The sequence below is a fragment of the Stegastes partitus genome, unplaced genomic scaffold, assembly GCF_000690725.1.
Source record: "Stegastes partitus isolate 25-593 unplaced genomic scaffold, Stegastes_partitus-1.0.2 Scaffold605, whole genome shotgun sequence".
Lineage (NCBI taxonomy): Eukaryota > Metazoa > Chordata > Actinopteri > Pomacentridae > Stegastes > Stegastes partitus.
Genome location: NW_007578336.1, coordinates 180,240 through 251,812, shown reverse-complemented (window position 1 = coordinate 251,812; position 71,573 = coordinate 180,240). Strand labels below are relative to the sequence as shown.

At 42.0% G+C, this 71,573-nt stretch overlaps 4 protein-coding genes across 4 annotated transcripts in view; all 4 read right to left on the bottom strand.

The window, feature by feature from the left end:
- LOC103362818 (voltage-dependent calcium channel subunit alpha-2/delta-3-like) overlaps positions 1-6,707 on the bottom strand; it is a 121,380-nt gene extending 114,673 nt beyond the window's left edge. The window contains exons 1-2 of the mRNA XM_008289313.1: positions 6,583-6,707; positions 6,124-6,205 (exon numbers count right to left, since the gene is read on the bottom strand). Of these exons, the coding sequence (XP_008287535.1) occupies positions 6,124-6,205; positions 6,583-6,707 (207 nt within the window). The remainder of the gene's footprint in view (positions 1-6,123; positions 6,206-6,582) is intronic.
- A 22,274-nt stretch (positions 6,708-28,981) lies between these two features.
- On the bottom strand, positions 28,982-39,595 carry atp6ap1lb (ATPase H+ transporting accessory protein 1 like b). The gene is made up of 7 exons (XM_008289315.1): positions 39,462-39,595; positions 32,404-32,441; positions 31,761-31,843; positions 30,140-30,378; positions 29,951-30,001; positions 29,581-29,824; positions 28,982-29,218 (listed from the first exon to the last, which is right to left on the bottom strand). The coding sequence occupies exons 1-7, from the start codon at positions 39,593-39,595 to the stop codon at positions 28,982-28,984; spliced, it is 1,026 nt and encodes a 341-aa protein (XP_008287537.1).
- Positions 39,596-41,925: 2,330 nt separating this feature from the next.
- b4galt3 (UDP-Gal:betaGlcNAc beta 1,4- galactosyltransferase, polypeptide 3) lies at positions 41,926-51,449 on the bottom strand. The gene is made up of 8 exons (XM_008289311.1): positions 51,195-51,449; positions 50,505-50,598; positions 49,860-50,419; positions 49,484-49,719; positions 47,608-47,798; positions 47,398-47,520; positions 46,328-46,432; positions 41,926-45,161 (listed from the first exon to the last, which is right to left on the bottom strand). The coding sequence occupies exons 3-8, from the start codon at positions 50,356-50,358 to the stop codon at positions 44,807-44,809; spliced, it is 1,509 nt and encodes a 502-aa protein (XP_008287533.1). The 5' UTR covers positions 50,359-50,419; positions 50,505-50,598; positions 51,195-51,449; the 3' UTR covers positions 41,926-44,806.
- A 1,786-nt stretch (positions 51,450-53,235) lies between these two features.
- On the bottom strand, positions 53,236-69,532 carry bgnb (biglycan b). Its single transcript, XM_008289309.1, has 8 exons — positions 69,448-69,532; positions 60,525-60,793; positions 57,504-57,616; positions 56,674-56,887; positions 56,413-56,523; positions 55,692-55,785; positions 54,912-55,050; positions 53,236-54,810 (listed from the first exon to the last, which is right to left on the bottom strand). Exons 2-8 carry the CDS (start codon positions 60,781-60,783, stop codon positions 54,613-54,615), a joined length of 1,128 nt encoding a protein of 375 aa, XP_008287531.1. The 5' UTR covers positions 60,784-60,793; positions 69,448-69,532; the 3' UTR covers positions 53,236-54,612.
- Between the last annotated feature and the right edge of the window lie 2,041 nt (positions 69,533-71,573).

The following is a 71,573-nucleotide window of genomic DNA, read 5'->3' as shown; positions in this document are numbered from 1 at the left end:
GGCCGGATGATTGATGCAGACAGCAGCAAGTCACAGACAGTCCTTCACACAATACTGCACACGTTAATGTGCTTAATAGTACTAGTCCCGCCCCTTTCCAAGTTTACTCTCCGTATGCAGTCGAGTCTGGAGCACACCAGGTGAACAATCTGTCATAATTACAGAAATCTGTACGAGCGTGTGCGCGTGCGTTTCCCAGAGTGTGTGCGTTCATTAACGTCGGCTGCAGCCACAGTGAGATGCTCTTTATCTGCAAGCCAACAGAGGCAGAGCCAGAGCTGAGCAGCCAATGACAGATGACAGTGGATATTTATCTTCAGCGCTCACATTCATCATCCTCGCAGTACAGAGCACAAGGTGTTACAGTGTATGCAAACACTGTGTGTGTGTGCGCACGGGTGTGTGTGTGTGTGCATCTCCTGCATGGACTTCTGGAACTGGAAATCAACTTTCTTACAAACACAAATTAACTACTGAATCAAACACTTTTCGTGCTGGCAAATGAACTTAGTCAGAGAGACTGGGGATAAATCAAAGATGTAAACCACACAACAAGTCATCAAAAGACACTTGATTTTTCTAAGCCCACAAATACAGCGTCAGCAGTTGAGCTCTTTAAGAATTTAAGTTCTTTAATCCGGTAGCAAAGGCCCTCACTCCCTGCTCCTGGGCTCCCTACAGTAAAGGCACTGTGTTTGATTCATAGTGGCTTTTCTCATGCTTTTCTCACCAACAAAGCACTAATTACAGTATGAGTGAGTGGCTGTGTTGGCTAAAGCTGGCCAGCTAGGACATGAAAGGATGGCAGCACAGACTGCACTCCTGCCTGCTAACGCTGTAATTAACTCTGTGACATGACATTCCTCCTGCTTTTCTCTGCTCTTTCTCTTTTACACACACACACCGACACACACACACACACACACACACACACACACACACACCGACACACACACACCTCTTTCTGCTCCTCTATGAGCAGAGTGAAGGAATCAAATTTAGCAAGATCATGCTTTGGTCAATGAGAACAAGGGAAGGGAGGGAGAGGGAAGCAAGAGAAGAGATAGGAGGGTGAGGGGAGGTTAGGGAAAGAGAGGGACAGTCATCAGCACACACCCCTACACACCCCCTTCCCTCACCTCATTGCCAGCGATGCTGAACCAAACCTGACAGCTATTCAATTTTCCCAAAGCTAAATCTAATCTGCAGCCGTCTCCCCCTCACTGACACACTGTTACACTGGAACGCCTCAGCCATCACCCACCCTTGGCAGCAGATTGGCACCATCACACATGCTTCTCCCACCACTTTGACACATAAACACACACTCTGTCTCACACACACACACCTACACACACACAAAAGTCATCCATGGGGCAATAAAAGCAAATAGAGGGCAAATAAGAGAAATAAGTAAAATTGATAAAGCCTACTTAACCAAATGATTCAAAACATTTTAGACTCCAAAATAATATTATTTAAAAAAAATGTTGTTTTCTGAGCATTAATATCATGCATTGGGGGCTGTGCCAGAAATAACATTTTTGACTGGTTAACCAAAAAGTCCATCAAAAATGCAGATAATGGACCTACTTCCACTATAACCCTTTGCGTTATTAATTAAAGCATTTATTTTTAGACTTGATGCCGTGTGTCATTTTAATGTACTGTAGTGAAGTGTGATGTAAACGTCCTACATTTCCCAAAAGGGTAACTCTGGACGTCCGTTTGCACGGTACTGAGTGGCCTCAATAAGCAGACAGAGTACTGTATGTGCACCACAGAAAACATTTTTGTGCAGGAAATACACGCCACTTAAACTGCATCGTTGTTTTTTTTTTACATGCTATGAAACATTCAGAACCTTTGTAGAATAAATAAAGGCCAATTAAAACTTTAAGTGCTGTTTAACATGAGTACTGAGCAGAAAATATAAAACATTTCATCAGCACACAAAGCGAGAGTCATTCTTCCACTGTTGTCTTCCAAATATGTAATTAATTTTAAATGAACGTGAAAAACTGAAATGCATAATCATTTCCATTTCAAAATTAGGCAATTAGTCATGCTCTTAAATCTGGTTAGTGTGACTAAAATACAGACACAAAATAGAAATAGATCTTTTTTTTTTTTTTCCCTTCTCCTGAAACAGAGAAAACATGGAACTGCCTTCTGTAGAAATATTAAATTAGGTTTCTGTGAAGTAAGTCTTGTAGAAATGCCTCCAATAGATCAAAACGTATCACTGTTGTGTGAGAATCACTTAACTCGCCATGTTTGACGAAATTAATTGATCTCCTGGGATTGGAAGGGTTTTGTTGTTTTGGGGTTTTTTTTTTGTGCCATATACAGCGCATATACTGTGTCTGTGTGTGAGATGTTCTATACATTTTTTGTTGTTTTTTGAGGAGGGGAAAAAAACATTTTATTTTTAGTAAAAAGGAAAAATTAGAAGAAAAAAAAACTCCTGGGATGCTGGGATGGGGATGCTTGCAACTGAATTTTAAAGATTTCAGTCGATAAAGACCCATATTTGCTTTAAATCACACAAAACGGCACAAAGTTATGCACCTGCTCCTCCTCCTCCTTCCTTCTAACTTCTCAAAACTTGTTTAACCCAGTTTGTGCATCTTCCATGCCTCTTGCCTTTTCACTTCACTGGTCAACTTCACTGCTGGTATACATTTTTCATCCTCTGCTTCTTTTTTGAGGAACCACTCCAGTTAGTGTTATTTAGGAAGTGTCAGCAGGTATGTCAGTGGCTTACGGCACTAAGCCCCTTCGGGTAGTAAAAGAAAACGGCATGGCACCACTCTGTATAAGAAACTATACATGCCAGCGACTCTTCTTTCCCGCCCAAGCAAATCGATTCCGGCGTATTCTTGTCACACATCATTACACCTTCCTATCATCCTCTGCTCTTTTGCTCTGTGTATGCGAGAGGAAGATGATGGTGTGTGTGTGTGTGTGCATGTGTGATTGCTTTAAGTAGGTATGCAAACTTAACACACACACACACGGCGCTAGCACATACGCCCGCTGCCTCTTTCCTCGCCCTCAGATGCAGCTTACGCTTTCAAAAATAGGAAAGCGGACGTGCACGGCTAACTTTCAGGCTGCCACAGAAGCAATTCCACTGGCTGATCATTTTTCTTGTATCTTCCATTACCAAGAGGCTTGAAGTTATTTCAGCGTAGCATAATGTCCCACTACTTTGATTCCAGAAAACCATAACAGCAGTGAGGTGAAAACTAGTCCAGCCAACAATGTACACGCAGACACAGCCATCACAGCCGGGCTGGCTCGTATAGACAGGTTGCTCAATGATACATGAAATTAAAGATTTCAACAGAATAGCAGTGAAGAGGGTAAAACACACAAAGCTAATTCTAACTATCAGTGGGAGATGTTTAATGTTTCGCAAACAGAAGCCTCCTTCCCTTTGTACGGGGTGAGTACGTATAGTGTATCTAGACCGTACGGTGTATGTATTATTGTATTTGTACAAGCATTAATGAGTATACTGCTAACATCTGATATGAGTGACAAATTGAGGGTCTTATTGATCATGTTTCTTCTTCTTTTGGGACACACACACACACACACAAACGTGTCCTGACTGGTATAACCTCGAAACAAGAGCTGCTTCCGATGGATATAGGATGCGGGAGGTGGCGTGAGATGGGTGGAGAGGAGACGAGAAGGGAGAAGGTTTGGATCAAAAGGCAAATCCAGATGGAATTTTTTTTTTTTTTTTTCGTAATAAAAAAAGAATTGTTAACAAAAGTCATATGTTGATTTTATTTATGCACCCTAGATCCTTCTGGGAATTATGCCAACACTCAAAATGACTACCTTCAAATCTAAATCAAATCCAACCTATTCATTGCATGGTTTTGTGTTACCAGGCTTGATTAACGCCACATCAAAGGTGATGAAACTGGATATCAGAATGGTATTGAATTAAAGCAGAGTCAATGCAAAGGTAGAACCTAGTTGAATTTGTCGCAGTTTGACGTACACAAAGACACAGCATGAGCCAACAGAAGTGCTACGATATTAAAACTGCAAATTAAATAAATAAATAGTACAAAACATAACCTGTTGAGTCCCGTTTTCTTTTTATGGCACTTCTGTGAGAGCCTAATTAAGATTTGTGTACCGTATAGATTACATGTTGTACAAAAAGACATTAGGCAACTTTAAAATGTAACTTTGCACTAAATGGTCTCTCTCTGTTTTTTTCTTTATGGCTTGATGAGAAATATGGTGCATATTTAGTGAATCAGCACCAAAAAAAAACAACTGTGTGTGTGTGTGTCTGTGTGTGTGTGTGTGTGTGTGTGCGTGGCTCAGGCGAGGTATTGTTATTTCCAAGGGAGTCTAGTTACGCTGGGGTCAGAAAGATAGCTGAAGAGAGACCGAGTCCATCTGTCCTCTGCCTAGAGGAAACATGTACACACACACACACACACACACACTCACGCAAGCTTTGGTCTTTTCTCTTCAGTACCATCCTCCTCTCTATGTACAACAGTGTATATCCCTCATTCTTTCTGCCTATTTAAAAGCATATGTGCCCTCGAGGCATCTGTGGTCCCTCCTCTGCATCCCTGGACAAGAGCTACTAGACTGTACCGGACACAAAATAAGGCATAGCATTACCAGATGCTGTGACATATTGGCGAAGCTTGTGAGCAAATGCATGTGTGTGCAGTTAAACATCCTGCACATCTGACCACTGTGGGGGGACCCAGCAAGCGGGTACAGCGAGCAACCGCTAACGCTTGCATCATAACAGTTTGGTGCGAAAGATGCACTTTTCTGACAAAGAGGTCTCGAGTCTTTTCTTTGCTCAATTAACCCTACAGCCTTCATTTGCATTTCATAAAGAGGTCGTCACTCTGTGGGAGAGTTATCTTCATTTTGGAGGCAGAAAAAGATGAGAGGGGGGAACAGTTTTTATCCCGTCAAAAAGATAACACCGCTCATCTGGCTTATCAGCAGCTGATGAAATCCACGCTGTAGGCCCAAGCATGTCTATGTGGCTGTGCCTTTGAATGTGCGGTTCATGTGTGTGTGGTATTCTGTATGCACTCGTGTACAGGGTCCATGGAGATGAAAGACACAGGCTCTATCTATGAGTCACGCCAAATCTCTTGGTTTGGCCGGTGTGACACCTAACAGCAGAGTGGGTCTCCCTCACAGTGTTGTGGCACCAAGTACAACATCATGTCTGTGTGCCCACTGAGAGGTTAGTCTCATCTTGGCCTTTTTGCCACTAAATTATCCATTAGCCAGTTTTAACTCAGGCTTCATCAACTGACCCTCCATTAGGAAAATTTGCATTCCATCACACTCAAATCTTGCATTAAACCCACAAAGCAGAGCGGAAGAGGAATGAGAGGAGACTGCAGAGAGGCACCAAAAAAAAAAAAAAAAAAGAGGTAAGAGGGTGTTAGAAATGTGAGAAACAGTCGGTTGCTTAGCAAAAAATGAAGAAAAAAAACAGTAAGAAAATTGCTCTTTTCTAGGAGTAAATTTTATGAGTGTGTGTACATGTGCGAACGCATCTGCCAAAGTGCTTGAGAACTGACACCCATTTAAATGGCACGTGTTACGAATAAGCTTTTAAATCTGAGCCTACATAGTCTGCATGCATTAACGATTCTCAAGTGGCTAAAAAGCACAGGTCCTGCAGTTTGAGAGATGAAAAGTGACATTTCACTGAAATCAAAAAATTATCCAACAACAGCCATTTCCTCTCAAAAGCTGGTCTTTCACATCCACGCAGGAATTTTTAAAAGTCTCTCAAAAAGGTATCGTTAAGGTTTTGAATAAACAGCATCACATCATTTTAACTTAAAAAAAAAGGGAAATTAGTGTTCTTTGTGTGTACTCACACAACTCCACTTATGTTTATAAAATTTCATGGATATTAGAAACTCTTCTCTCTTACTTTCCACTCTGTGTTTCGCATCGAGAGTTAAATCGTCCAAACCCTGTGCTCGAGCTCAGGCGTGTGGAAATCTGAATAATGTTTTAATATTAAGGGTTCCAGAGGGCAGCCCACTTCTTATTCGACACCTGAAGAGTTGAATTCAGGCAGTAAAAACAGCTCACCTTCTGCAGCAGCTGGGAGCCAGAGTACTTAGCTGAGATGGACTTCATCTCTCCACCAAACGCTGAAGCCCACAGCTTCACCCTGCAGATGGCACACACATGGTGCACAGAGGCAGGCAAGAAATAGAATGAAAAAAAAAACAAAACAAGTCAGTAAAAAAAATATATGAAGAGATAGGCTGTAACTTCAAGTAGTTAACATGCAGAGAGAAAAAAAAACTTCTTTACTTCTTGAGGAATTCTGCAAGAGCATTATTTTGCAACCAGCTAATATACTTAAAACTTGCAATTTTAAAAAAAATGTAGAAATATGGAAGAAGAAAAAAAGACAAATTAAAGTGCTCTAGAAACCATTTAACCTAAAAATGCTGTCTTTTTGTGAGACATGTGTCTGGGTTATTACTAATCAAGTTCTGTTTATAAAAAGCATCACCTTTGCGTAAAAGGTCATCTACTTACACGGACGGAGGGATGCTTTGGTGGGTGCCTCCCACCCCATTGACCCTGGTGCTTAGAGTTGAAAAAAGTAAAAGCAGCCACGTACACCGAGCACTGGAAACCACACAGCTCCGATCCACCTGCATCTTGGGCAAAAACATAAAAAAAATAACCCCCCTACGCGCACGGAGCGAGTTTTGGGCTTATGCTGCCACCGTGGAGTTTTTTTTTTTCTCTCTCTCTCTCCTCAGAAAATCCAAATATCAAAGGGGGAATTTAAAAAAAAGAAAGAAAAAAAACGGAGGGAATCAAAAGTCACCTATGCTGACTGACTGAATCATTCATGGCAGTAAGTCCAGCTGTTCGGCTGGTGCGGGACGCGGACGAGCGACGCGCCTCGGCGAACGGCAGGATCCTCTGCTGTGTGAGTTCTTCCTAAGTGCTTGCGGTCTGGCCCCGCTGACCGGTGCGGTGCAACACGGCTGTGCTGCCCGACGGAAAGTCGAGCTCGACTCCACCGGCTGGGGAGGGGAGGGAGGAAAGTCCGCTCAGCCCCTTGTGATTGACCGACCTCACCCACTGAGAACACAGAGTGGAGGTTCAGGGGGGGAACCGGGGAGATCATCAAACGATGCAGCGCGCAAGAGCACGCCTACTCCTCATGAGTGATGCGAACAGCCTCCTCTCTCTCTCTCTCTCTCTCTCTCTCTCTCCCTCTCTCACACACACACATCCTCTCTCTCCTCGTTCCTCTCAGAAGCTGAAGATAGCCTACTGAGGATGCTGTTATTGTTGTTGTTGAATTGCGCCATACTTTGGACTTGCCTCTCTCCCTCTCGCTCTCTCTCTCTCTTTCCCCCACTCAAATACAGGGCTACAATGGCTTGCCTTTAGCTTTCATGTCAGATCAAGTCATGCACTGTATGCCCAGTTCACTGAAGCAGGAATTTACTGCTAAAGTGCTGAGGAAACGCAGGGAGAAGAGAAAAGAAAGTGTGTATGGAAAGACGGAGAGGAATTGGTAGAGAGAGGGAGAGAAGAGCCATATGATAAGTCAGTTATGCTGCATGAAAAGCATCCCAATTAAATGCACTTTGGAGCAGTGATGTGGCACTAGCAGTGTGTGGGCATATGGGTTGTGAAAGAGGATGAGAGCCCCCAGGCGACAGACCCTATGAGATGGATTGCATTTCACATAGAAAGAAGGTTCCTGGCAAAGCACTGGAAGGGGATCAACACCGACTGAATAGTGTGTCTCTGCCCCTGCAGAGGGGCTGCACTGTTGACTGCATGCTTACAAAAGATTTACCTTTGTCAAATATGGGTTAAAAACCAGCGTGAAATAGCAGGTCTGGGTCACCGGACAAAACAACTATTGGCACAAGACTGTCTTTACCATCACATAGGCGCTTTTTTTGTTGTTGAAAATTGTATCTGTTCAGTAAATTAAGACAGAGGAGGAAAATAATACTTCTGGTTTATGGTTCAAAAACTCCAGCAGCCACATGGTGCATTAAAATGCATTTAGGGAAGTGGGAAAGTGCACATTAACAAAATGTTTCTACTGCCTGATTTTTGTGTAACAGCTATTGTTCTGATGTTTACTGGTTTTCCTTACAGTGGTCAGTGATCTGATGTCACTGGAACAGCTGCCAGGCTTCCAGACCAGCCAACGTGGGCTGTTCTATTCAGACTATAAGGAAGATGAGACAGCTTGCACCAGACCCAGACCAGTGCAAACACATTGTAGAGATGTCGTCTGTCAAAACAAAGGAAAATCAGTGAAGAATAAAAAGCATATATCTGACGGTGACCAATACATTGATAGATTTACTGTGATATTCATTTTTAAAATGAACGCATCTTTTTGTGTCACATTTTTTTTCCATGACTATTCTTTGTATGAACTACTTTTTTTCATTTGCTAAATTTATTGTCAACTTCATTTTAGAATGTCTTGTGTCATGTTTTGACTTTATAATCTACTTAAGAGATTTAAATGTCTATCCTTAAATATATTAAAAAATGACTTTAAAAAAAACAAAACACCCACACTTGGTGAAGGATGTACTTTTTTCCAACTGTGCTAGAGTCATTTAAAGTCACATTTATCCACGATTTCTAGTAATTACTCTGATAAACAGTTGTGTGGCCTCTCCACCACTGCTACCCTCCAGTATTTATCCAGGAGACTCCCATGATTCTGTGTTCAGAAAAAGGATGTTTGTTGTTAAAAGCAAAACTCCAGTTGGGGAAAAAACAATGGGGAACATAAGGACACACAACATTTCCCACTTTGCAGTTACATGAGCAAATAAAACAAGATCATTGCTTCCACCTGAAACAACTGACTAATTGAGTAAATGCATTTCTTGATGAATTCCAAATTAAATGTGTGCATGCAAAGATACAAACTACATTTTATTGTTCATATCAGATTTAATTATGTCATATTTACATTTGCCCAGACTGTTTTTTCTTTTTCTTTTTTTTTAAGTGCATAACAGATTATCTTCTAAAACAATCTAACTATTTATAATGTTGGTAGTGCCTCAACTTTTTCCCATGTCCTTCCAGTGTCTTAGCAATAATTGTGACACTATACATGTGATAGTAGCAGAAAAATGTTGATCAATTCCTGTGACATGAAAGTATTTTCAAATGTGGGGATTAAATTGTTAAAATCAACTTAAATAGTCCCAATTTTACACATGAAAACCAGTTTCATTGTTGACATGAGCTGAGTTACTGTATTACTCTGGGGCTCTAGAAAGAGCTTTTTGTTGCTTGTGGTTCTAACAAGAGTCCAGCCGCTGGGGAGTGTTCATATTCTGAGCCGATGTTTAGATGGGTGGTCTGTGTCTAAGTAGCATCCCACATGAGGACCCGAAGTTGCCCAGGATTAATGTCATTCACTTCTCCAGCCAGTGGTTTCAGTGTATGTTTAAAAATGATCAAGAATTTCCCAATGAACCAAAAAATAAATTTCTACAAATTAAAAAGCAGAAAGCCTTCATTACCAACTGGGAGCAACAATACTATGAAAGGGCTTTTAATACGATGTGAAGGAGTTCATTTTGTTGAACTCAATTCTTTCCATTAACATAATCCTAGATTTTGGTTTGAAACTGGTGATTGTGCACCATTTGAAAATGATGCCAATTGAGAAATGTTTTAAATCTTATTTTACTGAAGAAGTGGAGTCGGTTACATCCAGTGTAACTTCCTCTGATGTCCTTTAATCCATGAGATAGTTTGAGTCAGCTTTATACCTCGTGTCTTCCAGCCTTCTTGATGTCATACCAACAAAGTTTTCACCATAAGTAACGTAATCCGTCAGGCCCCGTTTGCTGTGTTGTCTCTCTGTTTTAGAACTGCCCAAAAGAAAAACATCCAAAAAGGAAGCTATTGACAAAGTTACCCTTAATATAAAAATGTGAGGACAAATATAGTGTTCAATTTCTCTCTGTGCTGGAAAGTAACTTTTTTTTTTTTTTTTAAAGGTTTCAGTCGGGATTTTGAAGTTTCATAGCACTGGGACTGTACTGCTCAAGGTTACCAAGAACCTTTAAATGGCTGCTGATGATGGTGTTCGCTCAGTCCTTGTACTCGTGGACCTTCACACAGATTACCTGATCACAGCATCCTGTCAGACTGAGGCAGATTGTGGGGGATACCTGGTCCATCTTCAGAATGTTTTCCATCTGTAACGTAGGACACCACCATGTATATTAATGTTCATATGGTGTGCCACAGGGGTCAGTTTCGGGGCCATTTTTTTTCCCTTTATACATGCTTTCACTTTGGCACGTTCATAAAGCAAGTCTTTTGCCATTTTTATGCTGATGACACACAGATGTACCTCCCTGTTCAGTGCTTCACCGTGTCATACTTTTATTGACTGCCTTCACAATGTCAGAAATCAGATGTGAACAATTATCTTTCATTAGAGACTCTTGTTATTGGGCTGCAGCACATGGCAAAACACACAGCCATCAGTCATTTAAGATCATATCAAAGCCTTTTTCCAAGAACCCTGGTGTCTGGTTCGATGGTAATCTAAGTTTTGAGCAGGACAAAGTAAATCACACAGACAAGATCTTTTTGAAATTCACCATTTATTATACAGACTGTACAATAAGGGTCTGATTGTTGGCTTCCTCTGAGTTCCTGCCTGTGTAGGAGTAGAAGGAAATGAGGTTGTTGATATACCTGCCAAACAATCACGCAAATCACAAATGGCAAACATGCAAGCTCTGCTTAGTAATGCTGAGGGCAAATCAAACGAAAAGCAATTTTAAAAGTATGGCAAGAATACTGCAACAACACTGAAAGACGCCTTTGTAATAACCAGAAACATGTGGGTTTGGGAATCAGGCTGGATAGGAACCAAAAAGAGGGAGTCATAACATTTGTCAGGATGGGACATACTGGGCTTAATGAGACACTTTATAATTGGGAGATGTGCAAACTGTTCACATGTAAGGCCTTCAGTTTAGTACTTTTGTACTTTTTTCATTTTCGCCCTTTCTATGTCTGCCAACCTGCTGCTCTCATTCCCATCCGGCAGATGGCAGTAATGTGCCTTTAAACTGCTTTGACAACCATCAAATGAAACCAGAAAGAAGCAGCACAACACAAGCCTGTAAAATCGTGTTATTTATGATCCCTGAATTACTTCTGGAATGATGCTTCTGCCTTTTTACCTCCTGAACAAAAATCTATGGATCAACTTAAGACTATACAGAACTCAGGTGCCACTCTCAACCAATACGAAGAGACACAATCACATCACCCCCTGCGTGGGGGTATTTTACTGTTTGCCTTTTAGGAACTTCATAGTCTTTCTCCAAGCATTGTGTTTGACATCTTTATACCATATGCTCTGAGAACTTCAGGGAGATGTCTTAGTTTGTTCCAGGGGCCCAGTTGAAAACTAAAGGGGACAGAGTGGGGCTCAAGGCTCTGGTAGGATCTGCTCAAGGAAATCAAGTCAGCGGAGTCGCCAGTCTCCTTTAAGTTGCTTCGGAAAACTTTAATCAGTAGTGGTTTTACTTAAGTTTTCATTTCTGTTGAACTGTCTTTCATTTCCTTTCAGGTTTTTACCTTTTCCAATACTAAATTGTGTGCTTATCGATCTTAAAATTCAATCATTTTGTGACTTGTCTGTTTCATGTTGCTGCCTCGTGAAGCACTTTGTAACTTTGATTTTGAAAAGGTCTCATAAGTATCTGTGCTTTCAATAAGTTTTTATTGTTTTAAATATTCATACAACATTTCAAAATCAGCAACAGAGTAGTTGCAAAGTCACCCAATGCAGATGAGGCGAGGGCAATAGAGGGAAAATTAAATTAAGGCCGACACCACCTGGAGAAATACACCCCAGGAAGTACTCCCTGAACATTTACTATGATTTAGAAAAAAACTGCGAACAAGGCAGAAGGATCTGTTACTGAAATAAGACAGATGTGTTCATAGTAAATCAAATACTTTATTAAAATAATCCAATTAATTAAACACAAACAGGAAGTGGAGCTACGAAGGGGGGAAAGGATGTAATCAGCAACTAAAAGCCACTCGACAATAAAAGCCTCAGTACAGTATCTAGAACCGCAAATAATAACCGGGAGAGAACCCACACTGCACGGGGAGAACATGCAAACTCCAACCGCAAATATACTTTAGATTTTATAAAACCCACGTGAACTAAAGAAAGTGAGCTGGAGTCAAACGTGGAGAAGCAGATTACACTGAGGAGAGGCCAGTGGTGCTACATATTACACCTCAAGAGACGCATGGCAATCCCTACAACAGAGTTCTACAAACTACCATCATGTCCCAGTGTGCTCCATCACATGCAGGTAGTCTAGGAGATAAAACAACAAAATGGCAGCCGGCCTCATGGAAACACACTTCTACGAGAAGTATCAAATAAACCACCCAAACAATTGAACAAAACAATCACAACTCAACTAAAATCAAAACTTAAATAGCAATAGTAAAACAGAAATGGAGCAAATGATAAGCTGGGCTCACCATGCTGCATACAAAAGGATCCAGAATCCAGGACAGGGTTCACCGACACATCAGAACAACTAGAACAAAAGGCAGCCACGATCGAGGCAGAGAAAAGGGGCTAACTAGTAAAACAGTGATAGCTTTAATTACATACCTGCAGCATTAACCTCCAACCAACACTGAACCACCTGACAGCTCAGCCAAAGGGAACACAAAGGCCTACAGGTGTCCTATATAGTCTGAGGGCACTGCCCTTGGGGAGGAGTCAGAACCGGGGCTGCGTTCACATCACCCATGTCTTAGTAAAGGAAACAAAACAAAGACACTTTAAAGTTAGATTCGTGTTTCTGATCATCTACTCTTCCTGATTTTTTTCTCTCAGAATGATCCGATACGAGTTTCCTGGTGGCAGTTTTACAGACTGTAGAGAGAAGACTGTAAACAACCAGTTCACCAGCGTCTCCCCCGAGGTAAAGAGATTACATATATCATTAAATCCGGTTTCTTTTTTCCCCCTGGGGACCTGCAAGCATGAAAAGAAAATACAGTTTTTCTTTGTGAATGGGAGTTTTTCTCCACAAGGCTAATGTCACCTCAGAGAGTTCCCGAGTGCAAAGTTTTATTGCGTATACGAATGTCACTGAGAAAAGCGCGACCATTTCACTTGACAGTGCTATGTTTTGAGAATAATAGAAGCTGCAGAAAGCGCAGTGAACGGCCGAGTAAAAACCAATATAAAGTACAGTAAAGAAAACTATTTGTGCAGTTTAGATCAAGGAAGCTTTAAGTATCTGGACAAGGGGTTGGAAAAGACACTTTATGTCTGTCTTCCTGTGTTCCTTTTGCTTTTTGTTTTGCTTTCACTCTTGATTTTATTTCTAATATGTGTAAATATTTGCAATGTTAAGTGTTATAGTACTTTTACAAGAATAGATCTGAATGTTAGTGATAACATAAAGGCTTCTGCATGGGATTTACCTCATTTTATTATTATTTTGGTTTGGGGTTTTTCAGACATGTAAGCCTTTATGTGGCAGATTTTGTGGATTTAATCATTTTATATTCTGAAATAGATTCAAAATTTAAGAAAAAAAAAGCCAGATGGTAATGATGTCTTTGAGCATAAACTCCTTGTGTATCTTATCTCCCTCCAGGCCTTGTTTCTTTATTTATGACTTGCATCCCACGAGACCCTGCACACCATTAGTCCCCCGGGATTCCCAATCCATCGGTACGGTAGCCTCCAGCCATGACCCAAAGGAAACAGCTAGTTTGCGGAGAGATTAACATTTGTTCAGTGATATTATTCATCCATATATGTATCTGTTGTAGGAACTGGCAAGGAGACAAGCACTTTTCTACCGTGCACGTCAGCTAGAGGCATGTCCCAGGAGATGTTCTGGATGGATGGGGCAGCGAGGAAGGCGGCTGAAGTCTGGATTAGCAAAGGGATTCGTTTACACAGTATAGTCAACCTTGAAACCAAAAAACCAGAGCATGCATGGGAATGGGGTTATTATTGTGGTAAAAATGAAATAATACATTGATAGATTTGTTTGTGTATTTATAGATAAACAGACCCTGCACACACTTAGTGTTACAAACAAGGTGCAGAATGAGAATTAGTGGGTTATATGAAGGATGGAAAAAAAAACATTGTCTTTTTTTTTTCCTTTCTTCACATGTCCATGACATATTGTTTCTCCTCTAACACTCCATTTCATCTGTTCTCAAGGCTGTAATCACACCTGAATCTGGAGAGCAGAGTGTACCAATGATATCAGCAACCTGGGTGTGCCTGACACACAGCAAAGAGAAGCATTCTGACATCTTCAATGGTACGAAGAAAAAAAAAAAGTACTGTTTTTATTAAATGCCTGTCTACTTTAAAACTAAAGGCCAGATTTCAAAGAAAGCTGGTGAAGAGGAGGAGCATGAGGCAAAGGAAGAGCTCATTAAATTTCAGTGCAATTCTGGTTTGGGTTGCAGAATCACACGGAAGAGTGAACTTTTGGCCTTGGTGGAGGTCTGCGCTCTCCGAGTGCCCTTCTAACTGTGATGTATCGTAGTTAAACAAAGGAATCTAGGGCAGAAAGGCATGTCTTTTACTTTTTTAGCAACTTATTTTTATTACAACTTTCAAATAGCAACTTGATTTCAGCAGCCGTCTTCAGCAGCTAATATGAGCTCTGTGTTGTCGTGCATCCTCAAGCGCTGACATTACAGAAATGTGACAGCATTAAATAAACATACGTGGGACTGTGAACAGCGTAAAAGCTTCTGCACGTGTTCCCTCCTCTGTTGTCCCTCGTTTGACCTCAGGGAGACGTGCTCCTCTGTACCTCCAGCAGCTCATTAGCACCAAGGTCAATTCTGCATGCCATTACGGAATAACAGATCATAGGAAAAGGGTAGGCGTTTTGCCATGATTGACCTCGATATGCTGTTTCAATGAGCTCGGGTTGCAGTTCATGCAATTTCACTTTCATAAGAAGGTTTTCCACTCTGACACTGTTTCAAAAAAAAGTTGCACCAACATTTAGGTGTTATTTTAGCACCAGAGTTTTAAGTACGAATGAGAAAGAATGAATAATGACTTGATTAAATAATGTGGGGTTTTTTTTAAGGAATTGCAGCTCACACCAAACTGTTCCTGGTCTCCATATGTGTTTTTTTCCTGCACATCTAAATACAATCACCATTAGAAATCCAATCCAGGACAGCATTTAATTGTCTCTGCTGTGTTAAATCACATGTTAGATCTTATTCTCTGAGGTTTTATTGAGCTAAAGTACCTCTGTCTCGACTGGTTTGTATTTACACTAGAAAGCAGGAGGCAGCAGATTGCGTCTGTGTTTGAGCATCAGTGTTTTCATCCATACGGACAGTGATGGGCTTAGTCCCATTAGTGCCGGGGAATTTCAAAGCGCACCATAAATAATTCTTTGTTACCGGGCTCAGAACTCACCTTGCTCCAGAAATACCTCCCTTAAATTCAATTAATAATGAGATGCCAAAGACCTTCCTCCATCAGTGCTGGCACAGAAACAGACTACTGTATTTGATGAGACAGAAAACAGCTGCCCTTGGAATATGCACTGTCATGGATCAAAATATCCACTGCATGCAAGATTCATTGGCATGGAAAACAAGGACAAAGTGCGCCAAGCTGGCCACAGCCAACAGCAGGGGGTGGTGGTAGCCTCCACATGAGAGACGTGAGCTTCTGTCTGGCGTGTCACCTGTAAAACCAGCACAGGGAAAATGAGTGATCACTGGGCTTTCCTCCCATACTTGTGTCCTTGAATTATACACTTGATCTCTGATGTTGGCAAAGACTGACTGTGCTTACACAAGTAAGTTCTTGAAAAAAGGGAAGGTTAAAGCAGACACTAAGTAAATCAAGGCTTTCAAAAGAACTCATCTTCAGTAGTTGCTGTCAACATACAGTATACTAAGTTGAATAGATGATTAAAAAGCTCGGAGGACTGCTTCGGCTCTTAAAGGTTTCCTGCTGCGCTGGTGAAAGGTGGCCTAATTTTCTAAACTAGCATCTGTTCTTTAGAAATCGCTGTGGATGTTTAGATGTCATTTTAAGACACTCGGATAAAGAGAGAAAGACATTTCAACCTGATTAAATGAAATCTAAAAAATCCACACTTTACGGAGCTATAGATTTAACAACAAAGGTTTCAGACGCAATTTTAAATGTATATAATGTGCTTTTTTTTTAGCTTGTTAAAGGAAAAATAGGTCCTGAGTGATAAAAGTTCAGAGATTCCTCCTTGGACAAAGGGTGGCCTGAGGCAGAATACACTTGGCAGCTGCTTACAACCTCAAAGCCTCTAGGAGCAGATTATGAACTTGAAGTCCTCTATTTTGTTTAAATAATTTAGGTGCCTAAATTATTCAGCATTGTAGTCTTTCTTTTACTGCTTTATGTTTGCACTTTAGTAAACTTTGCTCAACAGGTATTGTTTGGCAAATTCACAGTTTGCTGCCTAGAAAAGGCAGATAGGGAAGAGAGGCCGACCATCGCCGTTTTTTTTGCATCTCGTTTGCTCTCACAAGCGGTCAGTATTGAAATAAAGAAACAGCTTGCTCAGCAAAAGACGAGAAAAGTGTGGGAAATAAAGCGGGGAAGATATCCTGTGAAGAGCAGGAGGAGGAGGAGGAGGAGGAGGAGGAGAGAGTGAATTGAGTGCTTCAGGCTTTCTTAAAGGACACCAAAGCTGAACTTGTCATTGAAAAAATCTACAGAATGGGATGCATATTAGTGAACATAATTGTGTTTAAAAGCAATTATACACCAGTCATTTCCTTTGCTCAGCGATAAGATTCAGAACATTGAGCCGTTTATGAACGAGAAATGAGCTGATGGAAGGCTTTAAGTCCCATAATGGCCAACGGAACTGTGGTGTTGGTGACGCTCTACACACAGGAAACAGCGTAAAATCCAAAAAACAAAAAACAAAAAACAAAAACACTGACTTTCTGAATGTCTTTCAGTGTGAAATAAGTTGAGGAGAAAGAGAGGATGCTCGTCAGTCACACTGACCGTGACCTTCCTGTACACTGTAAAGGCAACCAGATATTACTCGCTTCCACCAAACTGTGTGGCATCTACAAGAACCTCAATTAACCGAGTAATTAGGTCATACATCAAAACAATAGAGCGCCTGTGTGAGGAGGGATGGAGATGGTAAGAGAGGAGATGAAAGAAGCAGGGAAGAAAGAGTGGATGGAGTTTAGCAAGAAAAGGGGGTAAAAAACTTGCAGGAAGATCGTGTTGGAGAACAACCATGCAAGAAAGACACAGGGAGAATGGAAGAGAGCATCACCTGCTTTTAAAAGGCTACAACATCCATCCATTATCTATCCATCCATCCATTGTCTATACACCGCTTAATCCTCACTAGGGTCGCGGGGGGGCTGGAGTCTATCCCAGCCGACTTAGGGTGAAGGCAGGGGACACCCTGGACAGGTCACCAGTCTATCACAGGGCCACACTTAGAGACAGACAACCAAGCACACTCACATTCACACCTATGGACAATTTAGAATCACCAATTAACCTCAACATGTTTTTGGACTGTGTGGGAGGAAGCTGGAGAACCCGGAGAGAACCCACGCTGCACGGGGAGAACATGCAAACTCCACGCAGAAAGATCCCGGTGCCCCCACCGGGACGCGAACCGGCAACCTTCTTGCTGCGAGGCAACAGTGGCTACAACATACAAGAGAGAAAGAACTTGATGAAGTAAGCAATGGGCATTGCAGGTATTTTGGATCACAGCAAAACAGAGGTGGGAAAAAAAAGGAAGATTTGGCAGGTCGTGCAGTTTGGTATTTAAGAATCTGTGTTGTTAGAAATCATTGTCAGCATGGTAACAAATCAGCATGACTCTCCACAGTTTGGTTTGTGAGAGGATGCAAGAGTCACACCGACTTCTCAGCTTCCTCACGTTGCACAATGATAACTCCATAAAATTATTTCTGCACAGATTTCCATTTCATTTTTTTTTCTTTTCGCATGAATTTTTAATGTCTGTCAACATTTCACTCCTAATTCTGTTTTTCTTGTCATTAAGGGAACGAGAACCTCATGCACATTCAGTTACATTCAGGGGGGGGCGCTACATTACATCTACTAGTGGGGCACAGGGATGTGGTTTGCATGCAGGTACGCCTGCACGATCATGCTTCCAGTCTGATTCCTTGTCTCTTTTTCTACACTGTCATGTCTGCGCTGTTGGTCTCCTGAGGCCCAACCGTTGCATATTTTACACTTTACACAGTGTCCTCACACTGGGCTTGTGTTCAGATGCAAATCAAGCCCAGTAAACAAACCAAAAGTAAAGGACTGTGCCGTGTGCGGGAGACACACACACATCGTCTTAAACGACAGTAATACTAAAAGCACTATGACAACATGCATAATTAAAGACGCTCTCCCTAAAAATAGAAGACTGGGAAAGAGAGAGTATAGAAACAAGAGATGAGTGAGAAACCAGAGAAAGGAGGAGAGGGGTGGTGGAGGGATGTCCGTAAAAAATAAATAAATAAATACAAATCCACTGCACAAATTATGTGGATAGTCTGACTTTGGTATTAGGGTGGAAATTCTCCTTTTCCATCTTCAAACAAACAGTGTGAAATGACTCAAGCAGCTGTCTGATTGCCTGAAAGAAAAGACTTGATGGGATAGGCGGCTTCATTATGAGGAGAAATAACGGGCAGCCAGAGAAGATGTCTGTGATATTTGCATTGTTTTGTGTGGCAGATTAAAAATGCTGCCAAAGTATTACATTTCATTCACAACATGTTCACAACTGATTTGCCCAGAGCGTCCCATTCCATTTTACATTCCCCTGCCACTTCAATTAAAGAAAAAAAACACCTTGCTGTTACAAGCCTCCTCCTTAGCCCCATTATTCGCTCTCTCTCCCCTTTATTTCCCCCACCCTCCCTCCCACATCAGCTTATTTCAGATATGCAATCTCCTTTTTATCTTTTTTTTTGTGTGTGTGTGTGTGTCTCATTGGCCCTGCCTCAGTGCACCTTATTAAAATGTATATTTTCAAATTATTCTTCAAAGGCGAACTGTTTGCCCAGAGAACCAAAGCCATGCCCCATGTTACAGGAAATTACAGTGAGAACGAGCACAGCCCCAGATAGCCAATATCCTTCTTTCAGTCTTCTTTTCTCTGTGTTGGTTTGGAAACACAGTGCTACACAACTGCAAAATCGAGTTAACGCCGCATACTTGCAGTCATTACATTACAGTTCAGCTTCTTTTTTTTTTTTGGTTTTTTTTTTTCCCCCCTTCGGATTCTGAAATGCAGCCCATGCTTTTGGCGTAGCTGTCAAAGCAATCTATTTTCAGCTTTTTATAACAGCAAATATTTATCTCGACAACACTCAATCTGCACCCAAAAACAAAATGTGTGTTTTTCTGAACCAGCCAAGTACATCTTTAAACAAAATGATTGAGTTACTGTAGAGCAGCACAGAGTGGAACTTCCTCTGATCCACCCTTGGACTGTTTATTTGTCTGAGCCCCCCCATAGCTGTCTTGTTGATAACCAACTCATTTGCAATGATAACGTGCCCAAGAGGCTAAAATGAGGCCATTCACTGCGGCTGTGCTGATAGCAGATGAGGAGCTCGGAGGCTGCGATTGGCTCGACTGTGATGTTCAATTAATAGTCGACTCACCGAGCCCTAACGCACATCAAAGTGTCCCATTGGGCCGAATCAGTGATTGACAGAACAGAGGAATCTCTGGGACTCGAGCGCTGAGCTATATTATCTCCAACTATTTACCACCAAACAGAGGATATGTAAAAAAAATAATAAAAGTGGAAAAACTGAAAATTTTGAAGAGGAAAGTGGAGAGTTCAGTATTGTCTTCTGTCACACTTATTTTAAAATGTATGTTGTCATCCAGGTCAGGCAACAACCAGTTGTGTTAAAAAAAAAAAAGAAGAAGTGTATGAACAGGGATTCATTAAAAAGGTTCAACTTTACCCACCTACCATCCTTAGTGTCCTTCCGATCTCTTGTGCACCCAGAATGAAAAGCAGCTTAGACAGTGGGACCCTGCCACAGTTTGGCTGCAACAAAGGAGTTGTGTGGAGTACCCCGTGGGCCTGTGCTTTCTGGCTGGCAGCTTTACATATAAAACAGGCAGGCCTATCTGTCTCTGCACAGGCTGCAGCCACAAAGTCCGAATCCCCAGCTTTGAGCACTCTGAGGATCCTCGCTCTGGAGTTCTGCACAGGGAGAGATTAACAACAAACACTAAACACGACTTCTGTTCCTGTCTCAGGGAGGGAGGAAAATTATAAATCACTGAGAAGTTTTGGTCAAAAAAAAAAAAAAGTCTGGCTTCACTGTCAGCACAAAGAATCTTTGGCCCGATGCCTTAAAGCTGTCGATGACGATTCATAAACACACTGCAGCAAATCAAAAGCGTTTGAGCTCTGTCTTTACATTGGCTTCTGTGCAGGGTTACAGTAGGTGTAAATCCTAATTTATTATAATTGATTCATTACGAGTTACAGCACAGCCAAACAAAAACTCTGACAGAGGTAAACACTGACATCTAGAGCATGTTATATGAAGTTACACTTTGAGGAGAGGCACACCCAAAACCTGTCGTGGAAATTGTGGATTTTTTTTTAGACAAGCAATGATCTGATTCTGTTTGAAACGGTGCCAGATGGAGGTGATATGCTTGAGCACAATCACAAGGCAACGTAGCTTTCTCCTGCTTTTTTCTTGCACACCTGTAATGCAGGACAAAATTGCGCCAGCTTGTCCTGACACCAACATTTGCAAGAGTTTTCTGCGATGAAGTTGTTGAGCTCTCCCTGTGCATCAAGCAATCTGCTCTCGAGCTGAATTTGCTGAGGTGCAAATTTAGGCCTCTTGTAGATGACTTTTCTGATAGCAAAAAAGTTTATTTAAGATCATTTGGAGGCTCAAAAGACAGTCGTGTTGTCTCGCGGCACCTAATGTGGCTCCCCTGATTCTAATTTCATGAATTCAAAGGTGTCATAAATGTAAGAATGTTCTTAGGTTTTACATATGACTGTTTTTTGTTTGTTTTTTTTTGTTTTTTTTAATCATGTAAATGACTACAACATGTTAACTTCACGTCTCACTGTTTTGAATGCATCACCTTTTTTTTAAAAGGCACTGGGGAGCAAATGTTTACTTGTATAAATATGTAAACAAAGCCAGCAATTTCCGTGAAGCTACTGTTTCAGTCTATCTAACTATTTGAGGAACATTAAATCAATATATTTTTAGCTGTGACTGATTGAGAAACAAACAAAATGTTGGCTTTTGACCCCATAAATCTAACTCTTCAGTTATATAAATAAAATAAGGACATTTAAAAGGCAGACAAACCTTTGACAATAAGACTCCTCGCCATCATTTAAAAAAACACACAAACCATTTGTTGTTGTTCTGTCAATTTCTGCACTAAAGTCTATCTAAATCTATCTAACAGATATCTTAACTGAGTAATTATTATAAATATTTGTCTTGGGCCTGCAAGGTCGCTCGGTGGTTAGCACCGTCGCCTTGCAGCTAGATCTCCGGATCGCGGCTCAGGATCTTTCTGCGTGGAGTTTGCATGTTCTCCCCATGCAGCGTGGGTTCTCTCCGGGTTCTCCGGCTTTCTCCCACACAGTCCAAAAACATGTTGAGGTTAATTGGTGATTCTAAATTGTCCGTAGGTGTGAATGTGAGTGTGCTTGGTTGTCTGTCTCTAAGTGTAGCCCTGTGATAGACTGGTGACCTGTCCAGGGTGTCCCCTGCCTTCACCCTGAGTCAGCTGGGATAGACTCCAGCCCCCCCCCCGCAACACTCGTGAGGATTAAGCGGTGTATAGATAATAGATGGATGGATGTTTGTCTTGGCACATGTAGAGTAAGTATCATGCAATTTAGAATGCAGCTGTAGCTCACTTTACTGAATCCGTAGCTATCCTGACCTCTTGTGGATCTTTATAAAACAACACGCTCAGTGCAATCACTGCAGTCACACAATCAATCACAACTCTGCTCATTCTGTGGCAATACATCAGCTGCCATGTCTGTTTTCTACTCTGTATAATCTTCAAAGCCAAAATGATTTCTGTTGCCATCATACAATAAGTTACAGCGGATCCTGAATGCTGGAGGGTCCAAAACTCTGAGACCACACGAGAAATCTGCCATATTTTTTTATGTAAACCTGGAAATGATCAAACATTTGGAGGATTTAGTGGGAAAACACAAAATGTTCTGCCATTTAAATAAAAACATTAATAAATAAATAAATCTAATCCCGCACTATTTCTTAGTCAACAATCAAATATAAACAAATGTGCTGCATTGACAGAATTAACTTGTTTGTACAAATGGTCAGATTTCCTTTGAGCTGAATCTCTCCCACTGAAGCAGCATTCAGCGGAGGGATTTTCAAGATCAGAAGCTTTTTCAGTAAATCAGCTTGCAGCTATTGTTTAACTGTTATACGTAAGTCTGTGCCTCAAGTTTCCAGCAGAACTTTGCTAACCAGGCGGAAGACGTCAAAATATCATTCTAAGCTTCTCAGTGTCAAGTCTTAGGGTTTCTAAGGAGACAGTGTGTGACACTCTGAAGCACTTTGTGGATCATCTCTATCCCGATCACGATCACGCAGAGCAAAAGTGGAACCTTCAGAAGACCGATACATACACAAGTTTTGTTCACTGAGAGACTGAAAGTAACTTCATCACAGAAACTGTATTTGCTATATAGAGAACACAAGACGTCAATCAGAAAAAGTCTTGTCTAGTAGTGGTGTTAGAAGACCGGTAGCATCTTCAAACCACTTCTCAGGAGGGGAAACCATGCACAACACCTAGGATGGACTAAGATATAGTAGCATTTCATAGCTTATGATAGAAAAAAGTTCTGTTTACTGATGAGATTCATGGCAGTTACAAGAAAAGTGGATGTAAGGAGTTTTAGCAGGAGAGAAAATGACACTGCAGTGAATTAAACCCACAGTGAAGCATGGCGGTGGGAACAATCAACTCTGACAGTGTGCTTCTGGAGTTGGACATCTGCACTGAATCGACTCCCCCTTGACCAAGTTTGTGTCTAAGGGGAGAAGGCTTCATACTGCAGCAGAATAATGAACCAAACATATCTGAAAGCTTTGGATGAGCTCCTAGAAGGTCGCAACAGACAAGGACTTTCCCACCAAAGTCACCTTTAACCCCACTGAACACTTATAGGGTCACTTGAAGACTAAAAAGAAAAAAAAAAGCCAAGCACTCCTGGCATCTGAGGAATCTTTTTTGCATATTGTTAGATTGTGCTGGAATAGCAGGGTTTCAGTTCAACTGAATTCAGAAATCTTTATTTGTTTGTCCCCTGGGGGCAGTTTAAGGGTTACGCTTTTGCACAAACTTGTGGACTCCATACCAGCTTAAGTGTATGCAAAATACTATGACATTCTGTAATTCATGCACAGTTTTCGTAGATTTAAGTTTGTACTTAGTTTGTTATGCTAATTACTAAACAATATAATAACAGTGAAAGCTGTGTTAATATTAATACTTGTATTCTGACTAATCATGATCTCAGAATTCATTCATACAAATGCAATAGAGAGGATTTGGCCAGCAGATGTCGACATTTTGCCAGTTTAAAACCACTGCTTCACAATGATTCAGTGTTTTTTTTTTTAGGAGCTACCCTCATTTCTATCATACGGGCACAGGTGGAGCAGGAAACGCAGTCCTCATCATTTGCTCTGGCGATGATGTGGTTGGTTTATGGTGCAGAGATGACTGGGTGAGGTTGGCGCTAAGACTGGATTGAGGTCAACAAGCCATCTGTCAGAGGAAGAAATATTATATCGTTCCAGGAAGGGGTTAAGGGTTAAGTCCAGTGAGGTGCGAGCCCATAGGTCATAATGCAGACAGTAGAAAGAGCAAATATTTCCTCAGTAAAGAAGAAAGAAAAATAAATGCTTCTGGAATGAGAAGTTGCTGCTGAATTTTGCCTCTTTTTTTTTCATCTAAAAAGTAAACTCCATTCACATCCACTGTAGGAATTCAGAGTCTGATGTCTCAAATTAAATCAGTTAAATAAAATAATCAAATACCACTACGATTCTTGCTTCAGTTTTTTTTTCTCACTTTTATACTTTTAGTAATTGAATGTTGCAACATTTTAAATGGATTTGAAGAAGAAAGAAGTTCACCTCTGTGAAGCTCCAAAGGACAATAATAATACATCTTAAGTACACTGCAGTGGAAGACCAAATTCTTTATTTTTATTGTTTAATTATTTTAATTTGCATTGAATTGATGGAAACACTGACAGTCCTGCCATACATAAAAGTGATTTTATGCAGCTAAAGTATCTGCCAGCTTATAGACTGAGTATAACGAGCTGCGTTCTCATTATTAGGCCAGCTGTCTGTTCCCTCATTTTTTACTTAAGTGATTAGACAAGTTCCATTGTTGCTGCAATTCCACTGCTGTAAATATCATTGCACGTAAGCAACAAAACTGAAAAATCACTGCAGTAATCCACTTTATACACCATGTTGTGAGGAAATGATCTTTAGGCTTTTGCTGAAAATAAATATGTCGCAACAGCTCTGATTGTGCAGTATTCATCCGGAACGCGACGGCTTTGCAGAGGCACCTGCAAGAGTGGGCCACAGCCACCTCTGCAATCTCATTGGTCACACCTGTGGCCACGCTGGATCTGATAGGTCAAGTTCATTCACTGAAACTCAAATGTTTCTGTGAAAGCAGCACTAAACAACTGTAACAGCTATGTGTACATCACAGAGAGCACTAAAGACATAAACTGTGCATTTAGTTGACCTGGTTGACACACAGACCTCAAAGTGTTAACAGAAGCTGAAGTTCAGTTTGTTGCCTCCAGCTGTTCCTATGAGTTCTTTTTTTTTTTTTTGGAAAAACCTGCAGCATCAAATAGCAGCAGGATCCATATGTGCAGCTCCGAAACATGAGAAAAAGATGCTCACATTTAAACCTAACACAACCAAGTGGTAGCTTCAATAATTACTTATAGCTATAAATCATCCCAGACACAGAGACAGGATGAATCAGGATCGAAGAGCAAAAGTACACCGTGTACTTTTCTTCACCTCGGACAGTCAAGCTGTTGCACACACAGTCACAGTTTAACAGCTACAGTTAGATCAGTATTTACACAGCTGAATTCTGATCTCCATTAGATCTTGATATTATGTCACTGTAAAAGTTCGATCCATTTACTAAAGTCAAAATATGTTTCTGTCATATCAGATTTTTTCTGTTGCCGTTCAACAGCAGGATATTTACAGCAGTGACGTTTATGTGTGTGGATGGATGCATGACCTCAAAAATCATTTAGGTAGCTACCAACATATAGCAACAGTAAGAATGAAAACACATTTTATTCTATCATTATTATTGACTGTAGTTTGATAAATTAGCATCACACTTGGATATAATTTTCAATACTGAAATCAGAAGTAAAGTGGATGTTTTGCCAGTGGGGGGAATTTATCCCTTCAAATACACGGGAGCATCTCCTGGGCTGTTTTGAACAGTGATAACCAAAATTTTAACTGTGCCTGCGTCAGTCCATACACATCAGATAATTAATAACCTTCACTGCAAAATATGAAACACAGATATGTCAGTATATGATTTTTTAACTCACATATTGACATAGCGTTCACTTAGCCTTTAATTTACAAAAAACAAACCTTTGATATCACATTACCAAAACACATTACTGTCTTCGCTTACAGGTGTCATAGTCAGGTGCTAGTTGTTGGGAGCACTTATGGCCACTAGATGTCTCTGCAGAACACAAGCATGTCCTCTCAGAGAGTTCCATTGTGTTGTGAGTGATCCATATATTATCCAATATCCATCCATCCATTATCTATACACCGCTTTATCCTCACTAGGGTCGCGGGGGGGCTGGAGTCTATCCCAGCTGACTCAGGGACACCATGGACAGGTCACCAGTCTATCACAGGGCTACACTTAGAGACAGACAACCAAGCACACTCACATTCACACCTACGGACAATTTAGAATCACCAATTAACCTCAACATGTTTTTGGACTGTGTGGGAGGAAGCCAGAGAACCCGGAGAGAACCCACGCTGCACGGGGAGAACATGTAAACTCCCGCAGAAAGATTCCGGTGCCCCCACCAGGGACGCGAACCGGCGACCTTCTTGCTGCGAGGCAACAGTGCTACCAACTGCGTATCCAATATCTATTTATAATAAAATATGTATACAAATTCTTCAGTTATTGTGAGTGATGCGGCAAAAAAAAAAATAAAAAATCTGACCTGGTGGCTGTAATCAATATCTATTACTGATTTCTTCTTGCCCTCTTCTATAAAGTGTTGTTTATGTGCCATATAAGTCTCAAGCAGAGCCAAAATAATCAGTTAATATCTACAAGCAGGTTTTGTCTAAATTGTATTTCAGCAAGCAAACAAAGTAATTTAATGGAAACTTCTTGAAAACCTACAGTTAGTACGGTTGAAACTGTGTAAGATCTTGCACACTGAAGCATATTCTACAAGATCATCTAATACCAGCAGAGGAGAGACGACATTGAGGCTCTGCTCTGAGATCACGAATTATCATATGGCTATGATAGCCTGTGAAGTTTGCATGAAGGTGTTTGAATTGGACAGCTGCCGGCAGGTAAACTGTCCCAGCCAGTCAGAGGTACTGACATTTTAGGTCAGAGAGAGGTGAGAGGAGAGAACAGATGGCACTCAGGAGGGGAGACAGAGCTGGTGTAAGACCTGGACGCAGGGCTGGAAAGCTGTAGGCTAAGTAACGGTTAACAACAAAATGTTTCGAACTACATTGAAATAGGTTCGGTATCGGTTTGATTGTAATAAGGAAAAGCTAGCAGGATATGCTATGGTCAGTGGGCCCATGTGTAGAGAACTTATTACACATATAAACACAACAGGCTGTTCCTCTGAATATCATTTATTGTTCAATCTACATCAGTTGGTCCTTGGACAAACTGCCTCCAACCATTTCATAGTTTGTAGGATACATTTATGACCAAAGAACACATTTCACACTGCTACAGATTGACAGAACTGCCATATCGAATGTTAAGATATCTATTTACTGTCATGCTGAGTGTTTTAATCAGTAGTAATGACTTACTGATGCTGTTACTGCTGCTAGTGTGGCTTCTGGCATAATAATGGCATCTATAAGTCCCAGTGGGTGGACGGCATTCCATAGTATCGTCCTTCTATGGTAGGAATTTGTACTGTAATTTACAGTTAGATGAAACTGGGCCTTACATGGTCTGGCCCAGCTTAAAAACAAATAAGACAGTGTAACATGTTAATCCTTTTGTAGAAAAAATCATACGCGTTGATACTTTCACCAATCCCCGTAGCACAATGTCTTACTTGAACCTATTTTTATTAGTTGTGCAGTATTTGAAGATAGTAAACAGCTATGATCGTATAGAGACCTTAATGTATCTACAGCTTTGAATATCCTTTTGGTTATGAGGATTAGCATAGTCGTCCTGTACCTAATAGTATTCCATGATTACATTGTATATATAAAAAAAGATCTCCGCAGAGTGACACTTCTGTACATGTATGGTTTTTTTTGTTTGTTTGTTTGTTTGTTTGTTTTGTACATAGCTGTAATGGTAAGCTTCATTTTCACATTGTCTCACTCTGTCTCTCACCATATTTAATGGAAACTCCTTTTGTAGCTTCACTTTGGCAGTCAAATCCAGTGGTTTTAGACGGAGGACCGAAGGCCTCCGCTGTTCAAACGACTGACTCTCAGCGGAGAGTCATTTCATCCCAAGACCCGCGTTTCCTGCCATGCCCTCAGACGGGCCGTCTTTGTGCAGCATAGTTCCTTTTGTTTTAGTCTTTTGACAGTTTGTTGTTAGTGCTTTCGCAACTAACCAATGTTGTGCTAGTTTGTAGAACCCCTCCTTTTGTTCTGGCTGGTCTGTAAAAGGCCATTTCACAGTTAAGTCCCAAGCAGCAGTCTTGTTCAGGGACGGGGTGAGAGACGCCAGAGGCTCTGAAGGGCCAGTAGTGTTGGTTCGTTCACTCCAGCCAGATGCTAGTCCAGTGGTTCCTGATATTTGCGTACACTCAAATCCGAACTCCTTCTTCCTTGTGCCATATCTGGTTATTTTAAGCTGCAGACTCTCTGTGATCCTTTTCATTAGGAAACACTGTGCTAGCCCATGTAGACCAGCGTTTTGCGGCATGCAGCTAATACGGCTATCTCAGCTATAAAACTGGCTGTTTTGATGTATATATTTCTTGCAGCAGTATTAGACAAAGTACTGTAATGAAAGCTGGAAAGACAAAGTCCATGATGAAAGCTTGTAATATGACACTTGTGAGGCATGTAATACACACATTTAAGCAAGGAGCATCTGACATTAGCTGTATTAGCTACAGTGGCATGTTGTGGTTTTAATAGCTGGCTGGGGTAAAGACCTGTATACGTTGTTGCCCTTCAGGGCCCCCGGACCGACCTTTGACATTAGGGTCATGAGCCATCTCTGGGAGAGGCTTGAACATCCAAAGGCCTTATTCAAAATATGGATGCCAAGATGCAGGTCAATGAGGAAAGAAGAAAAAGTATCCAGCCACGGTCTGCGTTTACTTAAAGTAGTTAAGACTTAGAAGGTTTTCATATGAACAGGCAAAGTTGTCATTTTGTTGAACAAATATTCAGTGGAGGATACATTTTCACTCTTGTAGTCTTTTGCGTTCCCCTCAGCCTTGCTTCCCAGCTTCCTCTCTCCCCCTCTCCCCCGTCGTCCTCCAGCTCCACAGTTTTTCTTTTACAGGCTGTTTTTGTCCGGCAACTCGGCCTCTGGACTACGGGGAAAGTAGACGGTGGCTTTGTGCTCCTCATAACGGTCGATGTGCTTGAGGTGTACCACCATGTGCAGGGCGTAGGCTAAGACGAGGAGCAGGATCAAAGACGTTACCAAGCCCATGAGGATGGCCGGCGTCAGGAAAGTGGCACAGTCACTGGCCGACGCAAACTTGTCTGACTGCACATTGAAGGCCTGGATCTGGAAGCGTGGAGAGAAGGCGGAAAGATGAGATTAGGACTAAAGAGGACAACTGGCTCTTACTGAGCTTATCAAGTGCAGAGACGCTGGGCAGATGAACAGGTTGAGACAGCCCAGCAGATGGCTAAACAGACAGTGTACAGACAGACTGACAGACTGCCAAACAGACGGGAAAACAAACAGAATGACTGACTGACAGCCAAATAGGTAAAACACAAAAAGAACCACACACACACACATGCACACATGTAGAAAACCGGAGGGAGGGGCAGGAGGGGGGGGACTATGATATAACAGTGAATGTGCAGAAATTATTAGAAGAGTTACACAACAAAGGTTGTGCCTCTTGTGCGACAGTGTACCTGGAAATCAGTGAAAGTAATGTGCCAGTTAGCAGATGTGTCAGTGTGGGAGCTGGGCACTAGCAGGGTGTCATATTTGTGCAGGCTGCTGACGTGCTGGCAATGGTAGGATGAAGTGGCAGGAGCGTAGACCTCGCTGGCGTTAAATGTGGCCTCCTGGGTCCAGTTGTAGTGGATGTGAACGCTGTCTAGTGTGAACCAGTTTTGACCAGCTGCCTCATAAAAAGTGTTGGACATCTGAAGCCTGGTGGAGGAGACAGTGCAGTTAGTGACATGCACAGCCCACACATGTGCACTTGTAGGCTATTCTAATGCAATAATAACACAGCTAAACGTGATACATGAAAGGTTCTAGGTAATATTTGTTCACCTGATTACTAGACCTCTCAAGTCCTCCACATCGCCAAACCTTAAGGAGAGCCTGTGGCAGAACAAACACAAATATTTCAGTTTGCTTGTCCGGAAGGTGGGTTGTAAGCACAGATGCGTGAGCTGTTCGAGCAACAATGCACGAAAAACAAAACAAATAACCCTGAACAAAAGTTGCACTGTGACTTACGTAGCTTTTTCCTTGGTGCAGATGGAGCCTTTGGTGTCCACGGGTGTGTTGGGGCTGAACACCCTCTCGGTCAGATCAATAAAGGTGTGGTTTCTGTAGCGGATTGCCAGGCGCTTTGCCTTAAACAGAATGCAGGTCTTTCCGTTGTAAGACACACTCAGTGGACCGTAAGGCCCCATCAGAGACTGGAGCAGCTTCCTCTTACTGTGAGACATCCCAGGCTGATGCCAGTTAAAAGGCTGCAAACGTACAAAAAAAAAAAAAAAGAATTAGACACAAAAGGAATAAAGAAACTGCGGAAAACTTGCAGCCAAAGCATTGGATGCAGCAGTTTTGCATTTTTTGACTACCCTCTTGAGAGCATTTGATTTTTTATTTTTTCATAAGTTGTGCATCATGTCAGGGGCTCGATGTATCCCACAAAAAGGTCTGAAGGTTTAGCTGATCTTGAGTATTTTCAAAATACCATAGTTTGAATGAAGGATGAATTCACTAAATAGTTAAACGATATTGTGTATATATCAAATCATCTTTCATTTTTTTCTCAATTATCTGATGAGCAGGAATAAAAATATATTTGAACTGCTGTTCTGTCAGTCTTTGAGTATATTTAAACAGTGTGGATGAATTATAGATCCTTTTTCAACATTTTCAACAGACAGTTAAATTAGAGCCTCTAGCAGCGCAAAGCCTAAAACAAACGGTGCATCGGTGCACTATTATTCAGTTGCTGAATAATTTATCCCCAGGAAGATTTATTCAAACAGACAAAATGTGTAAAGAGCACTTGTAAACTAGCAAACTTATAGAAATCTCGTCTTGAAATGGAGACAGATCCAGCCACTAAACAGGGATGCAGAAACTATAAAGTTGGGCTATTATATTCCTCAGTATCTACAGCACAACATCACATGTCGACAGCTCTGCTGTGTCTCCATTTTATGCCTCCTTTTTTTTCTTTGAAGTGTGTCGTGATCATAAAATATCAGTTATGTGTAAAGTTCAGTGTTCCAGCCACCACTTGAATCTCAAATGAGGACGGAACAGCCGATAGAAAACAGGAGCTTTCTGAATTTGCATGTAATGGCGGGAGGCTGCAATGGCTGCAGTGTGCAAATAGAAACTGCCCCCTTTAGCTTTTTTAATCTCTTTGCTCAAAGGCTGCATCTCACTGGAAGGCATTTGGGCTTATCAAGCACTAAGTTGTGCTGGTGAAGTTGTAGTCACAGTGGCTATTAAGTGATTTGTTTTTCTGTTTGATTCAGAGTATTTGAGTAGTAATTGGAAATGTGTGACACGGTAACTGAGATGAGGATTTCCAAAACATTAGACAGTATTGACTACAGTAGTTTAGAAAAGCTGCGCATCAGCTGATAATGCATCTGAGTTTTCAGTCACAGTGGCCCTGTGTGTCGGTGGCAAAGATGTTTTACCTCTGGTGAATATGAGACTAACAATATTCCCACATCCAAGGTCATGCAGTGTGGCTGAGTGAGCACGCACTGCTTTGTTTGTGTGCATCCCGGTGTGTTTCAGCGCATGAGTGTTTGTATGTACGCACAAACATAAAAGGGTTGATGGTAGAGATAGTGACGGAGGGGAGAAAGAGGAGAGACTGTACCTGCAGTATTCTCCTGAGAGGGTTTTCATCCTCAGGCGTCAAAAGAACTTCTTCACTTTCTAAGCCGTACTCGCCATCTTGACCTGAAAACATGCAACGCGTATACATTACGGCATCGCGAAAGATTATATCGGTATACATATTAAGCTGATTGCAAATGCTGCATTGCAGATTGCAACATAATCCTAAAAGTTCAGACAATTTCACACACGTTGCACAGACACATAAGCACAAAGAGGCCCAGCATGCACCTCATTGCTCACGCTCATATCTATTTCCAGTTGTTTTGCGTCATCGCACTGACTCATCAGCAGTTTATTTCACAGTTACGGTAGTATTGTTCGGTGTTTACAAATACTGTTCATCCTGTTCCAGAAACATATGGTTTTCAATCACGTACTTTAAAAGAATCATTATTTTTGTGCTTCTGTGCCAAAGCGCCTAAATATAGCCACACATGATCCCACCGAGGTGTATGGATCACACTGGAGCTGCACTTTAAAGTCTGATTGTGTTACAAGGTGGCAAAGATGTCTGAAAGAAATGCATCTGTCAGGTCTATCTACCCGACACGTCAGCGTCAAAATTACCATGGCAGGTTTGATTGAATCAGGCCTCGTGTCACAGCAGATTTGTTACTTACTTGATGTGACTCTTGTTGCTTGTTTGGGGTTTTCTTTGCTGTGGAAAAGACAGAAAACACAAGAAGGTCTTGCGATTACTACATGCAAGAAAAAAATGTTGTATACAGGATGCTTATTTTTTTTTGTACAGAAAAGTTCGCTGTCTACAGCTACAGCGAACACAAGGACAAAAACAGCTGTTCAGGTGAGGATTTATAAAACACTTGAGAGGATTATGAATGAAAAAAAAGAATCTTCAGTACAGTTTAACATGTTTTTAAAGAAATTTTTGTTTATTTTGTCAAAAATGATTTTGCACATTTTTAGAAACCTATGATTCAATATTTAATGCTATCAAATACTATGTGTATAATGTCTGAAAGTGAGCAGAATGCCACAATAAACACACAAACACTGATCAATGTTAAATCAGTTTTGGACACTGAAAGCTTTTAAGCAGTTAAATATTTGTCTTGAAAGTCAGTCCTGTCATGTGGTAACTCAAAGCACATACAATGAAGATGGACTTGAATTTTAAAATAAGAAACATCAGCATGTTCATGATTTCAGAACTTTTCAATGAGTGAGAGGAATTTAAAAGAATTTAAGAATATTTTTGCTTTTTCTATGGGAAAATTATTATTCAAATCAGATTATTTTTATACATCTTTCAACAAGCCTGAGGAGGGGGTTCTTAATTTTGATCTACATACACTTGCACATTTTGCATCATATCATTTATTATTCATTATTTTAACTGCAGCTGTACAAAGTTCAACTGTGCAGACGGATTCTTATCATTTCATAAATCCAGCCTGCGTGTGCCGTGTTTCTTTCAGTAGTGACCAATCTTTGGCGTAGGACTGACCTACATAGTGCACAAGGGGCCGAGGACGAACCATATCCTTTTCCTTCACGTGTCTGCCCTAGCTGTCCTCCGCTCCATCTACCTACAGCTGACATAGCTCGGACTTCTTGAAACTAATCCTGATCCTTTTAACTGTCTAATCAAAGACGTAATGCGGCAATGGGCTTAGTGAGCGGCACTGACATGGCCGGTTCTGCTTGTTGTGATGGTCAGCCCTTTGCTCTGACTGTGTGGTCTTGTCCTGGCCCGTCCTTTGGAATCAGCCGGGCTGTCTCACTAATCTCCACACAATAGCCAGTTATAATGGGCTTGTAAAAGGTAAACCCTAAGACTTATGAGAGTGGATATGACGACTTGCATCATCTGGCGTCGCTTCAGTCTTTTCATGCACTTTGGTCACGAGCGTTACAAGGCGTTTTATGAATCGCAGAACAACAAAAGCAACATCTGTAAAGAGCTTCATCTGTCATTGATGTTACCTTTTCATCTTGAGCTGAAAACTAATTCTATGATCTTGGAGGAAGTTCCTTTTTAGAAGGCTGAAGATGACCTGAATTTTTTTATTTATTTATTTTTTAACTAAATTTGAACACACAAAAGCCAGTCAATAGCTGTGACTACTGTTGTCAGGGACCGCTCATGTTTTGTTTCTCTAAAATTGTAAACACAGCCCTGTTTTCAACAGCTAAGGGATCTTTAAAGAATGGCTCAAACCTACTTTCGGCCACCAATTTTACCCGCTGATGTTATGAGGATTTAAGAAATTCTGTCCAGGGTGGATGGATGATACAATAACGGGACAACTCGAGCGAACAAACGTAAAAAGGAATTTGCAGGTTATGTGTCGATAGCGCTGGAAGTTGCAGCTTTAGGGTGGGTTGCCAGACATATCAACGCCAGCAGCCTGGAGCAGTTATCTACCCGTATGGTGCAGTTTCAACCTGGGCAATATTGTGGAGTTTAGTGCCAGATGGATTAGGATTAGTGGTAAGCACAGGCCAGGTCCATGGGAGCCCAAATATGGAGAGACGCGGGCCCTGAACAAGATGAAGAGATTAAGGCATGATGTCAGAGCCTGCAGCATTCTGGACAGTTCAAGTGTTAATGCAGCTGAACCGACCTCTGGAGTCGTATTTTACTGTACAACTTTGACCACGGACATTGCAGTTTAAGGTTTTTCAGTTAAATATGTAAAGTCATTTTTTCATTAAATGGAATGTGATATCTACTTATCATCACTATTAGATTATTTACTGGACCTTTGTGTATTGAATTAATGATGCTGGACTTAATCTGTTATATTAATATTGTGCTCACGATGACGTTACGGTGGCAACTTTTTTACGGTGGCTTCACTCGGGTGAGCCTTTTTGCAATAAATCAAACGAATTTGAAAGACGGCAGCGGCAGGAAAGACGTCTGTGGAATGAGTAAACGGTCAGCAGGAACGTACTATACTGTCACTCCCCGTGTACAAGCTCTTCGGCCAACACTGCAGCGTGCCAACTTCAACGTCAGCATCATGATTGACTAAATCCAAGGCTCCCTGCGATCAGTGTGTCTGCCCGTGTGTGACCACATGCTGTACTTTGCTAAGAACTCGCTTGGATGTGATGTCCACGTTGACTATTCTGAGTAACAATATGAGAGTTTATGTATATGATGAATCCAAATATTTACATTTTCCCAGGTGAATGCTGGGTAAGCGTGACTGTACACGGAAGCGCTGCCAAAAGCACAACCCCTTTGGCAGCCGCGACTGAAACCTCAGGAGCTCGGTAGATATTTGGGTGCTGCTCACTGATGATATGTGAGACATGATATATAAAGAGGTTTTACAAAAAAAAATGCTCTTGGCATTCTGACTTTCATATCTGATTTATATATTTATGTAAAAAAAAAAAGCTACAGTCAGTGAGCAACAAACACAAGTGAATAAGCACTTCTTCCTGCGCATCTACCCAGGCCTCAGCTGGCTGATGGGGGCCAGAGGAGTCTGTGTGAGTGCTAACCAAAGCCCAGCCGTTTGTTCCTGTGCCAGTTTCGCGAGGTCAGCAACCCAGGACTGCTGCGGCCCCATCATTGGCTCAGCCTGTCACACGGTGCCTGGGTGCTGAACAGGCCCTTTATATAATCAAAGCCATGCCAGAGCCACTCCTTGGCTCACCTCGCTCCCTCCACATATATCCCTAAATATGCGCGCACGCAAGTGTCCACACCTCCGCATTAGATACAGTATGTGGACATCAACGCTGCAAGATTAACCTGAATATATTATGATTTTGTTATGATTGCGGTTATTTTTAGATAAGAGCTTTTAAATATTAACAGCGATGCTACTCGTGGAATCTCAATCAATACGTCTTCGCCGGGCATCCTTATTCAAGCCCACAGACGGATGGCTGATTATCATCCCTCATCTGTGCCTCTGCTGCGCGCTGCTGAGCAGAGAAAAGGTGTGGTGCCTGCTCCCCAAACTTGTAAACAAGTCCTGTTTGCCTCTGTTAACACAAAGGCTGAGCCACTGCACTCAGACACTCTGTAAACCAGCTCATCCCAGGCTCTACGTCAACAGGAACATAAAGTTAGGGAGTGATAGTTAGTTTTAAGTCAAGTACGGGATTTAACCTTTGCCTGTGTGATTCATTTATCTCACTCTAGACTACATTTTGCATTACAAAAACGTGCAAGGTAATTAGATTTTGGTTTCTCAGCCCTAGAATCATTGCCCCTGTGTATATCAATCGTGTATCAGACTATAGTGATGTGTTCTTGTGCTCATATTTCCTTGTATTATGCCTACATGAAATTTCAAACCCAGCTATGATAGTATTTCACAATGTACAGGATGAACTACTTTTGTAGAGTAACGTCAATCTCAGTGGCTATTATATTTTTAAGCATATGTAAAATATATTTTAATTTCAATTCATTCAAAAAACAACTCAATCATTCAGTGAGTTACGGCGTCCCTGATGCAGCAGGAAAACACGTCTTAATCCGGCACTGTGCAGGTGTCGGCCTATTAATAGATTTATTAGTGCAGATTAAGCTTTAGGAGTTTACGAAGATGTCGTCCAAAGCCTTGCTGCACTTTCAGTGTAGCTTTGATTGCAGCTTCAAATTTGACCGTAGGTCAAGTGCTACAGTTGTCTAAGTCCTCCCACCGCTCTGAGATCAAAGGTTTAGGGTTAGAGCGTCTGTGCTGCCAGCCGGACACCATGACTGCACTCAGACAGCTAGCTGCACATATTTATACGTATATTCATTGTATTGATGATTACTTGCTTTTGACTTGTTGCACTGTTTTTGTTTTCTGAATCTGTCTGGTTAGAAAATTAAAAAATACACACATTTTACGAAGGTAAATATTGTGTGAATATTGCTAATATTAGCTGGTGGCCTTTGAGCCTTTCTAATCTTTCTTTGAATAGGGATCACTGATCAATCTTACACCAGATCCAATACTTGACTTTTAATCTGTGTCTGTTTTAAGACATATTAAGTGTTGGCAAAATGACAGACAAACTGTTAAAACTGCTGACAACATACACTTTACTACTATAGGATCTGCACATGTATTTATATTTATGATTACTTGCTTTTGACTTTTTCTCATTCAGATTTCTAAATCTGTCTCTGTGGAAAATACAGTGCAGACAACTTTATGAAGTTAAATAATGAGTGAGCAATGCCAAAATTAGCTGGTGTTGTTTTAACCCTTTAAAATAGGAGGCACTGATCCACCTTCCACTAAAAAAATATTCTTTGATCTTTAATATTTGAATATATCTAGATTAGTTTCTCAGTTCATCTCTTTTAAGATATATTTAAGCACAGGTTAACTGCAAAAAATGACAGATAAACTCTTAAAACTAGCAATTTGTGGCTTTATGATATACTGACTTAAAAAAAAAATCTGTCTTTTATTTTAAAAATTCATATTATTATTATTTTGTAGCCAGAGAACGAGTTCACCTTAACATGGAAGGACAGGATTCTTTTGGTTTGCTGCTGACGTCGATTTAATCTTTATTAACTTGTCAGCAGACAACTTTTCACTGGATAGAGTGAATGATATAATATAATCTGAGTGTGTTGTATCAGGCTCAAGAAACTGGGTCAGACCTGAGTGACTTGAGCAACTGTTGGGTGAAATTTAAAGGCTCAGGTTAGGCGAACACTGGACTTAATCGGTAATTGAATGAAGTTTGATTAAAACGTGGTACTTGCTCTCGTCAGAGTCTTGTGATGAGAAAGCTATATATATATATATATATATGTGGAAAATCAGCATTTTTTTTTCTTTTTAAAAATCGCAAACTGCATGAAAATCTCCTCTCGCAGTAGTTTTCCTCTCATTCATCTGTTCCTGTGCTGTTGATAGTCTCTGCCCAGATGAGCGAAGAGGTCATTTTCAAAATTACAACTCAAGTCTCTTGACCGCTAATCTGTACCCGTATTTGGATCCTTTTCCTTTTTTAGTAGAAATGTATTAAGCTTGGATTGTTTTATAAACATTGCTGCCTTAGAGATGATTGCAGTTATGTAAAAATGAGTGAACTTAGTGAATTTGTTGAATGTATTTAGGAACGTTTGAACTGCAGCTGTTTTCTTTGTCTGCGCTGGCAAAAGTTTAGAGTATTTAGATAACTAATAATAGGGATGTTAAGGCAAAATACAAATCTAATTATGAAATATGTATACTATGTCTAGTGTTTTAATGATGTTGTAAAGCTCTTGGGGTATCAATCTTTATCCTGTCACAATACCACGCTTCATTTAACACAGAAAATCTGGCGTTTACTGATCATTTTCTTCCCATTTAGTTTCCTGCAACCTTAATTCTACCAGCAGTAGCAGCTTCTAACTCACTGCACCTCTCCTTCTACATTTCCAGCCAATTTTATGCACCCTGCAAGGTCTCTGAAAATGAAAATATTGAAGGCTGCTCTTGAAAAGCAGAATCTTAGCGTGTGCCAGATCTGAGGCCGGAGCTGTGCCCGAGGATAGGAGCTGTTATGATGCAGAGTTACGTACAAAGTTTGATCCACGGAATGGGCTCGAACCCCCAGGAGAAATTACTGTGGCCTTTGGCTGTGGTGAAAAGTTGAAATAGGAATCTGTGAAGGGGGGTTTGCAGCACCTAAACTGAGCTGGAATGAGACCAGCCCCATGAGAGCTTGTGCACTGAATTCTAAAACCCAAAGTGATTCGTGCCCCCAGACTTGCAAAACATGTGCGCAGACAAGATTTGTTTGTGCGCGACAGTCATAATCTTTCACTCCTCCAGAACGCATAACAAGGGAAAACCTTTTGAACGACGATTAACGAGCACCGAATCAGAAACTGCAGCACGTTGTGGCTTTTGAAGCATTTTGCGCTATAGAGGATTGCGAGGGCCATCATTGCATGGCATAGTTTCAAGAGCCTTACATGGCTTTGGCACAAAATTACAGGTCTTTGCTGTGATGTCTGTGTAAGCAGGGCAGGAGCTGGTGGCGAGCAGAGGCCCCTGCTGCCTGCTCAGTCATGACACTGTTGTGTTGTGTGAGGGCCCCCAGGTTGGAGCCCTGAATATTTTATCCAGATTTGACCTGCAGGACTGCATGTGCATTATGCAGACATGGCCGGCTAGAATTCCCTTCCCCTCTCTCTCTCTCCCTCTCTCTCTCTCTCTCTCTCAATGACTGCATCAGAAAACAGACCCCAACAGACCATCCCTGATGCATCCTCTCCTCTCCTCCCTGTCCCATCCTTGTTTACCTCCCCATCCATGCTGCTCCCCCCTCTCTCTCTCTCTCTCTCCTCCCCCCTCAGCACCCCCAAATCCTGCAGAGGGGGCCCCCCAGCCCTCACACAGCTCCCTCCTGGCAGACCAGCGCTACTGTACAGAGACAACAGCCCCCATCCGTGATCGATGAGCAGCGTCTGATGCAGTCCCCAAGACCGAGACAAACAAAAGCCTCGCTGCTGTTTCTCCCTGAGACACATCAACGCCTCCTGCGTTCACAATTTGCTCAAGGTGAGATGTGAAGAGGGGAGGAGGGGGGAAAAAGAGGGGGTGCGAATAAAAAGAAAGAACCCTAAGAGAACACATCAGCATCCCCGCATGCATCCTCTCCCCCCACCCACCCCAACCCAACCCCCCACCCCAGCCAACAGAGAGAGGAGGAGAGACAGACAGAGAGGATGGATGGATGCATTTACCTTCTGTCCAGGATTTCAGGCACTTCGTCATAGGTAAGTCCTGGCTGCAAGTCGTCGTCAGTGAAGGAGAGCCCAGGCCGGCTGAGAGCGGACAGCAAGGCGAGGGAGCAGAGGAGGAATGCGTGTGCAGCCATTGAGACAATGAGAGGAGAACTGCCGCTGGTCGAGCGCCGCTTCATAATCTGCTCTTCTAGCAGCGCCTGACTCCCAGCTCCTGTGACTGGCAGCCGGCTCGGCCAATCAGAGGCGAGCAGAGCCGATCAGCGTGCGTCACAGTCCCCCCCCATCTCCCTCACCTCCCCCTACTCCCTCCTCCGTCGTCCTCCCTCCACCTCTCACTCTGCGCTCACCCTCCTCCTACATCCACTCTCCTGTGCGCTCTTTTCTATCTTCCTCCTCTCCTCCTTGCACACATAGCCGCAGGCGAGCCCCAAGTATAGGCAGCGTTCCTTTTTTTTTTTTCTCCCATCTCATCTCATCACACCTCTGCTACCTTACAGATGACAATGCGCATGTGGACATAACACATACTCGCGCGCACACGGTTGCCCACACGCGTTGGCACACGCGCCTCACACACACACGCGCGCGCTCGCTGTCACTGGAGCAGGCTCGCAGACGCACGTTCATTCCTCTGTGGAAAATCACCTGGGAATGTCAAGGTCAGGTTGTGTAGGAGGGAACTGGGAGGATGTTGACATGTCTTTAGGTGGCCGCAGAAGAGGAGGAGAGAAAAAAAAAAAAAAAAAAAAGAGCCATGACTGCATGACCTAGATCTCCAGCGCGCTGCCACAGTAGCAGAATTAATTCACTTGATGTGTTGTTGTGAGCACTGAGAGGGCCCGCGGCTGAGGAAATTGTCCACTGAGGCTGCAAATATGGATGACAGGAGCAGCTGAGCAGCCGTGGGATAAGACGGGGAATAAGGGTCCAACCCCGACGACCCTGACGGCTGATCCCGTTTTCCTCCTCATTATTTGGCCTCCCCCTCCTTCCCCTCTCCTCTTCCCTCCCATGCGTAAGACGCCTGTGGGATCTTGGTGCATCCTCTCCTTATATCTCTTATTCCCATATCCGATGATGTGATGATTTTCAGAGCAGAACGTTTGGAGTGGTTATATAACCTAAAAATGTTGTGACCTACTATCGGGGTAATGATTCACACCAAAAGAGTGACTGCAGAGCAAAAGTGGAGACAAATTCATTCCTTCAGTGAAGCCTCTCTCATTGTGTTAAGGGGGTTCAAACTTCTGCACACACACAGCTCTCAAGCACCTTAGTATGCCTTTGTAATGATGACCCACCTGTGTTGCTGATGCATCTCCAGAAGCAAATAATACAAAGTGCAATGATCCTCTCCAAACCTGACAAAAACAGGAACAAAAGCAACCTTATAAAACACCATCTTTCACCATCTCTGTGTTTTTGCCCAGCCTAAATACTACGGCACCATGTATCCCGATTGCATGTATGTGAGTGACGTGTGCGTAAGGCCGAAGCACTGCCGAGGGTGTGAGGGGTCAGCAGTGTCTCCGAGGCCATACAGTAACAGGAGGTGACTAAAGGCTGCCTCAGCCTTCCACGTCTGCCTGTCGCGGTCACTTCAACGGGCCAGTGTGTCAGTCCACTGGAGGGAAAGTGCAAACTAGACACAGCATGACAACATCGCAGAACATCCCAGAAGACGTCCAGGTGTGACGACTTGAAAAGACGATACTATCCAGTGACGTCTCCTGACATTAGGCTCAACGTGACGTGCTGGATTTCGCCGTTATGCGTGTGTAGTGTGGTTTATCTCCCTATTCCAATGGTCCAAGTATTTGTAAACTCGTGAATGTACAAGTTATGAGAACACGAGCGTAACAAAACACAGAATGCATTTGTGCTAGTAATGATTGCATTTTGTTGAATATCAATTCTATTCCATGGTACTTTTTGTGAGGCTTGGGATTGGCTCTGAGGTGCTCTCTGTCCCCAATTTCATGAGTTTGTGTTCTGCCCTCTCTTGGTGAATCATGCAGCATTTTTTGGATTATGAAACAGATCGAACATACAGAGCTGGGGGTTACTGTCTATTTATAGGTATGATCTCATATCCAACTTTTTAATCCTGCTCTTTATGCCCACAAAGAACACTGAGGCCTGCGAATACACGGGGTGATGTAACAGGTTAGTGCAGTTTTAAATTGCTCCACAGCATGTGCTGATGGTGATATATGACTTTTAATCTATAAGCTAGTACGAGCATCTGATTTCTGCAAACGCTTGAGCTGCAGAAGCATTAATCAAAACGCTAAAACCCATATTCATTAAGAGGCTTCGAGTGTTGTGGGAGGGTAAGTAGTGCATCACGGCAAGCGCTTGAAGTGTATTTATAGTGCGGTGTGTATGGAGCATGAGTGTATGGAACACAGCATTTATGTAATTGCACAAATGTGTTGGGTAAGCTAATCACAGGAAACAGTTTTGATTATGTGTTTTTATTGGTATACATATTTGCTTTCTGTCACAATGCTGTCCGTCGTATTTCGCCGTCTCTGTTGCCTTTTTTACTGACTTTGTTGAAACACACTCACAAAAAATCAATCTTTGATCCTCAAAATAAGATCAGTAAATAAGGCAGCCTCAAATGATGACAGGCATCACCATCCTTATAAATGATGTCATGTATTATCTCATTTGCCATAAATGCATAAACATCCGATCTCTCCAGCAGGATGGTTTCCATCAGTCACATTTACACTTCTCGAAAGTGTGTTGTTTATGACAGAATAATCTCATGATCAAATAAACTCTAATTTTAAAAAAAAATAAAATAAAATCTTACCATGAAATCCCAATCCTGTTTACTGACTTGGCATTCAACTACAATATTTCCAACACTTATGCGAAAATCATCCTTTTTTTTAATATAAAAACTAGCCTATTTATTAAATATAGAACAATCTCCAGGTAAGCACACAGTTTGCTGATTAATCTGCTGAGATTATATAATGTCCTTAAAAGCTTTCAGTGAGTCACTGCTTCATATCATGTAGGATTTGTCCCAGGCAATATGATAAATGGAGGATAATATCTATTTGTAAGCAATCAAATAATTATGTTGTATAAAGCTAAGAAATTAGGCCTTATTGTCTCTCTATGTATTCAGTCAAGACAGGGTTTGTCCAACACTCTTTGTTTAAAATAACATTTCATAATAAACATATATTCCTTCTAGAGAACAATATCCATCCATGAAAACACCATGTAGTTCTTGTTTCTATCAGTCAGTCAATTTGTTCGACTCCTTTAAGCCGGTAGGATCAATCATGTGACACTACGCAGATGAGAAACCCTCCACACAGAGCAATGCGAAGATGTGATTGGCTGAAACCTGTGAATGGCGAACGTTAACGATTAACATTCATGTCACAACACTGCAGTTTCATTCAGTCCTCGGTGTTCCTCTTGGCTGGCGCTATGCCAGACTGTGCCACTTGAGGGTGCTCACGTACAACCCGGCGGCACTCCGTCAACGACGTGGATTTCTTCCATGAGGCACAATGTTAACGTAAGAAATGTGGAGATATGGGTGTAAAGGGATAATAGTCTGGCCTACAATGTAGAAGAAAACACGTCTGCACTACAAGTTCAGAAGTCCGTACATTTAGCTCTATCAGTGACTCAATAAATAAATAAATTAAATAAATACATTCAAATTAGCCTAAGCAATACATTACCTGTTAGTATGATTAAAAAAAAAAACTCCACACCATAAAACTTAGTGTTACAGTATGTCCTTTGAAGCTATGTTTAGTTGTACAGTTGCCCTAGTCAAATAGCAGCAAGAAATCCTATCGACTACGAGTGATCAGATTCAAGTCCCCCCGACACTCTCCCATCACAAAAGCTAAACTAGGATGAACACTAGAAAGGATACATTCAAAATGGCTGACTTTCAAAAAAAAATTAGATGATAACTGATCAACAAAAATGACCTACATGCATGTCCTGATTTGGCATCCCTCAGCATTATTACATTTCACTCCATCACATGCTTCCTGCCGCCTCGTCTCCTTCCCTTTCAAGACACAAAAAGCCTCACTGTAGCCGATGCAGAGGTCACACAGAGAGGCAAATGCTCATTTCTAGTTTTAAAATGCACTGAGGTCTGTCACGATATACTGTTGTCGGGCCTTGAAGCCGACCTAAAACTATGCACAGTGCTTTAATGTCACCATGAACCACTTAAGATATTAAAACACAATCTGAAACCTGCAAATGTGCAGTCGCGTGCCTACAATATTGTCTGTAAGTTTGCCCCCCCTCCCCTCGTATACCTGACTAATCTAAAAGAAAAATAATAAAATCACAGATAATATCAGAAACACAGGTCTATCCATGTATCGAGAGTATAGTCAAACTAGACAACAACTATCATGCCAAGTCTATGTTTATCTGACAGACGTAAAGACAGTCATGATAATATTTCCTCATTTTGTTGTTATGTGGTTGGATACAGAGTTATCTTCCCATATAATTTGATTGTCTATAAACTAAATGTCAGAGAGAGGCACCAGACTGTAAGGAAGGACAAGTAAAACAAAACCGTAAACAAATAAAGAAGTCTCTCTATAGAAATATAAACTCTAGAATTGTCCAATAACTATGGAGTTGGTCAATCATTAATCAATGCACACAAATATAAAATGGCAGTCCTGGAACAAATAAATTTGTTCTGATCCAGGATCAGCTTTATCCTCGCTGCGTTTTATTTTAACTTTTCCCGCGTAGCAGGAGAGGTAAAACTAACCCCAGGTCAGCGTCTAAAAGCAACTATATCAGTCTATAAAATGCGCATAAAAGAGAGAAGGCACAGAAACACAAACCCACCGTGTGGGTGGGGTGGACGGACAGCAGCAGTTTTTCAGGAGCAGATTGGATGAAGCTGCAGGTCTGCTTGCAGCAGATGGTTTGCTTACAACTTGCGATGTCTGTGTGCAGAGGTCTATAGATTCGCTGTCTCACTTTCATCGAGTTTGCTTTGGACCTCTACGTTGATGCAACAGAGGCGCTCGCCGTTCTTCCGGTCTAGTCACGAGCGTGACCGCGTCAGTCACCACAAGGGGTGACTCAGTACTGTTCCTGAGTGCACCCCTGTAGACAAAACTGGCTTCTTGGTTTGATCCATTGCATAACTATCCCTAAACCTGCACTGAGCACAAAAAGCTGCTGTATTTAAAGTCCCACAACAGAACAGATCTCCGTTGCTTTCCTCCTTTTTGTCTTGTAGATCAAAATGAAGGTGGAAGCCAATTTATGCTACAGATGTGATGCAGCCCTTTTTGAATAAACACCTCGCCTTATTTCATCACTCCTGTTTTCTCCTGTGTTGTTTGATTTGATCTCTTTGACTGAGCATGTTCTGTCTTTTCTCTGACCGGCTTGGCCACAGTCATATTTGTTGCCACAGCCCCCTCTTGCCTCTTTTCCTGTCTGGCTATACCTCCGTTCTTGCTGGTGCTACGTTGGTGGACAGGGGTTGTCGCTTTCACAGGAATGGGGGGAACTTTACCCGGCGGCAGACGAGGGTCTTCTCCGATGTTGACGGTGAGGTTGGTGTAGAGCGGCTCCAGCTCTTTGGAGAGCAGCTCATAGGTCAAGGAGTTAAGGCCGTCAGAGCGCCAGTTGAGTCTGGTCCGTTTGAGAAGGTCAAATCTAGAATGACAAAACACAGTATCAGTCGGTGTGTGTCTGTGTGTGTTTCAAGGTCAAACCTTACAGGAATACTGTAGCGCCACATTTGAGTTACATCACCGGTTACATTTGCTCAGTAGGTATGAAGCTGGAGACATGACCTTAGCTTAGCATCATGATAGGAGAAGAGTGGCATTAATTTTCTCATCTAGCTGTCTGCAAGAAAGTCAATAAACATATTTTATATTTCAAATAACTCCTTTAACAGTGTTACATGAAAAGACCTTTCCATAGAAGTTCATGAACGCATTAAAACAAGGTTAGTCTTAGCTATGTCTGAGGTAGTAGGAACTGTCAGCAACACAGAATGAGTCGACAAAGTAACAACACTCCTATTAGTGTAAAAACTCAGCATGCAAAGATTTAAAGACAAGACGAGATAATTATGTCAGAAGAAGTCAGGAGAGTGGTAAAAGGTTTGCCAAAACTAGATGCAATTATTTTTAAAATGTGCCTACATTATATTTACAATATAGCCAGAGCAAGCAAGCTACAGACATTACAGCTTTTAAATGCTATTACTTCCAAAACTACTACTTAATAAACATACTCTCTTACATACCCTGAGTACATCTACTGTAGCCATGCAAATAATTTGGCTTTTATTTGACCAAGTCGATCAGGTAAAGTGGTGCACTATCAAATACAAATTTCTTTTAATCTAAAGTGTATTGGGCCAAAATAATAGATCTCAGAGACACATATCTCTCAACCCTGGTAAATAAAACACATGAAAAGACCTTTTCATAGAAGTTCATAAAGACATTAGAACACGGTTGGTTTTAATTATGTCAAAGATTTCATGAAAAATATGAACACAGTGCCTGAGGCAGTAAAGACTGTTGGCAGCATAGAATAAGCAGGAAAACCTGCACAAATCAGTCCATGAACAAAGAAACAATAACACTGTTACTGTAAAAATTCAAAACACAAAGATTTGAAGAAAAGACAGGATACAATTCTGTCAGGAGAAGTCAGGAGAGTGGCACCAAGTTTGCTAATGCTAAATGTGATTTTGTTGTTTACAGATATACTCCCCAAAAGGGACAGAGCCACCAGAAAATCAGATCAAGGGCTAAAAATGCCCTTAAAATTGTTTGTGTGTTTGTGGGTGTGTCCATGTGCACCTTCGTGGATTTTGCTCGTTGCCTCTGTCTCCTTTATGCTTGATCATCTTGTAATGGCCGATGGCCACTGGAGGGCGCACGATCTTCATGCCAGACAGTCGCACTCTGTACAGGAAGTACGAAACAGGAGTCAAAAGAAACAGCAGATCCTCAAACATATATTCTCAAGCACGAAGCTGGAAAACTCATCTCAAAGTCACAAACCTGCTAAACTATTCATGTTACTCACACGAATAACACTACTTAGTCTAAGTGCATCTAGCCTCTTGGGGCTACATTTAAAAATAGAAAAAATAAAGAAAACAAGCAGAGTAAGAAAAGAATAGTGGGTGAAAACATACTTTTATGGTCTATAGGCGGTGGAAAACACTGTGGTTCTCTTTTTCCGTCTCTTGCTTGCGCACCACTCCAGTTATCTGAGTCAATCAAAACACGGTGTAACTAATGTTGTGAATGTCCCGGATATGATATGTTTTAATCTGCAGACATCATGCACAAAAGGCAGAGTGTTACAAAAGTACGGTGGAGATGTTTGTGTATTTCTTTTGATAATTAGTGCAAGCTTTATTTTTTTTTTTTTCATTTTTAATATTCTTGTTGCATTCAGTGCCTGTCATAACAGTTTGGCAAATGCTAGAAGAGCCAGGGAGTGGAGAGAGGGGAGCGCAGCATAGACAGGAGAAGAGTCTGAAAACTGCTTAAAAACTCTTAAGCACACAGCCCGCTCCGAATCTGCAAGCTAGTCCATGCAAACGTACCCGCCGAGCCCACTCCAAGAGACATAAAGCAAAGCCACAGCGATGGGAGGAGGCATGAAGATGAAAGATGATGTTAGAAGACATAAAATTAAAGTCAAAGAAAAGGAAAACATGTGGTACTGAAACTGTAAACATGATATAAAAAAAAAAGATGAATGAGTAGAACAAAAGAAGAAGAGAGAGGCTGAAATGGCTGAACTTGTAGCTGTGATGCTGAGTAATCATGCACATCCCACATGTCAACATGCACAGTTTACAGTTCTTTCCATCATCATGCAGGGCGTGGACCTCTCGCCCTTTCACCCACTGTACCTGGCAGCAATGTCATCATCCTCTCCGCCCCAGCCCCAGTACTGGTTAGGGAAGCCATTCATCTTCATGTACTGGTCTGGGGTCACTGCAGACACCCCACCGAAATACTGCGGGTACGGCAGCCTGGGAGGGTCACATCATGAACAATCTTTAAAAATAGCGTCTCATGGCATTAACACATCGACGCACAGGTCCGCTCGTTGCCTCTACCTGTATCTGAACTTGTCCATGGCCACAGACAGGTGTGTGGGGAACTGTTTGTGGCAGGTGTAGGTGTTGTGGTCGTTCTCAGGCAGCAGGTCGACGTCGTGCAGGAAGATGCAGCTCCAGTCTTCGTCTCTGAGGGCCTCCCGCACACCGACGTTCAGCAGCTTGGCTCGGTTGAAAGTGCCATTCCCCCACTGAGGCGAGGAAAAGAGGCAGATGAATGTATTTGCGAGTGAATGTAGTAAAACGAAAGCAAACACTAAATGTGGTGAGTTTTGGCTCATGACAAAGAACTGATAGATGAGTCCACCTTGTTGAGGTATATTATTCCATAGCAACAGAGGACACTGTTGGCAAAGTGTGATAAATAACGCAGTCAAAGTTAGCCCACATCTTTTAGAAAGGCACGCAATTTTGAATGTATGTTACAAAGATAACAATAATCTCCACCTATGTTACCAATATTATTCATTTACAATATAGCACATAAAGAGAGCTACAGACATCATAACCTATAAAGGCCCTTATCTACAATAATCATTTTTGAATATGTAGGTGACACAAATTCAATCCAAAAAACATGTTTTCTCACAAACCCCATGTGGCATCTACTGTAGCCGTGCAAATATTCTGAGTTTCATCTGATCAGGTCTAAAGCTGTGGCCAACCAAATCCCTTTAATCTGCACTATTTAAAGTTTACAAAGATTTGGTTTATCTGATGACTGACCCTTTAAATTAGAGGTTTAAGTCACTTACAATCTTTTGTACAGCAGTTCTCTAATATACTGGCCATAACCTGGTGGTGACAGACGTGTTCAGGGGCTTTAATTAAGTATAGGTAACAACACCATGGTGTTAAAACAAAGGCTATGCATTTAAAATATTACTTCTCTCAAAATACTTGGTGTCAAAAGTGAAAGTACTAATTATGCAAAGCCTTCCTTGTCTGAATTTGTACATATTCTAAATTTGTAACTGATAATGCTTTGAAGTGTTTGTAACATTGCAATGTTGTCACTGTTATACTTCTTATACTGTTTAGTAGTTTGTTCAATAAAACTGCATCGCATTTTATAAAGTGATCAGATATTGTGCGTGTAAAATTTGCCACTTGTCCATTTTTTTAAATAAAACATATTTCTTCTCAGGATAGTTTGAACTTGGTGCAACAGTGCTGGATCAATAATCTTTTCATTTCTATTAGGGTTAGCAAATTGTAGCACACAGAGTTTGATGAGAGTTTGAGGCTGATTAGATCTGACTAGAGGCCTAATAAGGCAGAATATGTGACTGCATCCATGTAGGTGTGCACAAATCTGTCATTTTCACTAGTTGCAGTGAAATGTGCAATATTTCTTTCTTAAATGTAAACTCGGAGTGTAACGTTACATAACATAACTCAAGAAAAAGCACCTTGAAACTGTACTTAAATACAGTACTTGAGTAAATATACTTATTTTTCATAATGTCAGCATTGCACAATGATACTACACAGGTGTTACAACCATTAGCAAGAATCCATTACTACACAGTAAAACACTGATAATGCACCAGCAAAGCCCACCCTTGGACTCCAATATCACAAGATTAACACACTAATTGTGTGGCAGCATCATATCAACACAACTGCTAAACCATTAACGCTAGTTTTATATGATGTTACCAGTAAACTGTGAATGTAACTCTGCAGCAATATTCCAGCATTACACCATTGTTGCACCACGATTGCACTAGAAATATACCAACATTACAGCTGCACGCTTTATGCTTTTGCTCACGGAGGACAAACAGTGCAAGCTGTTAACTGCCACACTGAAAAACACTGACAATATAATTATAAGGCAGTCTGTTACACTAACAGTCACCCATAACCTGACCTGCTGTACTATGTAGATGCTGTAGTGGATCTGCTGTCTCTGCAGGAAGGGGTGGAGGTGGTAAAGCAGGGCGCGGAGGTGGGTCTGTCGGTTCCGGTACGGTACCACTATTGCCGTGTGGTGACGGGGTTCACAGTCTGGAGGCCTGTAGCGTCCCCCCGGCAACACTAACGGGTTCCTCTGTCTGATCTCCTCCAGAGACAGAGGGGAGGATAGATGGACGGACACGGGTCCAACTAGAGGACGGAAAGGAGAAAAGCTTTAAAGTGTCTGGCTTGTGTGTTACAGACAGCTCAGCAGCAACTTTCACTGTGCCCTTCACTGTCTAATCTTGTGGTATTTTTACCAACATATACTCAACAGCCCTTTCTCTTACCCAGCAGTGGGGAGGGGATCTGACAGTCTCTCAACGGTGGTCCTGTGGCAGGGGGTCCTGTGCCAGAGTTGCGAGGCGGGGGAGGCGGCGCTCCCAGATGACTCAGATTGGTGTAGACGTCATGAGGTCGAGAGTAATCAAACTCGGGCTCTGTGGTGTGCACCAGCACAGAAACGAGACCCCTGAAGCCCCCAAGGGAGAAGTAGAGCACAAAGGCAAACTGGAAGCCGACCAGCAACGCGAGAGTGCACGGGGAGTCCAGAGAGCGGCCACAGCTCGCCATAGTGAAGCAGAGGGCTGTAGAGAGGAGGTGAAAATCCAGGTGGGGGGAAACCGGATGGAGGGACGGGAGGAGAAACGAGGAGCGGAAAGCAAGTGGCTGCTGGATGAGGAGGAAGAAAATGGAGGAGGAGGTATGAAATGAGCAAGGAGAGGCAGAAGGAGAGGAGGGGAAGGAGGCAGCACTACGTGCAGGTTCAGGCGTGCAGGAGGCGGGCATCCATCTGTAGTAATGGGTAGTGATGAAGCTCAGTCAGCACTGCCATTACCTCCTGACCTCACTGACAAGAGACACAAAAGCAGAATTAGTTTAATAAAAATCACTGCTTGTTTTTTATTATCGCTGCATGACATCCGTCCAGATACCTGGTTTTATGAGGGTCTAATTACAACCTATCCTGGACCAGGAAGGGCTCGCTCCACTTTTCTCCTCCTCTTCCTCCTTTCATCATCAAGCTGTCTGTAGGGAAGAAGAATAAATAAAAGACCTGTGTGAACAATGCAGCAGCAGAACTCTTTCAGTTTGCAGTCTACTCTCAGCTAAAATAAGCCGGCAATGACAAGCAGCTACAAACAAATGTCATGTTTGCTGCTTTATTTAGAATGGCTTACTTTCACAGCACTGGCATTTCTATGGGCCGCATATGGAAGCTGATGCCTGCGGATCAAATTAATCCAACATCACAGTTCTCTGTTTTGTCCAAACAATTACATGCCGTAGCAAGCCGTGCGCAAGTGGCTTCATCACTGGGGGAAGATGCTGAATCTCCTGAGACAAGCAACAAGAACGCACGACTGGCAAAATGAAAAGATGAAGGCAGAGGAGGAGACAGCGCCACTGATAGCCCTCCATTCAGGTGATTAGCCTATCAGCCTCCATCGTTAGGCCTTTTGCAGGAAATCATGTGCGGTATTTACATGACCAAAAGCAAAGCAAATGTGTCAGTAACGTTCATTACGCAGCGTTGGTGGCCGCATGAGCTCTCCTCTCGCCCTCAAACACTGCTTCCTAAGTCACCGGCTTTCACTCTAGGCTTCATGCAGCTGCAGACTCACCAGTGCATCCCTGCGATGTGTCAAATCCAGCCCCCGGCTTCCTCCGAGGATCGACGGGCCGCTGCCACCGAGCGGACGCGACGGACCAAAAGATAGCGGTTCTTTTTTTTTTTTTCTTCTATTTTTTTTCTTACTGATGTTGGTCGCTCCTCCTCCTCCTCCTCCTCCTAATCTCTCGTCCGAAGGGAAATCTCTCAGTAGCTGTTTAGAGACCGCTGCAGACGCTTTCACACGCAAGTGCATCGCCGCATATTCGCCTGGTGTCAACACTGGCGAGTGCGCTCTGCCTCATCGGAACACGGCCGAGGCGCACCGCGGTGACGCACAGAGCGGCACATTTGAAAACGAGAGGAAATCGTGCTTTTTTTTTGCCGCTGATGGTTGATGGATGCATGCCAAAATAGCTGACCCAATAAAAAAGATTGTTTCTGAATCGAGCTGGACGTAAATTCAGTTCAGAGTGAGTGTGGACGCTGATTGGTCCATCACACAAGGGGCATCAACATCCAGCAGAATTTAACATCACAAAAAACAAAAACTGCTTAAGTTGAATCAAAATGTCTATTAAAATTATGACAATAAGTCTGCAATCTGAATCATTCATGTTTGTTTTTTTGGTGATATGATGATGCCTTTCTTGTTTTCTGGCAGCTGCACAGTGACTATGTTTAGGATACATGCATTAAACAAACTGCATAAAATGTGGTAATTAGTGATCTTAACCCTGTTCAGGACTTTCATGTTGCCATACATAGAAGGTCTTTCAGGATCCATTGGACCCCAAGAAAGAATATGTGCAAAATATATTTGTTGGTATTCAATATACACTTTTTCCATCCATCCATCCATTATCTATACACCACTTAATCCTCACTAGGGTCATGGGGGGGCTGGAGTCTATCCCAGCTGACTTCGGGTGAAGGCAGGGGACACCCTGGACAGGTCACCAGTCTATCACAGGGCTACACTTAGAGACAGACAACCAAGCACACTCACATTCACACCTACGGACAATTTAGAATCACCAGTTAACCTCAACATGTTTTTGGACTGTGGGAGGAAGCCGGAGAACCCGGAGAGAACCCACACTGCACGGGGAGAACATGGAGACTCCACGCAGAAAGATTCCGGTGCCCCCACCTGGACACGAACCGGCAACCTTCTTGCTGCGAGGCAACAGTGCTACCCACTGCACCACCTTGCAGCCCCTATACACTTTTTTACTATGCTAAATACATGTATTTTTGGTTCCATATTTATGACAAATGTCCCTCTTTTTATATTTTAAAAAAATCTTTAAAAAAAAAAACAATACCTGTCACCTAAACCAAATGGCCTGGGGTCCAAAAGACCCCCAGAGTCCTGAATAGGGTTACATGTACACAGAGGAGCTTTCTGTATTTTCTGTATCACCCTCCTCCTCTTCTTCCCACCCAGTGGTTTTGTGTGTGTGTGTGTGTTCATCTGTGCAGAGGGTGGCACCACAAAGAAAAAGAAAAAGAAAAGGTCTGGTAAAAGCCCTGAAATTGTGGGTTCAAACTGGTTAAAGGAACTTACAGTAGAATTGTGGGAATGTGGCAACCAGTCAAGACGTTTGTTGTGGCTTCAACGATTCCAGCACAGAAAAACACTTCAAACCACAAAACACCACTTCAAACAAAACAAACCAAAAAAAAGCTCAGTAAGAAACAGATTTGACTTTTTCAATGAATTAAATGAAAGCTATCTGTTTAGCTGAGATGTCACCTGATGCTGTCTTTATTTTCCCTTCATAGATCAGATGAAATGTTCATATTGAGAGTAATTCATATATTAAAACAGGTGATAAAGTCTTCAGGCCAATATTATATTCTGTCATATTTGACGATAAGACATCCTATCCACAGTATTAGTTTCGCTCGCTCATGCTACATTTTTCAACTGAATCCCACCAATGTGCACAAATCTTTGCTGTCATAATGTATGGAAAGAATGTTCAAGTTTGGAGTTTATTCAAAACTTATCTGCTTAGGCTTTATAAAAACCAAAACTCTTTACAAAGTTTAGAATTCATTCATCAAATATTTTCCATTTTTGGTATTTTTTTTTCTTTATTTCTCACACAACATCCAACCCACGGGCATCAGTTGTTCTCTACTTTAATGCAGCAGGCTAAAAAAAAAAAAAAAAAAAAAAGAGTCTTTATTCACATGCAGCAGTAGGATGTCAGATTACAGAACAAGAGACAGGACGTAATACTTATGGCTAAAGTAGTTGCATGTGGTCTACCAATGTAAACAAGGCTAACCCCTCAGTAACCCTGAAGCAGATAAAGCATAACAGAAGAAAAAAAAATAAAACTGTGCAAAACAATGCATCAACACTACTATCGTTTGTAGCACTATGTGAACACACTGCCTTCATTTTCTCAAAGCAAAGCGGATGTGTGTTTTCTCTATCTGGGGTTTACCCCCACTACCTCAATGTCCCCATAAGGAATACTGTATTAAGGTATCGCTCAGATAGCATAATATTTAGTGAAGACACAGAAAAGACTCCTTACATAGGCAGGCTCGTGGATCAGTTGAATAAGAAAATATGTTCAGCTCTGATAAAGAAAATTTAAAGAGCAACCTTTTGCCCTTTTGATCAATCAAGGTTCTTTCATTTTGGGGCATTTTTTTGTGTCTCATGGTGGAAAATAGGCCCAAATCTGTGACTACTTGTTTCTAAATACAGTATAATTATTCACAAAGGGCCACATGGCTTCAGATTGGTGAAATAGGGACGATGTGATGTATTAACCAAATCAACACACACAGAAAGTCAAATAGAGCACCTTATACACATATATGTATATATATATAAATCTATAATGCATTGCTTTTCTAATTTTTTACTCATAATCTTAACAAAAATGTTAACAGAAGAAGAACAACCTCTATCACAATAAGAACTATTGTCAAAAAATATGGAATGAAATGCTTCACAATTTTTCAGTATTCATTTGTCATCGATGTAGGCTTGGGGGGCGCAAAAAAAACAAAAAAAACATTCTTCTCAGACATTCTCCTCTTTTTCATCTGTTCCAAATGGCAAAACTGTGAAAACCTCAAATTCAAAAATGCAAAAAAAGAAAAAAAAAGAAGAAATGCAGACGCAGTGCTGCAAGCGTTTTGCTTTCCACTCCCTTCAAGTTATGGGATTGTGTTTTTCACTTTGCTTTCTATTTCATCAGTTTGTTGCCCATCTTCTCCATCGCTTGTACTCCTCTTTACAAAAAAAATGATAATAATAATAACATTTACTATCTCAGATATGAACTCCCTTCACTCCATCTCTCAAGTTTTATTCATTGTTTAAATTATCTGCTCCTCCCTCTTTCCTCCACCACCTTCCCCTCACCCTCTCCATCGCTCAACATCTTCATGTTTTTATTTTATTTTTTGTAGTTGCCAAACTGAATAGCGAGCCGGTCGCTGACGCAGCGGAACGTTGCGGGCTGCACCTCCCAGTATTTGACAGGGTTAGCAAACAGGCTGATGCCATTATAGAAAGTCCTCTTCATCCCAAATCCCCGAGGGCAGAAGTCATCGACGCCCACCTGGCTGATGCTGTTGGAATGGAGGTAAACCACCTAAAAAAGCAGGAGTGCCAGAGGAGAGGGTAAGGAGAGCGTCGTGTGAAACACTCAGGAGCAGATGGCCAAAAGAAATTGCTTGCACGCAGCAGGCTCACCTGTAGGTATTTCATATCTGGGAGGCCTCCGGGAACACGAGTGAGGCGGTTGTTGTCCAGATGCAGCTCTCTCAGCCTGGGCAGGTAGGACAGACTGCCGTTCTCTATGTTACGGATGTGGTTGAAGCCAAGGCCCAACCTGGGAAAAGCAAGAAAAACAGTAAATGGGCAGAAAACGGGGCATGGTACATTTAGCCTAAGTGTTTAACTAGAGTGAGTCAGAGTAATTGCAGATTCCCTGATTATTATCAGTGCAAGAAAGTTATATTAAGCTAAGTGAGAATTAGAGATATGAAAACCTAACATAACCCCTGTGACCATAAAAGATGCCATTAGAGAGAAGTGTGCGGCAGGAGGTGAAAGAAAAGTGGATTGAGATGAGAACGTTTTGTTAAAACACTTAAGGAAACATTTAAAATTCATATATGACATTTGTAAAAGACAGGAGCTATTGTTCATGGAACACTAATGCTCCTGGATTCATCAAAATTTTGGTTGTGAAAAAGCCCCATAAAGATACTTGTTAGGAAAATTTCACCTATCCCACATTAGAGGAGAAGGATCGGTATGTTGACTGCGCCTAGAAAGCGTACATGAGAGTAAAGCATAACCGTTTTCCTGCCACTATTAAGCAGCATGTCAATGTAGTTTGTACTATTACCCCTAAGGGGCACTACCGACTTTAAATGTAATTCCTTACAGATATGCAAACAAAACCAACAGGGTCCAAGAACTCAGAGACGGTTAGACATGAGTGTGGTGTTTAAGTGTGAAGGACACCTGTGAACGTTTTTGTAGCGGCTCAGGTCCTCCAGCTCCACGGCCTGGATCTGGTTGTGGTCCAGATGAAGCTCGCTGAGACTCTCTGGGAGATCTAAAAGGCAGACACCATTAGTCTTCATTTAAAGGGTGTGATTTGATTTTGTCCCTGCAGCCGTCCGTTCCTGTTTGTATTTGTAGTTGAGTTAGTACTCAGCAAGTACCTCAAAAGGGGTATGACATTTTGTGAAATGCACTTTCTTAGAGATAAGAAGATTGATATCACTCTTGTGTCTGTCAATAAATAAATATGTTAAATATGTACCTATGCAGTACCTGGCAGCTAATTAATGCACCTCAACACAAAGACAGCAAAAAGGGGAAACAGGGAAACCCCTTAAAATCACTGATTCCCACATTTTATGCAGTTTGTTTAATGCATGCAAAAATCAGAGCATAAAAATAGTAATTTGTAGTTTTAAATGGGTCCTAAATATCGTCTCTGTGCAGCTGCCAGAAAACAAGAAAGGCATCATTGTACATATTAAGCAAACAAGATAGAAGGTGTTGATAAGTGAATGTTTCTGGGCTTTGTCTAAGCTAATGAGCTGCTGGCTTTATTTATAGCATCCTCATCTGAAGGAGTAATCATGTTACACAAAATACTGAACTGTTCCTTTAAACAGTCTAACACAGTGGAATGCCTCTCTTGCACATTTTAGCAACAGAGATGAGTTGTTACCTTTTGGCACCCCGGTTAGCTTGGCCTCTGATATACGCAGATAATTCAGTTTCAGTCCCTTAAACGCTCCAGGCTCAAAACCACTGTTCTGGATGGGGTTTGCTCCCATTTCTGCAAAATAAATGGGAGAATTCGTGGCATAAACTAAAATGCAGTCCCTTTAATATTCAAAATCCAATGCGGGTGCTATATGGTGGCAAATGCTGCGGTGAGCATCACAGAACACAGCCAAGATTTGTTGAAGTCATTGACATGTCTGACCTATGCAGTTCATGTTGCCCAGTCCGGCAAAGGCTCCAGCTGCCACCTTCTTGATGCGGTTCTCGTGGATCCTCAGCTCAACCAGAGAGGCAGGCAGGTTTTTGGGGATGGTGGTCAGCAGATTCTTGGAGAAGTAAAGCTTCTGCATGTGCTTCAAAGGGACAAATGTTCTGGGGTGGACTTTGGAAATATGGTTATTCCTCAGAGACAGACCCTGAAAAAAAAAAAAAAAAAAAGCAACCAAGGACAAATTAATTTTATTTGATCTGTGTGAAAATATCAATAGCACTCAGACAGTCAAGAAAGAAAGCTAAAACACTGCATAAAAAGCTTGTTTCTGTGCCCTGTGCTTCTACTGAATGTGTTTGAGTGAATTAAAACAGATCCATCACGGCACACCGTCACCCTGCAAACTTCACCGGCTGAAAGATGGAGACAGATGAAGTCGGAGGTAAACAGACCTTAATAGAGATGTTATTGTATAATGTCATGTCAAGAGTTTCCTAAGCTGCCAGGTTTAATATTGGTCTTGGTCAGCGCTCCTGTATGTGGGTCAAGAGTGAGCAAAGCGTTATTGCTAAGAGAGCTTGAATACTCCCATTTGGCTTCAGGCTCAAACTTTAATACAATTAAAGCTCTCAGAGCGAAGGGCAGCGGAGGGAGAAAAAGAAAAGAAATGAACTTCTAAATCCCAGAGGAAGCAGGGATCACGATGATATTTCACACTCCCGAAAACCAATAGATGCTGACATGAGTCATTTGCACTTCCTTGAGAAATGATGCTAAACGGGACGCTATGATCCCAACCATAAAGTGTGTGTGTCTCTTACGTATAAGTTAGAAAGGCCTTTGAAGTCGTTCTCTTTAAGCTCGGTGATGCGGTTGTTCTGCAGGTCCAGGAACTTGGTGTCTGGAGGAACGTTCTTTGGCACCTCAGTCAAACCTGAAGACAAGGACAATGAAAACACAGAAGGGAATCACCCTTTATTAAAAGCATCCGTGGGTGACTGTGAACCAACACCCTAAAAACCAGTTTGTTTTCAGTTGGCACGTTGTTAGGACATCTTAGTCAGACATAGACTTTGGAAAATAAATAGTCACCGTGTGTTTAAAACCTCCATCAGTCCTTAGAATTAAACCCATCGCACTCCCACACAATCTCAAATGAGCACTTGGGCGCTGCTCGACTATTATTTTAATGAAAGGTGGACATAGACACAACCATGGAGGTCACACTCAGACGTCAGCGCAGAGCATAACGAACATTGTCAGTGACTTGCACACACACACACACTCACAGAATCTCACACACACAGAAGCACAAATTCTCCTCACACCAGATGTGGACACCAGATGTTTTCCATCTGGTTTCCATTTGACAGAAGTCACAAAGGATGTGACTTAAATACCATCAGCAAAGTCACACATCAAATAAAAAGGAGACGGGCACAACCCTGACACGTACTGAGAAATACAAGCTGCGTGTGCTAATGTGTGAGTGGTGAAGCAGTGTTGAAAAGGCAGTAAGCGTCTTCATTTTCGGCTTCCTTGTGACAAAACCAAAAGCCGTTACAGTTAAGATTATCTATGAAAGCTGTTTACCGAGCAGTAAATTCTCACCAGCTGAGAACTGACTGCAACACGTGGACACCAGCGTGGCGTTAGGAAATCCACCTGTCCTATTTCATTGAAGGGGGGAAAAATGACTCAGCGAAAACACGGCAACCAGCGATCATTAGCGAGACCACATCACAGAGCCACGTGGACGAGAGTATCAGATGTGGTCAGCGATGCAGACGGGCCACGGCGAACGAATCCCGACCAGGGGCCAACCTCATCTGGACCAAGACCATGATGCAACTAGGCTGAGAGGCTGCCAGCTGTCCCACTGGGATCCAGTCTGCCACCAACCACATCTGACCCACAGGACGTTACCCACAGCTGTCCATCCAGAGTTAAGTTTAGATATATGGCTTTGGTTGTGCTGTGCCACACCCTCCATGACACCACACGGCAAAAAAAAAAAAAACCCTCAGCAGTTCCCTCTGACATTCTGTTCAAACCACGTCCACACAGCACAGAGAGTCCTGATGCAGTGACTTGATCCGAGAAATTAAGTTCAATTTCGCCTATAGGGAGGAAATGCATTGAAGTGGTGGGGGAAGTTTAAATCATAAAGCAGACTGTGTCTCTATCATTTATGAAATGAAAAGTAATAACGTTATTACAGCTGCTGTGAGACTCAGAGGGTGCAGGATGTTGCCACACCGATTCATGTGGTAGGAAATATTTACCTTCCAGTCAACAGCTTTTACCCTGCCTTCCTGCCAGGAACCCTTAAAATCTGTATGCCTGCATCAAATCCAGCAGACATGATAACCTGAGGAAAAAGAAACTTTTCACCAAGATTTAAGTGAGTCTTTTAACCCGGGAAAACCACAAACCACGGCTGCTCACCCACATCTGCCACAAATCTCAAAGCCTTTACCGCAAACTGACAAAACTAGCACCCTCTGAAACCCCAGTGCCCCTCAGCACAAATACTCAACATCACGCTGGGATGCACACTGAGAGGAGACAGACGCCACCACCGAAATACATCTGTTCTAAATAAGCACTTGACATCTCGGAAATTATACGCTTCCACATTTACCCGCTGCAGAAAGACCAGGGACAGTAAATATATAGAGCTTGTAAAATGATGATTCGACAAAACCGTCATGTCTAAACACAGACGTCTTATTAGATTATATAGCCAGTATAATACGAAGAATCTTTACATCCATAAATACGACTGAATTCAGTTTCCCTCTGGTCCTGTAAGAATAGACAAAGAAGGAACAGTGTGCACTTATAATTTCTACAGTCAGGAAATTGTAGCGGATGCTTTTACAAAAGCTTGACTAAATCTAGAACGGCACCCGGAGAGCGCATCCTCTGCCAAGAATGAAGAGCTGTTTTAACCAAAAAGAAAAAAAAAGGTCCGGATCCACACTAAAAATTTAAAAGGTTCTTCTTGTGCTCCACCTCTGCACCAAGTTTCACAAATTTCAGCTTTTTTTGTGATTGTGCTGTCTGACAGATAAACAGCACTTAGCTTTCATCTTGGTGGAGGAATTAAGTCTCAGGCAGACTGAAAGAGCTTAATGAAATTTTTTTGAAGTGGGGTACGTCTTGTTGATCTTTCAGGAAAGAGCCGACTATCTGTGAATCAACCATTAATTATTCTTTGTTACTTTTGAACGAATAACCCACACATCTCGATGCAAAAAAAAAACCTCTTTATGTCAACATCATCTCAATGTTTAAACACCCGCATAACAGCTGCTTAAAGGCAGCGAGCAAATTCTAAATTCTCCTTACATCAAAGTGCCCCCTTTTTTTTTTTGTCTTTTAATTAATATTGTGCTTTTTCTCTGCACCGTCTAACTCCTTCTCCCCCATCTTGATCCCTCGTCATCTTGCTTATTATGGTTTCTCCTTTCTTTCTCTCAATATAGTCTCTTTTTTTTCCCCCTTTTTCTGCTCACACCATCACTCCCTTCCTCTCCCACCCACTATCCACACACAGAGTCTGGAACACAAAATCCCTCAAAGAGATGCCTTTCCTTGTCAAAATATACTAGCATTATCCCAGGGGAGACATGCCCTCGGTTAGATAATACACCAAAGGGGGGGCTTTATTCTCTGAGGCTATGAAAGTCGTGCGAGGCTTGGGTCGTGCTCAGTCACTCGACTCATTTGTTTTGCTTTCTGAACCTCCTGACACACTCGCACACTGAGAAACGATGACAAATCATCCCAGACATATATACTGCTGTTCTACTTCCTTCTCGCACACTCTCACTAACCGAGGTCAGAGCACTGGACGACCCTGAGCCGGCAGAGGCAGCCGAAGGGACACATGGGTATGTCAGGGGGGAGGATCTCCTCTATGGCCGAGCCTTCTTCCTCGTCCCTCATCATCGTCATCAACCCGGCGCTGTCCATGCTGTCCATACTGTCCATTGCGAAGTCCCAGAAGCCCCTCTGCTCGAAGGGCAAGGCGCAGGAAGGGCTGAGCAGCCGTGTCGCGCATAGCAACAGCAGGAGGGAGCAATGTTGCAACATCTTTAAATGCCTGAGAAAACACGAAGAGAAAGAGGAGCAGTCAGTTTTAGTACAAATGCATGTATAGGCTTTATGCATTAGGTATATCTAGCTAAATGCAGTCTAACAGCCTCACATTCAGAAAGTTCATAGTGTTCAATTGAAGAGGCAAAATTGCAGATGCAAGGTTGGATGCTCACTCTATCAAAGCAAAGATCCTCAACACAAAGTTCATCCATCCATCCATCCATCCATCCATCCATTATCTATACACCACTTAATCCTCACTAGGGTCGCTTGACTCAAGGTGAAGGCAGGGGACACCCTGGACAGGTCACCAGTCTATCACAGGGCTACACTTCGAGACAGACAACCAAGCACACTCACATTCACACCTACGGACAATTTAGAATCACCAATTAACCTCAGCATGTTTTTGGACTGTGTGGGAGGAAGCCAGAGAACCCGGAGAGAACCCACGCTGCACGGGGAGAACATGCAAACTCCACGCAGAAAGATCCCAGGTGTCCTCACCGGGATGCGAATCGGCAACCTTCTTGCTGCGAGGCAACAGTGCTACCAACTGCGCCACCTTGCAGCCCACACAAAGTTCACCATGTGCCAAATGATTTTCAGATGTATTAAACGGAAGTTTGCTGCACTAGCATTGTTAGGTATGCCCTGCGTTATTACCTAAACTTCAGGCCCTGTAGAACTTTATTATTTTTAGCATATATTGTTCTGGCATGATGACCAGCTAAATATACTAAATAATCCAAAACTGGGACACACAAAAAGCCCAAGTCTAATATTATTCCAGCCTTGAGATGATTGGACACAGGATTAATATTACGTCAGTGTATGGATACTGTCTGTACTGCACTTACATAGGTGTGACAGAGTAAGTTCTCAATGTGCAGAGGAAAGGTGCTGGTGGGCTCATAAACAGGGACCCAATAGCAAACCTTTTGACTCTGCGCCTGTGGACAGATTAATGGCACGAGCATGAGGTGTTGCAGTGCAGCCTCATGGTAGCGGTCAGCTATAAATTAACACTTAACTGTTATGAAATGGTCTGGGTATCCCTAATTACAAAGCCCCACTGTTTATACCACACCTAACAGGCAGGATGGAGCTGGAGACTGGTGAGGAGAAATGCACTCATTCCCCCTGTCACGCTTGCCAGGAATTGACTCTGGGAAGTAAAGTCACTTAAACCACACCAAAATGTCACTGTCTGCTTCCTGCACACCACTATTCCCAGGAGACCGAGTCTCCTCTCGCCGGCCAATCAGATAGCACGGAGGACATCACCTCAAGCGGTGGAAAACTTTATTCCTGCAAATGAGCGTCGCAACAAAGCCACCATTCATGCACAAGGGGGGAAATCGGGTGTGCGAGTACAAATGTGTGCGCACAGGGACACGTGTTTGTGTGCGTATGCGTTTCGTGAAACCCAGACTCCGTGATGTCATAGTTGTGCACACACACACACACGCACCGCTAATTGAGGTCACCAGACATTTAAGCATGTCTGTGTTTGTTTTCTTGCTTTATCCCGCCTGCACTGACACACACACACACACACACGCACCGCTAATTGAGGTCACCAGACATTTAAGCATGTCTGTGTTTGTTTTCTTGCTTTATCCCGCCTGCACTGACCTAGCCAGCACTTCAGCACGGCGATCCCTCCCACTCAACCTAAAAACCAATTCCTAGAAAAGCGATTATTACCCGGCTAATTGATCCCTGCAGCAGGAGAGTGTGACCCTTTGAGGCTAATCCTATGAAGTAAAGCCCAGACCCACAGTGGACGCTGGGGTGAACTCAAACACTATGATCTCTAACCTTGTCGAAATAATTCCTCCTCTGATCCCCAGCTCAGTCGTACAGATGGCTGGAAAGTCTTGATGCCAATGGGTAGCATGCAAACAGACCTTCAGGGACGTTTAATGATCTTGTTGTAAGGTAATTATGTTTTCACAGGAAGCAAAACGAGAGCATAATTTGACTTTCCACAATATCAGGAAGCAAAAACGGGGGTTGAAGGTTCAGGTAAAAACAAATTGATCAGAACGATACAGAACAACTGTTGCATGAGCCGACAAATGGACTCCACTGTAAGACCGGAAAAAGGAATAAAGCAAAACTCAGACAGAAAATCAAGCAACTGTACTTGACAATCCCAAGACTAAGGCCTTGTCCACATGCACACAGGTATTTTTTAATTTTCATCTTTCTTTCTTTTTTCTTTCATCTACATGCAAACATAGATTTAGGTCATGGAAAAGAGATCTTTTTAAAACTCATTCCATGATTAAGATTTGCAGTGTTGACGTATAGACCACTGAATGTATTTAAAGAAAGACTTCACCCATTGGTTTCATAAAGAGCAGTTTTAAAGCTCAGTCTGGTGGCTCTGACTATTGCCATCTTGGCAGTGCTGGGCTCCTCCCTACTCCTGGCTAAACGGGTGTAACATATAAACTCATCCCCCTTACAGTAGTCATGAACAGAGAAATTAACTATATCCAGGCTTTGAGCCTGTATTTCTTCTGTGAAGTTGGACATTTGAAAATGGGGGTCTATGGGGGTTGACTCAACTCTGAGCCAGCCTCAAGTGGCCATTTGAGGAACTGCAGTTTATTGCATTTCTGTGTTGGCTTCATTTTTCAGCCCCCAAGTTAGCTTCTTGGTGTCGATGGGGACTTTCTGGCTGTTTTTTTGAAGCAATTTTGTGTTATGGTGGATGTGGCCCAAATAGCTCTGGTGCTAATTGTTCTAAGAGGACTTTTTACACACTTACACAAAAATGAACAGTACTTTTCCATTACACAGACGAACATCGGCATCAGAGTCAATCCACATATGAAGAGTTCACTTGCAAAAACAGATGACTCCATCTTCACAAACCTTCAGAAAACTCACTTTTCCATCGTCCACCTGAGACAATATCAATCAAACTTAGTTATCTCTGTTTTTGTCATGTCATTTCTTCTGAGTCAAATCAATTCAACTTCAGTTTGATTGATTTTTATCTCAAGCAAACAATAAAAAAATAAGTTTTCTGAAAATCTACAAAAATGGAGTTTTGCAAATGAACTCTTCCTATATGACCCACAATTCGGCATTGTTGATCGCCTGCCAGAATGATACGAGCTTTCTTTTCAGGCTTTAGATCGGCCAAAGTGACTATAAGGTTCTTGAGAATAAAGGAGGAGGAAAAAACATATTTTTAAATAAAGGTAACTATTTGACAAAGTCTAAGGTAGAGTCCAAAAAACTATATCATGGGGATTCACCAGAAGAAGAAGAAACCAGAAGAAAAAAACACAAGGTACAAAGACAAACTTAATAATGGAGCACACAGACCAAATACAAAAGGGAGGGTAGGGTAACTGGGAACAGGTGAAACCATTCAGGGTGGGTCAGACGGGAAACACACAAGGGCAGGTGTCTGAAATGAGAGGAAAGGTAAGTATTTCACAACACAACAGGAAGCAAAGAAGAACGGACATGAAACACGATAGCCATGACTTAAAGGAACAAGGATGTTACAATGATCGATGTCATTTAACTCGGCTAGATGCCTTAAGGGGACATTTTTGGCTCTGTATGAGTTGCTAATGTATCTGCATCCTTTTCTACTAAATGCAACACCATTCAAACACTTCCTTGAGCGTTTTCACTTAATGTCCCAGGATAATTCTGATAGTACTGAGTCTTGTGAAGGAGTTTCAAGGACTTTTTAATGTTGGGGAAATGCTTCTCATTCCACACTTGATAAAAAAAAAAACTTCTGTAAACTGAGACTGATCCTTGAAATATCAAAAGTTGAGCCTTAACAATAACATTTCACAAAGGAGCCCAAGTATGTGGTCAGAGTAGTACATCACAGCATATGAGTGACAAATAAACAACACAAGCTTATCAATCAAGCGCTCACTGACCACGTTCATAACCTCACATAAACACAGTGTCGTTTTAAAAACCTTACAGACGACATAAGAAAATGATCCCTTTTCATTCTTTGACCATTGCACTTTAAAGCTGCTTATGCAATTCTCTTCAACTCTAAAGGATTTATTTAGGGGGGGCATTAAAATCAGCGAAACAAAGAGCCTGTGCATGATGTGGACCTCGGCTGGAAGCATGAATAACTGGCCCCTGCAGTCTGCTCCCTGCAATAAAAATAGCTGCCAAATTATACCATTTTGCAGAAAAGAAAAAACACCACTGGCCTTGGCTCGGCCAGAAGAATGCAGCCAAAAGGACACAGTTCGGGCATATATAGTCAGCATCACACAATGACACGCAACACACAAAAAACACACAAAAGAGCTGGAAAATATATACCACCAGACTTGTTTATATAATTTCTGCAGTTTGTCCTTTGCAGTGTTATATTGTAAATCTAAAAATGTGCTTTTGTTTGTGGAGCTGTTCAATGATTTGTCTGCGATTTATAGAAATGCGATATTGGATTTGCAGACAGAGGTGTTGGACATAATAAAGGAGCGAAAAAAAATGAGAGACAGGAACAAGTACGAGTCTATCATCATTGTATGACGTGCAAGGCTACTATAAACACAACATGACGATAAGAGTGAACTACATCCCACAATCAAGCAGCCTTTCTGGCAGTAATAACCACTTTTATCCGGCCCGGGTGTTTGTACATATGAATTCCTGTCCCTCCAGTTAAGCTGTGAGCCGTCAAACATCCGGGCTGAGACAAAAACAAACTAAAGGCTTCACTCTTAATTGTTGTTCCCTCGGCTCCCCTCCCATCCACAGGCCAAGAGCGGTTTAATGGATGGATGGATGGATGGATGGGCAGCTATTCCTGTCTCACTTAGAAAGAATGGAAAAGAAAAAAAAAAAAAGAGCAGAGAGCAGAATGACAATTATGAAGCAGACAGACAGAAACAAAGAGTGGGAGTTGTGTGTCAGCGGGGGCATGAAGGATGTGAGAGATGAGGCTTCTGAAGATCCGGGGAACTGTCTAAACAGTGCTTGGATTATGAAAAAAAGGACTGTTTAAGGAGTAGCATCTCTGCTTAGGTATGTGGCCAAAAGTAAGTGGAAATCTATACTTCTTGGTCTTTGCCAGGGATTAAACCAGAACGTTTGTGTTACCACTTGGGCAGTGGTTACACACTATTGACACATGCCTCTAAATGAAGAGTTCATTTGCAAAAAACAGATAACTCCATCTTCACAAACCTTCAGAAAACTCATTTTTCCGTCGTCTATCTGAGACAATATAAATCAAACTTAAGCCATCTCTATTTTTGTCATTTCTACTGAGTCAAATCCACTCAACTTCAGTTTGATTTTATCTCAAGCAAACAACCACTAAAAAAAGTTTTCTGAGAATCTACAAAAATGGAGTAATCTGTTTCAAATGCTTTTTTTATGTGAAGAATCTTGAACCTTTAGTTTTTGGGGTTTTTTTTTTTACCTCTGAGTTCAAACTGACAGAAATTTTGAAAGTTTTGCACAAATTTGAAGGTCCATTGTGAGCAGGCCTTCGCATTAGTGTCCAGCTTCACTTATTCTCCTAAACAAATCCCATCCATTCCCAATAAGTTTGCATTCTTACAGAGCTTCCAGAGAAAAGTTTAAGCTGGCAGAGTAGCTACTCGTTCCTCAGAATCATCTAAGCAAACAATGAGGCGGAGGCTTCACTCTCTTCCACAGTAAATTATTTTTTTTCCTTCAATAAAAGAACGAGGGGAACAAAGAGTAGGAAATTCCCTGAGTCAAAGGTATGTCAGTTCATGCCCAGTGTGTCAGTTTCTTCTCACAGACACATCTGTCTGAACTGGGTTGAAGCTGCCCTAACAGGCAACAGGAGACTGATGCTTCTGTGAACGTATGAATCCACAGGTTTACTGCTGGATGTAAAAAGTAAAGACAGGACAAAGGAGGAGACAGAGCAACAGACAAGATAGGGGTACAAGTATGGATGGATAAATGTGGACTGACAATAAAGCACAATGGTGCCGGTGAAGGCACCATCTTGAATAATCTCCCAACAAGTGTATTAGATGTTTGAGTTTCCCACACTCAGCATGTGAGATTGGCTTTACATTGCCTATGTGCCCTATCCATCATGTGTACATGTGTACTTGTCAGCCCTCACATCCACCGCAATTACTTTGAAGTGGCTGGAGTTCCCACAAGGCACCCTTTGCCCTTGTCAAGCTAAACAAACTTCAACTATATGCTCTCCGCGTTGCCAAGAATATTAATCTCGCCCAGTTTGGTCTCCCATGACTGCCGTCAAGAGAAACTCTCACTGTAACCTTTTTACTGTTTGTATAAAAGAGAAAGTTTTAGTTGGTAGGAGTGTAAAACTGTTAAATTTTATAAGCATACATCCTCTCATTCAATTTTTTTTTGCCAACCCTGAAATCCGTTGGTGCCAAAATCCACTAAACCCTACAATACTGATCGAGGCATAAAATTCTGGTGCTTCCGGAGCTCCTCCGGGGCATTTCGGCTCTGCTTTATCGACGCTGTTGGTAGTCGTGTGAGCTGAGCTAAGGTGGGGCAGAGCGCTCACCAAGTGCCAGCTGGCACCGCACAACTGGTGTACTGGCAGCCGCCACGTCAACACTCAGTGCCGATCAAAGTCACACGGCGGCTTAAAATGATCGCAGTGCTGACTGTGCACAAAATATGTGACAGTGTTGCAGAGACTACATCTAGTTTTCCACGGAGTCACTCAATGGGATGCTTTTGTTTCATTGTTGTCATTATTTCCCCCGAAACATCATGTTACTCTAAACTGGATCCAAGCTGCAATAAACTCTGACACATATACAGAAATGTAAGACTCACATAAATGTTTCCATGTGGGAAGTCATGCTGGTACAAACACATTCTCCCATTTATATATATATATATATATATACAAACACACGCAGCATGTAAACTTTCTATGCAATTTAGTCTGAAAAATTAAAATGAAGTCCACCTTCTAAATGAGCTGGTCATTTGGCTGACCCCTTTCATTTAATTGTGCCATATCTTCTTCCCTCCACACATGTGAACACACACACACACACACACACACACATCTCAAATTCACGTTCTCTTCAGACACACAGGCTGTTAGTGCTAGGCGGGTCCGCTAAGAGCTTTCGGGTGGAGTTAACTGCCCCAGCGGCTGTAATTTGGTGACTGCTATCCCTAAAAAAAGGAACTGTTTGGCAGCTTTTCTGTTGCCGCCAAGCTTGGATGTGGTCGCGAGCTGCTCAGTGCTGCAAAGATGAGGCCTGAACCAGAGCCGAACGGAGAGCAGAGCAACACGGAGCTACACAATAAGGGCCAAAGCATAGGGACAGCTGACCTGAGGATCCGTGCATGTGGGCAGATCATTCAAAGCATGTAAACTATTCCAGAGTTTGGGCCAGTTATAGGTGGGCTATGAATAGAGACTGTAAACAATGGCTGCTTTATGTAAAAACCAAAATGGAGCAATCGGCATGTTTTATTGTCAAAACATGAGGGGGGGAAAATGCAAAGCAAAACCAGTGCCCAAATTTAACTGAAAATTCTAACAGCAAGGGGAACTGATACCACCGAGTTGGCATCAGATTGCAGCTGATCAAAAAGAGCGGTGGGAATGTGGAGCTGCACGCTCGCTCAGACTGAATTTAGTCAAGGAATTAAAATGAAACGCTGCAGCGAATGTCGAGGAGTGCAGGTGGACGGGCAGTAAGGAGGAGAGAGTGCAGATGGATGAGCAGATGTGAGCAGGCTGGAAGGTCAGGAAACAGATTCAGACATCATTTTTTATAACTGTCAGACCATTCTCCAGTCAGACTGCGCAGCCATTGTAGAGCAAAGGGACTCGGTTAAATATAAATGGCTCACACATGGCGAACAGAATTTGACCACCGAGGAGGGAAAAAACCAGCTGCAGTGACAAAATAAAACACAGCAAAGTAGAATCTTCCAGGCAAATAAAGTTCCACAGTTTTCCCCAAAACAGTTTGAGTCTGAACACTATGTACACAGAGCTGAATTGGAGGGTAATGCAGGCCTTGTGTACCTTGATTGGCACGTTGCACTGTAATTATTCTCCCTAAATGATGCTGCAGGGGTTGGATCTAAAAGACCCGATATAGATGCAATGTGTTGCATTTAGAGCCTGATGAGAAGAATAAGGGGGTTGCACTGCTTCAGGGATAAACTGAGTGGAAAGGAGTTCGCCTAATTACTGTCTCAACCTCCGATTACTGCTTGAACTGCCTTTGGAGATGTGTTACGCCATCTAGTGTTCGTCTGGAGTAAGAGCTGCATGAAAAAAACTACAGCATCAGATGCGCAAAAAGATGTAACAGGTTGAATCCAATAGCCACGGAGATCAGTTTGGTGTAATAATGGAGGGCAGATGAACTTTTAAAAAGGCATTTTGTAGCAAAATCATAAGTAATTTGATGTCAGCAACATGAGTTACATCTGTACAGGAAAATATAAAAGTGTAAAGGTGTAAAAAAGTGAAACAAAAAATAGCGAGTTATCAACTTTTTCATTTTTCAAGTGTTTTTTTTTTATCTAATACACATTTTGCAAAGTAAAATCAGCCTGAAAGAGGAATTAAACTGATTCCAAACTGTAAGAAAACTAAACAGCCCATATATAAAAAAAATAACCCAACTTCCCTACCTTTTGGATAGAAATAAGATATTAATTCCAAATTCCAAAAAGAAAAAAGAAAAAAGCAGGTTGAAGAATGTTTTTCTCCTTCTGTGCGTCAGTTTATCCTGGAGTTTTTTTTTTCCTTTTCTTTCAAAATCCTATATTTTCATCACATTTAGGGATTATCGCGGTGCTGCTCCTCTGACATTCAGCCGCAGCTCCTGTGCGCCACAGCGAACCGTGTCAGGCCACCGTGTGCGCGCCTTTGGGTCCAAGTCGAGGAAATGACTGCGCACAAGGGGGGGTCGAGCCCGTAAAGTCAAGCCAGCCTCCTTTCTCCCCTTTTTGGATGGAGGAAGGAGGAAAGAGGAGGAGGAGGAGGAAAGAGGAGGGAGGCAGAGTTGCTCTATTGCAGCTCTGATATCACAAGTAATAATTCCTACAGTCACAATATGGTGGGAAAAAAACTTTATCTTGCCACAGGATGAATATTATGGCACCAAGAACATCATTAACTCCCAAGGGGCAGGGGTGGACAAAATAAAAGAAACACCTTGCAGTCACCTCAATCCTAACACAGCCTTGTATTCCTTCAAAAACTCCATCCAGACACAGTGTAAGAAGGATTTCAGTCCATCTGAGCTTATTCCCATTGTCTCTAAGATTACTTACAGCATTTCCCCACAGAAAAAAAAAAGAAGCGAAGGAGACCGTGGACATTGTCTGAACTTTGTCTGAGATCTGCAGTTGCCATGTTTAACTGCTCCTGAAGACAATTTAGATGAAAGACTCTGTAATTTTAGCACCGGCAATTAAAACACAAGCTTAAACATGGTATTGTCTTAAACACCTAAGACAGACTTCACTACGGTACAACTACAATATGCAGTAGCACCACCGGGGAAGTAAAAATAGCCCACATTGTGGCTCATATAATGACATTTTTACAATCTAACCAAAATGTGTACCTTATGAAGTTCTCTTTGAGAGTTGCGTCTCAGTTTTAGGAGGCTTTGAAGGGTTAAATAAAAATTAGATTTTAACAATCGTTTTAGTTTTTTGACAAAAATATGCACGTTTGTCATCTTAGGATGATAAAAAAAAACATCCATTTTAATTATATACACACTAACTGTGTTGGTTTGTATAAAGAATCAGCCATAAGGAAATCCCAGGAAAGGGGGAAATTTCAGCTTTAATAACCCCACCGGAATTGAGGTTTTTTTTGTTTGTTTCCTTCTGTTTGCAGACATTTTGAGATGCTTGCCATGTGATAATTAACATTATTCTTAATCGCTGGTGGTTAGCAGCTCGTGGCATCCAACGCTATTGAAATGCACAACATGCAGAAACACATTTCTCTCTGATTAGCACCCGGAAAGAACGGTGGAACTGAGCTCCACCAAAATCACGGAGGAAGCTTATTTCTAGGGCTGCGGTCATAAAAACGTATGATTTTGTGCCTCCACACAGTTTTCTATTAATTTTTTTTTGGTTTTTGCAGGATGAAGTGTTCTTTCTCTCTCTGATTTCCTCCCCGTTTTGCCAACACCCAGAGCGAAGCGGCGAGTTTGGCTCAGCCACGGCATCCGGGGACTTCTCTGATCTTGTAGAAAGATTGCCACATTGCATTTACATACATACTGTCTACACATTAACCATTATCATCACTGCTATCAGAGACTGTCATTCCTGTCTGTATCTCTATTTAGTTATACGCTTCCCTTTTGTCTCACAGTGTTCACAGTGGTGGAAAAGGCATGCAGGCCAGATCAATGCCCTGCAGGGGCTGTTGGCAGGGGACAGAGTTTTGATAAAAGCCTATGCAGATTACATTCCTTCTATGTCTGCATCCGCTCTTTCCCTTGTTTTGTAGCCTCAGTCTTTCGCTCTGCTTTTTCTCGCACTTTTATTTCTCAGTGTGCCTGTATCTCCCTCGCTGTGGTTCAGTTGATTATGGTGTTGGTCTGTAGCTAGAGGGCTTGGCATCCAAATTAAACTCTTTTTTGCCCCACGAGCGCTCGACTGCCGTGTCTCCTGAGATTAGCACACCCACTTGCCGACTCTTGCATAGGTGTTGCCGTGCAGTAAACGTGCCCTTGTGTGCAGCAGAGAAATGACAATAATGATGATGAGGTTTTTTGTGTTTCATA

Bases quoted from the DNA above. Each gene is read 5' to 3' on its own strand.
- bgnb (XM_008289309.1), bottom strand. From the start codon at position 60,783: ATGTTGCAACATTGCTCCCTCCTGCTGTTGCTATGCGCGACACGGCTG. The intron at 56,524-56,673 runs GTCAGACATGTC...TTTATTTTGCAG, and splicing joins GGGCAACATGAACTGCATAG to AAATGGGAGCAAACCCCATC. The intron at 55,786-56,412 runs GTAACAACTCAT...TCTGCCTTTTAG, and splicing joins GCTAACCGGGGTGCCAAAAG to ATCTCCCAGAGAGTCTCAGC.
- atp6ap1lb (XM_008289315.1), bottom strand. From the start codon at position 39,595: ATGGCTGCACACGCATTCCTCCTCTGCTCCCTCGCCTTGCTGTCCGCT. The intron at 30,002-30,139 runs GTAAGTCACAGT...GTTCTGCCACAG, and splicing joins TGCACCAAGGAAAAAGCTAC to GCTCTCCTTAAGGTTTGGCG. The intron at 29,825-29,950 runs GTGAACAAATAT...CTCCTCCACCAG, and splicing joins TTGAGAGGTCTAGTAATCAG to GCTTCAGATGTCCAACACTT.
- b4galt3 (XM_008289311.1), bottom strand. From the start codon at position 50,358: ATGCCCGCCTCCTGCACGCCTGAACCTGCACGTAGTGCTGCCTCCTTC. The intron at 49,720-49,859 runs GTAAGAGAAAGG...TCCGTCCTCTAG, and splicing joins GATCCCCTCCCCACTGCTGG to TTGGACCCGTGTCCGTCCAT. The intron at 45,162-46,327 runs GTGCACATGGAC...TTGTCATTCTAG, and splicing joins AACGAGCAAAATCCACGAAG to ATTTGACCTTCTCAAACGGA.